Here is a 60,948-nt window from a genome sequence, read left to right as displayed (position 1 = left end):
TTAAAAAACCGAGTTTTCAAATTTTAGAGGAAATTTGTGTATGTTATTTTAAAATTAAATTTTAGAAGGCAGATTTTGAAGGTTGTAGTAGCTTCTTAACTCCTTAAGTCACTGCCGATTTTTTTCTTAAAAGTTGTTATATATAAATATATTTTAGTACTCAATGATTTTAGTTTTATACCTTACGGTGTGATTTAAATTATTTTTGTTTTGTTTATATTTTATCGCGTTTACATTTTTTATTATTTTATCATTTAAGTAAAATTAAATCGGTTTGCATAACTTAATGATTGATTATTATTTTATTATAATTTATTTTATCGATTAGTGCAACATATTTTTAAAACAAAATGTATTATTTTATTTTGTGACACAAATATTTTATGATTAATATACTTCAATTTCTTATGATTTTGGATTATTTCTCATGTGCCTTATGATTATTGATTACTTTAGATGTGTTATAATTTTCTGATGAATAAAGTTGTAGAAACAATTCAGACTCATATTTTAGCAAAAGTAAATTCGATTTCAAAAAAAATGTTTTTAAGTAAAAATGATGAACTTGGAATCTGCCCAATCGAAAATAAACAATGCCTATTATTTATATTTATTCTATTATTTCTACCTGATTTTACTATAATTTAATTATTCATCGGTTAAAAATTTTACATAGAATTGTTGTTATATATTTTGAGTGATTCTTTGACATCATCTAAATATGAAGATTACTTGGTGACAGTTATCTTTTTTTATGTTTGCTGCTGTATAAGCTTGAATATTTCAATGAATACAGCTGAGAAAGTATATTATTTTTATAATTAAGTTATATACTATTGTAATAGGTTATATCTCTTCTTAATGTTGCAACTTTAAGCACTTATGATCTAGAAAGAATAAGCGCTCTAAAGGAGGTAAAAATAGAATCTCATCAAATATTTAAAATAATATTTACAATATAACTAAATAGAAATCATAAACCAATACTTATATATTGTATATAACACTTAGGCATATTTAAGATTTTGATAGGGGTGGGGGGAAGCACTCCATAAATTTTATTGGAGATCTTTAGGACCGCTTGTATGCCTTTGGCTATATCAGATTTTTATGAAAAAAATTTTGGGTCACTTTTTTCATAAAAATTTTGAAATATAAAAGTTATTAACTTTTACTATTACTAATATTTCTTTCAAATTTTTTCTTATAATGATATATCATACCATTTTTGGGGAGAGTTGATGTGTAGGGGAAAATTTTAATTAGCTTAGAATGATATTTTTGTAACAGACAATTTGTGATGTGCCCCCCCCCCCCTCCATAGTTATATTCTTCCTAAATTGATAAGGAAACATATCACACTATACTTATTTTAATAATTCCCTTTCTTATTTTTTAAAGTATCATCCTCATGATAATGCAGATTATTAAAAATAACAGGTCAAACAAAAGATTATTGATGAAGTGATAATCAATAAAGTGTAGTATTTATTAATAGTCATTTATTTTTTGGTATTATACTACATATATATTTTGAGTTAGGTTTTGTATTAAAAAAATTGGACTGGGTAACTTAGTAAAATATTGAAAACAGGCAGACTATAGGCTGGGCCAGACAAAAGCTAAATTCCAACAAAACTGGCCCTAAAAATTTTGCTACTTGTAGATTTCTAGTTTTTATACTTTATTTAATTATAAGAAAAAGCTTCCTATTTTGGTGCCCATCTCATTAGACTCATGTCTAATGATGCCACAGTTTTATCCAATGGATCATTTTAAAAAAAAGATATATTAATTAACTAATAAATGTAAGCTCATTTTTCCAGTTCTAGTTAAAACTTGAATTAAAACATTAACTAATAAATGTAAGCTCATTTTTCCAGTTCTAGTTAAAACTTGAATTAAAACCACTAATAAATTTAAATAGACTTCAAATATTGTATAGTAGCTCTTATTTTGGCAGGAAAGTTATTTTCTTAGTTTTGTTTCTTTTTTATTTTATTTTTTAGACTTAATATTTTTGTATATTAGATAATTTTTTAATTAAATTTTATATAATATGTAAAATTATTTTGTGTAAAAATATATTGCAAAAAAAAAGATATTGTCATTTTGTTAATAATTTTATTTTAAAAAACGGTTTCTATTTAATAGATGCAATATAAAATATATCCAAATATATATTTATTAGAAAAAAACATATACCAATCATTGCAAACACAGGCATGTTTGAAAATGAGGCCCTTAATTTTATCAAAACCATAGGCAAAAGAAGGAGACATACAGATAACCTCGACAAAGGATTCTACATTTGTTATCTATTTCTCTATATGCCTGTCCAAATTTTTAAGCATTTACTCATCTCTAGCTTGAGATGTTTTTTTTAAAGTTCATTTTAATTTTTTTTATATATAATTTATATGTATTATTATTTTCATATAATTTTTAACATATTTCATTTTGATATCATTTATGTTGTATTTTATTTCCAAATTGAAACTGTTAAATAAAATTATTACAGTAAGAATATAAAGAATTATAGAAAATATATACTTATAGAATAAAAATTTAAAAAAGACTAAAAAAAAACATGCAACTCTAGAGATTTGTTTTATTTGCTTTTTTGGTTATTAATTATTATTTGCTTAGACAAAGGGTCTATCCTAACATATAAAACTTATGAACATTGATATATGGTTTTTAGTAACTTATAATGTAATATCCTTTTTCAAACACATGTTGAGTGACCTCTTAACAGGCTATCTAGATTGAAAATAACACCATATATATTTATAAAATACATATGTTTAAAAAAGGGACTATATCATTAAAAACAGGGATCCAATCTGAGCATAAACTGAACAAACCAATATAGCCATTATTATTAACACAACCAAAACCAAATCTGAACCATTAAAAAATTTCATTTGAATTGAGCCTCTACTTACTGGTTTGAACCTCTTTATATCCTAACTCGTTTATGGATTATTAATCATTTTTGAATAAGTATCAGTAGCTATTCTATATATTTTTGTTTAAAATTATTTGATAGCGCCAGCTACCCAAGATAGTGTGTAAATGTGTTCTCAATCATGAAATTTATTCCTTCTTATTTATAGATATAATTTTGCAGAAGATAATCTTGAAAATATTTTAATTATGTAAGCAATATAATTTTATAGGGAATAGTGATAAAAATTTTAAAAAATTGCTTCTCTTTGCATATTTATTTATATTCGCATGGAAAAGATTACGAACCAGTTTTTAAAGGTTATCTCAAACCAAACCAAACCGATATTAATCATTTTTTTTAATTTAAAACTGAATCTTCACGAATCATTTTTTTTTTACCGAAATCATCGATTTTACTATATTTAATATATATTTTATAAAGGAATGTTTCTTAAATTACTATTACAAAAATAAATTTATAGATATTAATAATATTTTAAAATAATTTATATCAGATCCATCTAAAAATAGTATAAATTTGAATCTTAACCAAATCAATATATAAAAAATTACCTTATTTTATAAGCTTCTATCGCTTAAATAATGAAAAATTTTAACAATTTTATTTTTTTCTAGATAAAAAGTTATGTAGGCTAGTATTATAAAACTTTTGAGATTAAGCAGCTTCGGATTGATAGCTACCTTTACTCCACTCGGTGTAAAAAGTTAATGTACCGGATAAAAGTTTTTGGTGTGAAACAGGTTTAAAAAGAACCCTTGAGAGTATCTTGAAATCGATAATGCCAATTTTCTTGTGGGATAAAAAGTGAAATTTAAACAACTTGAATTTAGAGATTAACTTTTTTGGTGGTAGAACTATTTTAAAAAAAACCATAGGCCTCCAATTCTTTATATCAATAACTACATCTGCATGTAACTTTTTCAAACACCTCTTTTAAAAATGATGTCCTTAATTATTTAATTATTTATCTTCCTATTATTTAATAATCACAGGCTCAGGAATTGTTATTAACCAAGGAACCAGAACTACTCGACAAATTTATTAACGTAATATTATGATTTTTTTTAAAAAAAATAATAGATTTGTGATAATAATATTTTTTTTATAACATTAGGATATACTCGCCTTTCAAGCTGATAAATCAATCGAGATTAAAAAGACAATCATAAATTTCATCGAAGAAGCATGGTGATTTTTTTTAAATAATAATTTTTTAATGTTTAATTTTTTTTTTAAATATTAAAAGTAAAAGAAATCCCCATAATCTATCTAAAGTGTTGGGACATTTAAATATTCTTTTGAGAGATTGCAATCCAATTATTCAAAAAAAGATCATACAGATTATCACAACCATATACAAACTATTCCTTGAAGTTTTTTTTAAATATGATTTTGCATAATTTATTTGTTACTTACTAGTGGGTAACTAAAAGTGTTAATGTTCAACTAATAACTGATATGACGCATCAAATATGGATTTTTTTGAAAGGTATTAAATCGTATGTGCTGAATCTGTTGGAATCCGAAAATGACGGAATAAGAACACAAGTCATAAAATTTATGGAAATGATTGTGCTTAGCCAGAGTTGTAGATCGGCTGTAAATATATATATTTGTATAAAAAAAATGTATTTTGTTATAGGATTCATTTATGACAAAAACGGCCACATTTTCTTTGGACGAAGTTCCCGAAAGGCACAAATTTTTGCGGTATTTGCAACTCCAAGAGGAAAGCAAACAGATTTTTAATACAATGATAAATCTGTGCGGGTCAATAACTATATCTCATTCAAATTTAAACACGTTATTGGGTTCCTTAACCGATATAGCATTACAACGGCCACAATATATGAATAAAGTTGTATCTTCTTTCATAAATCTATACAGTAAATATTTGAAGATTATACATGAAATATAGTTTTTAAATTTTTAATGGATATTCAAATTAATTTGCAAACAGGCATTCTAATAACGATTTGGTATATGATTATAATTTGAATTAAGAAAATTTTTAATAAAATATTCTATTCTAATTTGAGCTATCTGACTACTTTAGACAATTTTATTCTTATTTCAAACAATTCCTTTATTACTTTTTTGATTAAAACGGTCACTTGTCTAATTTAAACAAAAAAACATTTGATATTTAAAAAAATTTCCCTCTATAGACGCAGACACTTAAACACTCTTTAATGACAAGGCTTCTTTTATTAAGCTAATCTATGAAATGATGCTCACTCTGTTTAATATAGCAAAAATATATAAAACCTGTTTTAGTTATATCTATTACATATCTCGGTCTAACTTTGATCCAATGTATATTTAAAAAAAAATTTATTTATGTTAAGTCTATGGTTCTAATATTCATATTATTATTGCATCTTCTTCCTCTCGTTTGATGATCAGAGTATATACAATCATCTCTGCCCATTAATTCACCTGGCAACATCTCATCCCATCACCATTTTTTATCTATATTCCAAAGAAATAAATTTAATAAGTTTTTTAGACAAGATGTCCCGAGAAACATGGTAAATAAAGTTAAAATCTAGAATAAACTGATTTACTATATATATATTTTTGGAGTGTAGATCTAGATTGTATTGTTGTTAAACGAGTCGATTTTTTCAAATTTCTAACCCAATATTTTAGCCAAAACATAAAACGCAAGCCTGATTTTGCTCATGGATGATAAAAAGATTTAAACATCTATTAACGAAATCTCAAAGCTTGCGCAATATTATTTTGGGGTAAAATCTTATTTAAAATTTGCCTTGAGAATTTTAATACAGGAGTCGGCCTATCGAATATTATTCAGTACGATTTTCTGGTTAAGTTTGATTTTTCTAGAGCCTTGGAGTGGAATCCCAGGAAATATATAGTAAGTAGAATAGTTTTCTATATATCAATTGATTATCATTTTTTCCTAAAGAAAATTATTATACAGTTTATATATAAAAAAAAATTTTTATAATAATAATCTATAAATTTTTAAAAGATAAACTCCCTCCAACATTAGCTAAATCTCAAGTCAGTTCGGTTAAAAAGGGAATTAAAAATAGGTTGATGAGCTTGATCAAACATCCTTCCTCTATCGAATTTCAACAACCTATGATCGCTATTTTGATTGAGCTAGGTGCCTCTCATAACGATATCTTAAAGAATTTGCCCAAAATAAGTAAGGTCAATTCACAGATGCATCTTGGCGATGACATAACCCGAAAATTTTCTTTGGAAGAGAATCAGCCGATTAACTTCAAATCTCTCGATATAACGGTAAATTTTAGGGTTTTTTTTGCCCACTTTAAAATTTTTTTTATCGTCTACTAATATAACGTGAAACGACTCAAATTCTGTGTTCAAGTCATCGACTCATAAACCAAAATCACGACTCGAGTTTTGAACTTGGGTCTTAAACTCAAGTCAAATCATTGTTTTTCTTAGCTAACATCAATTATATAATATTTATATTAAAATTATTAAACCAATATTATTATGGTTTAGTAAATTATAAGTTTTGTATTAATTTTTTTATTATAAATATTGAATTTTTGAGCCTCATAGATAAAGAGTAAAATCCCTTTTTTTATAGGCATATTATAGTCGTGTTCAAATTTTTCGTAAGTATTGGGGCGTTTTATGCTAAAAATTTACTGAGGACATCGCTTTTTATAGGCCTTTGACCACTTTACATTTTTTAAAATATTATATTATATTACGTGTGTTCTTATTTTGAATAAATGGGGCTGGATCAGGAATTTTATTTGCAAAATTTAATTATGGATTTTTTTCAGTAATAAAAATCCATTTCTATATAAAAAAACCCACCATTTTTTTGTTTGCCTTCCAGAAATATGACATCTTTGTTTCCCCAAAAAAAGTCTAACATCAAAGCCCAACCATGTTCTTTTTTTAGATTATAAATAATATGATGTATCATAGAAAATTGATATCAACACACAAGTCTCAATCGGCGGCGGTGATTTTTAAAATTTTTTTATCACCGTTCACCAGCGTGCAGAATTAGCCGCTGCATAATAATGAATTGTAGCGGCGTCGAAGGCGCTATATATTTTAAAAAATGAATTTAATTTATAATTTATTGTATTACATTTTTTTATAATTTATTTGGGTACTCTAATTCCAAAATTGTTAATAGAGTATTCTTAAATCATTTATTGTCCCACTCATAAATAAATTTCTGTATTTCTCATTCTTTAAATTAGACTAAGGAATTACCTTTTATACAGGTCAGAGTCACGCAACACATCAATATTATTCTTATTAAATCAAATTTAAATGTATATATAAATTTGGAATGCACACAAAATATTAATAAATTTAGTTAAATTATTATTGTTGTGAATAAATATTATTTTGTTAAGTTGGCGCATTACAAGGTTATTTTTATTTACCAATGAATTTTAATTCAGATATATAAAAGATTATTTCATTAGGATTATTTGTTACTGGTTAACAAAGTACTTTTTTTTCTAAATTAGCAAGTCTAGGAAATTCCAGTTACTTTTTCCCAAAAGGTTAGTGCATTCTGTTCTGGTGTATGTTGACCGATTAAAATGTGGCATTCCTACTCTAGATTGCTAGTGCCTTTATAATAATTCCGTCAGATTTTTAAAAATTAATTATTGCCTGAAATATATTAGTTCGATTATCCCCTCATCCTTAAATTTATTATTTTCTAGATATTCTTAATTAATTTGTTATTAAATTACCAATTTCTAAGAATAAGTAAAGACATTAGCCTGTTTTGTTTCACATTTTTAAAATAAAATCGTTTACATTATGTTGTTTGTCATTTTTTTAATTATAAAATATTCCAATATTTATATTAGTGATCTGCATCGGGCCTAATTTTTCAAACCCGGCCCGATATTTTTTTAAACCCGAAATTTTTAAAAAAAGTTTTGCCAGCCCGGTCCGAACCCGATATTTTTTTTAAAAAAATTTACCCACCCGGCCCGGCCGGAATTTATTTAAATATAAAAATTAATTTTTATAATTACTCAAAATAAAAGACATGTTATATGTCGTTTAGTTTCAATAAATAAAATAAAATATTTTTATTTTACACAAAAAATTATATATTGATAAATTTAGATACATTTAAAAAAAATTTCAAGGTCCTACCCGACCCTCGAATTTTTTTGAATATTAGGCCCGGCCCGAACCCGATTATTTTAAATAGAATTAGGCCTGAGCCCGGCCCAAAGCCCGTTCGGGCCGGGCCTAACTTTGTAGATCTCTAATTTATATACTCTTAACTTAATAAAAAATATTTACAAAATGGTCGAGTTTTTAAATTAATGACTTGAAATTTTTTAAATCTTTTTTATGAGGCTCAGATTTGTATAAAAAAAATTTTATGATATTTATTGGTCTAATTTTAATTAAATATTATATAATTGATTTTTGCTGCCAAAAACAATAATAATTTGACTCAAGATCAAAACTCGAGTCGCGATTGAGTTTACGACTTAGGTTCAGAACAACTTGAGTTTAAGGCAAATTCAGAACTCACATCGCGACTTGGTTTACGTCTCAACAAAACTCGAGTTGTAAAAATGTGTCGACTACTAGAAGTCGTAGTCAGAAGAATTCGACTATTTATCAACACTAATTTACCAATTTCTTATATGGATATATTTTATAAAAGGGGAAAAAGCAGGTCACATCATAAAATGAACTAATGGATAAATAAATAATTTATTTTTAAGGCTGGGAAATATAAACAGAAACCAAACTGATTTTTTTAAGTTTATATTTATTTGTTAAATATTCAATGTTTTTTTCCTTTTAGATAAAAATGTTTCGATTATTTGATTTATGGGTGTTTTAAATTATATAGAATAATCCTTAATATTATAGGATGAAAAGTTGGAGGAAAATATAAAGAACCAAATATACGAATCTTTGGATAAGCAAACAGTCATAGATTTAGTTTTGGATCACATGGTATACTAATACAATTTTAAATATAATATCTATATTTCACGATCAAAGTATTTTAAATAATTATTTTAAGATATGGTATATTGGATTATTTCGGGTATTTTATTTCTAAAATATTTGTTAAAAGTCAGGTAGACGTTTCAGTATAATAATAATGAACAATTGATGATGAGAGAATATTTCATTATATTAGAGCTGATTTAAATTTCATAATAATATTGAGGTTGGTCATATTAAAGAAGAGGACTGATTGACACAACTTAAGGAAAGAATTTATTTAACTGAATAATTAGAATTTAATTATACGTGATACCTGTGCCCTTTTCATTATATAAAATATCAGAGCTAAGCCTGGACTCTCATCCCATCTGATTGGGTTAAAAATTTAGGATTAACCTAAAAGAGAGGCCCATCCACAATTTTTTAGCAGACTGTTATTATATGCATGCAAGGGCCAAAGGTGCTTAACACTAGTGTTGTTATACGGCTCGTTTTGAGCCGATTTTTCAAAACGGCTAACTCACTACTTTATCCAGAAAAAATATTACCCAAGTCTGAAGATTTTGCTCATAGAAGGAACAAAGGTCTAAGCATATATTAACAAAATCTTGAGGCTTAGGCAATATTTTTCTGGCTAAAATATTGAGTTAGCCGTTTTTAGAAATCGGCTCAAAACGAGCCGTTTAACAACACTACTTAACACCCATAGGAAGTAAGAAGGTAAAAACAAACCCGTACCCGATTAAAATAAAGTTGCGATTTGTCGATGGGAATCGACTAGTTTAATTTTAAGTTGATTTCGTAATTTGATATAGGGGAGTATTTGAAACCAATACAAGTGAAGGTAAGTAAATGAGATAATAAAATGGATCTTATAGATAGTGTCATATAAAGGCGTCTACCTAATAATCAAGCTAGAACTTATGTCCACTTATATGGAGGTTGTTTACCCCTTAAGCCGAAAGAACGATAAAACTGTATGAAGTTGGGGGGTTACAGCTTAAAAGTTAGTGCTACACTGTACAGAGAGTAGAATATTTCAGTTTCTTAAAAAAATACATAGAGATACATAAAAAAATCTGGTAAATAGTGAAGTAAAGAAAGTGCTTATCATGTGTGTGAGGATAAATATGGCCCATAGGATAGTTTTGTTGATTTATGATCGATTTTTTTAAGTCAATACGATTTGTATTTGCATTATGTTTTACTTTTACATGACTGCAGCCACGCCAGGGCTTCATGTACTATATTATATTTGTTCTTATCACATGCCCGTACGATTTTATCCATCTTGGGGGTGGGGTTGACTGGACCAACACACTTTGCATTGTTACAATCAAAATTAAAAAGAGTAATAATGATCTATATCTTCATCTCTTTGAAAACTACTCTATGATGATTGACTTAACAATTTTTCAATTACAGGAGACTATATTAAAAATTAAACGAGGTGTCCTAATTGATACTTAATATGACTGTAAAATTGAGGTCCGATTCTTATCTGGGAACATTTTTTTTCATTTAATAAAATATATATTAAAATCTAACTTATAAAAGCAAACTATTATATCATAGGCAGTGTAAATTTAAAATTGACATTAGGATTTCACGATAATGTTTTAATAATATCCGAAAAATAAAGATCACTATAGTCCATATTTTTAATATTGTGAGAATAGGAAATTAGGCTAGAGATCATGCAATTTGATTCACAATACCATATTTTCACTCATTATAGCGAGATTGTTTAACGGTCATTTTACCTTTAATTTTATAAACATTTGGCCAAAAATATCCATACCCGTATCAAGTAGCATATAGATTTTTTACTATTTAATTTTACTCGCGGACTTTGGTTATATCAATTATTACTTTCTAACAATAACACTGGTCTTATTGATCATCATTCGGGGATTTTCTTTCTATTAAAATTGACAAATGAAAGGTTAAATTGTCAATCGATAAAAACAATCTATCTGAACATATAATTTTAATTGGAAATCATATAAATTACAAAATCATTTGAAGTTCGCACTTTAAGAATCAAATTTATAATTTTTTCCTTTGATTGATTATTATAAGTGCGGAGGTCAAAATTTTAAATCCGACCTGGATTTTAAAAAAATTCTTTTTTTTAAACAAACATATTATTTGACCATTTTATCTTTTTATTGATTATTACATGATTTTTAACATTTTCCATTTGATTAATTTAATTTGAATTATTTTTTTTGGATCGCATCTCGGCAACAAATGATTTGGTTGTAATTTTTTATTTAAAATTATATGATTATACGGGACGGGTTAATAGTCCCCTGATATTTATCTTTATTACAATTAAAGAGAAAAACACTTCTTATATTAGTTGCTACACTTATCATTTTTTTTCGATAGAATTATCTTCCAGAAATCATTCCAAAAATATTTGTCGATAATTATCAACCAATTCGAACAGCAGGTTCTAATTCACAAATTATGGTTTTAGCTCAACTTCTAACAGACATGATATCAAAGGATAATAAACCTATATTTGAAAAGGTAATTTAAATATAATTTTCTGACGATCTAAACTTCCTACCCATTAACTCCTCACTTGAATAGGTCCATATTTTTTAAAAGAAATTTTTTTTTAAAATTTAATCATTATAACATTTTGTTTTTATTCACTTTATAACCAGTTAACTAAATATATTTTAATTATAAAAAATCTCTTCCATAGGTCGAAGCAGAAACTTTCAAAGATTATGGACGAAATTTCCAAAAATCAAGTTTCATTGTTAATATTTTAATTTTATATCTAAAATTATTTTGAAAATTACAACTTTTATTTTTGTCGAAGCAAATTAAATGAAAGCTATATTATAAATTTATTATACCACTATTAAAATTTGAAATAGAGTCCTACGAAGAAGTCTGAGCTTCAGTATTATATTATATAACATATACATTGAATATCACGATTACAATTTGAATTTAAAAAGATAAAATTTAAAAAAAATCAGTAAGGTGGAATACATTTTCTCATATGATATTTTTTAAAATTAATTAAAATTCGTGTTGTAAAGAGATGCATTTAAAGTGAACTCGTTTGTGAAGAAATTTCGTTTTTGAAAAACATGGTGAAAGGTGTTTCCTCTAATTTTAAACGTGAACGTATTCATATTTTTATTTAAAGAAGTTCATTTTTGCTTATTTATTTAAAAAAGCTTTAATTTTTATTAATTAAACTTAAAAAATTCCATTCTGTATCCTTCAGATATTTTTAAGTACTTTTTTTATTTCTTACTAGCGTCTATTTAACTCTCAGATAATCATATATATATTTGCCATGGTTTAGTTACACAATATGCATTAATATGCATTTCAATTTTAGATTTTTAAAACAATATTAAAATAAATTGTATAAAAATATTGTAATAAATCATGGAATATTTTATTGTTTTTAAAAATTTAAGCATATAATATTTGCAGATTTTTTTAGTGGCATAGTGTCCTTTTACAAACATATTGTGGCCTTTTACAATTTCAATGTGACTAAATAAGCTATATATGAAGATCAGTATATTATTTGTTCCACAAAACATTCACTATTCAAACTCTATAATGGTTTTGGAAAACTTTCACAGAATAAAATAATTAAAAAAAAAACTAGTATCATATTTAAATAAATATGCAGAAAACCAAGAAATTTAACAACGGACAGCTTATTCTAGAAAAAATTGACAAATAATTTGTGGAAAATTTAATTGTCTATCAAAAAAAAATTAGATAAAATTTTTATTTTTAAAAAATTTCCAGAAGTAATACTTTTATTTATCAAATATAACTTCGCAATACCATTCTAAGCTCCCCTAGAACGCGTTTTTAGCTTAGCAAATTCTGCTTTAACCGTAAGACATTCTTGCATGTCCTATAAACATGAAAAGCAATTTTTATTAAAAATCTAGAGAAATTATTTTTAACAAATTATATTTTGTTTTATATTTTTACATATTATATTCTATTACAAAGCATAAATATTAAACTAACATAACATGGTGTTATTATATTATGCATTTATTTGTATTAAATATATATGCATTTTAAAAAATATATTTTTAGATGAACGCACTCTTTTTTTTGTAAATGCACTACTAACGTTAATTTATTATGTAAAAAAATTTACAACACTAATTAAAATATATAAAAATTTTAATAATTATCAGTTACATTAAAATAGGAAATAAAATGAATATTTTGAAATATAATTTCCTAATTCCATTTATAAAAAATTGGACCCGCCTACACCGAAATTATTTTATAGATTTCGAGCGGTTTCGGGTCTAAAAATTATTTTGCAAGTCGCTCATTTGAAATTATCATTTAATCATTTTTTTTATTCAATCATGCCTAACGTCTTTATTAATACGAGTAGCTAGCAATATAAACAAACATGAGATTATGGAAGGCAAAGAAGAGTCAAAGAAGCTAGATGATGGGAGTCATCTCGTTATGGCGTTTCAAGCCTTGAGCTCTCGTCTCAAAAAATGTTGCTCGGGAGCACGTTACGACCTCGTGAGCCGTGCCACTAAATCCAGGCAACTATTGCGTTCTCTTCCCGCCCACGATCATCTGGCACTTTTAATACCAGATTTTGAAGTTAACACCTTATGTATAAATGCCTGCCTCCGGATACTCACCACCGCGTCTCCTTCCGCCTGCCAACAAAGGATACCCCTCCTTCTCAAAATTATTCAAGACACCGAGGACACTTCCCCCAAACTATTTTCGGGTTCTTTAAACATGATTATTTTTTATACCTAAAGCTTTAATAATTGTGAATTTTAAAATGTTTGCCATTTTGATAAAAAAAATATCTAGACTTTTGAATAAGCATGATGTGTGATCATATAAAATATTATATGGGAAGGTTAGAAATAGAAGTTCTCCCTCAATATAGAAGAAATATGCTTAAAATATATTGAGAAATTATAGACTCTCTTATAGAGGTCTCCAAAGTGATTTTTTCACAACCCGAACCCGAATTATAAAAAAAAATTTAACCCGACCCGAACTCTACTCATTTTTAAATTTGAGTGTGAATATAATATCCAAAAAACAATTAATGTATTACCGTAAATAAAAGTTTATTTAACCGCCATAATATAATCAATATTTATATTAAGTTTCATTTTATTTAAATTGGAAACATCTTTCATTTAGTTTAAATATTAAAAAGGTTGAAATACAATCGAATTTAAAAATTATTCTGATTATATAAAAATAATATGAGATATAGTGAACATATTGTAAAGATATATCAATATTCTCATCAATTTCAATAGTCTAGCATAGTGAATAATTGTGATATATAAATATTGAGAAGTCGAGTTTGTCAGGCTTTCAACAAGTCCTCCTATCTCCAAAGCCCTACCAGCCGCTGAAAGTGCTCCTAGAGGAAGCAGGGATAGCCAGAAATATAAGAGTTAAAATACTTAAATTGGGAAAGGCGTTTTGATAAGTCTTCCATCAATTTAAGATTTGGTAAACGATTTTAAATATTGAAAATTTGAGGCTATTCAAAGATATTAGATAAATATATTTTAATTAACCTGATATAATATGATGTAAATAAAGTATGTAATAATAACACAAATATATAAGAACAAAAAAGTTTGATATCGGATGTTATGTAAAATAATAATTAAAAATGATGAAATCTCTTAGATAAAAAATGACACCTTCTAATTGACATTATGAATTAAAATGATTATTTAGGATATTAATATTTATTTATCGGGTCGGGCACTTGTTACAACCCGAGCCTGAAAATAAAAAATCTTTTATGACCTATGGACAACCTGTGCAGACCTCTCATATAATAATATTGTTGTAACCAGAACTTGGAACTAGTGTTAAACGGCTCGATTTGGAGCCGATTTTTAAAAATGGGTAATGTAATGTATTTTAAGTAGTAGTAAAATATCGATTTTTTTTTATTCTTTTATTTAGTATCCAGAATCAAAATCATCATTTATTATTCAAATTAATATCAAATTATATAATACTAATAAAAAATAAACATTTTACAAAAAACCAATTTAATACACATCATTTATCCCCAGTCTATCTGGTTTCGATCGTATTGACTTGTTTCTTCCTTCCTCTCCTTTAAATTCATTTCATCGTTATTTTTTATCACATTCTCTTTGTTTACTATCTCTTCGGTTTTCTCTTCTACTTCAGTTCTCTCTTCTAATTCGTATTCTTCAATTAATAATATATTTTAGGTTCTTTTTCTTAATTGGTCCGTACGACGTATAATCGTATTACCCGCTATACTTACTTCATAACGTTGTGATCCGAGTATGTCTTTAATAATAGCTTCTTCCCATTTTTTTTCTTTATTATTGTAAAGGCGCGACCCTGGAATTTTTGATTGTTGTATTCTAACTTCTCCTTTTTGTTCACTCGCGAATATTTGATCTAACAATCCTCTAGGTTTAAATTTTAGTAGTATTTCAGCGGAACTTTGTTCAGTTTCTTTCCCTGGTGTATTTCTGTAATTGTAGAGAAAAATAGCTAGACTGGTTTCTAAATCCCTCTCGTTTCTTTTATTCATACTCTGTTTAAAAGTTTGAACTAAACGTTCGGCCATGCCGTTTGTCTGAGGATGATAAAGACTTCCGTGCACTAATTGAATCCCGTTTTTTCACAAAAATCATTGAAATCTTTGCTGCTGAATTGGGGTCCGTTATCAGAAACGATTATCTTGGGAAATCCGAATCTTGCAAAAATATTTCTTAATATTTTTATCGTGCTTTCGGTTGTAGTGCTAGTCATGGGAACTGTCTCTGGCCAGCACACTGCCAACCAATAATGATTTTGAAATGGTCCAGCATAATCAATATGTACTCGGTGCCATGCTTTTGGTGGTTTTGGCCAATTTTGAACTGCTGTCATTTGAGGCATATCGTGTTATTCCTGGCATTCTCTACATTTTTCGACCTACGTTTCTATATCTTGGTTTATATTAGGCCACCGCGCATATTGTCGTGCTCTCATTTTCATTTTTACCATTCCGATATGTCCTTGATGTATCATGTCCAACGCGTTGTTTCGGTATTGTTTTGGTATTATCATTTTAGTTCTCCATAATAAATAACCTCTCTCTGTTGTAATTTCCTCTCTCCTATGGCTATACTCCTTTAAACATGCATCATAGTTTATTGGCCATCCATCTATTGTATATCTGTATACTTTAGAAAGTATATCATCTCACATTGTTTTGTCACAACGACAAGATTGTCATTGTGCATCAAAACCTAAATATAAAAATAGAAAACAAATATATATATAAAAAGGAAATTAATAATAATTAGGAATCACGAAATCATAAAATCCACTTTAAGTCTTTATTCAAAATTATAACATTATCAAATTAACAAAATTATAATAGTAAAAATCATAAAAAGGAAAAAGAAAAAGAAAATACAAAAAAAATTAATAATTAAAAAAAGATTTTTTGTATCGTAAAAATTGGCCTTTTTATACTCTTTTCAATCTTCTTATAACTAATATTCATAACTATTCAAATATAATCTTTTTATCACGCGTTATAACAATAAATCCACAAGAATTCTTTATGCAAATTAAATATAAAGTACAACAAAATCCAAAGGAATTCTTTATGCAAATTAAATCTAACATTTACAACATGTTTCTCTTTCAATCTCGCTTGCATTTAAAGGTGTTTCTCCCACCTGTATTTGATCTAGCGTTTCTTCTTTTGATATTGGAGTCCCTCTTTATGGGTAATCTAGATAGCATGTCAGCATTTGCTATTTATCTACTACTTTTGACTGACTTTTATTTCATATTGGTAATGGTAACCTGTTAATAATAAAGCCCATCTTTGTATTCTGGCTGTAGATGTTGTTGGTATATCTTTTCTTGGATGAAATAAACTCATTAATGGTTTGTGGTCTGTTTGTAATGTGAACTTTTTTCCATATATAAATTCTTTGAATTTTGTAACCCCAAATATGATGGCCAAAGCTCCTCTTTCTATTTGGCTATAATTTTTTCAGCTGCATTTAGCGTTCTTGAGGCGAATGCAATTGGTCTCTCCTTACATCCTTCTATATGTGATATTACTGCCCCAATTCCTATGGCTGATGCAATCTGTTGCTAATATAATGGGTAATTTTGGATCATAATGTCGTAATTTTGGAGTACTACTTATTTCTTGCTTTATTTTTTCATACGCGTCTTTGCATTCATTAACAACAACAACTGCTTTTTCTAATAATTTGTATAATGGTTTGGCTTTGGCTGCAAAATTTGAAATAAATTTTGAACAGTATGTTGCTGACCCTAGAAATGACTGTAATTGTATCAAATTTGTTTTGTTTCTGGTGCCTTCTTTACAGTATTTTTTCGGTAGTTGTAATTCCGTTTTTTAAAATATTATGTCCTAAGTATTCGACATTTTGTTTAAAAAATTTACATTTTTCTATTTTTAGCTTGATTCCATTTTCATCTAGACATTTTAGTACCCTTTTTAAATTTGTTTCGTGTTTCTCTCTATTTTTCCCGGTTATTATAATATCTAAATAACAAGCTACTCCTTCAAAACCTTTTTATAAATTCTCGATGGCTCATTTAAATATTGCTAGAGAAGACGATATATTTAAATAATCATCTATGCGTATTGATTACAAAATATTTTTGAGACTCTTCCCCCACTTTAATTTGAAAATAGGCATCTGAGAGATCCAATATTGAAAATTCCTCTCTTTTCCCCAAATTGGCTAATAAATCTTGGATTCTTGGTATTGGATATGAATCAATATTAATATTTTGATTTATAGTTCTTTTAAAATCCCCGCAAATTCTTAATGTTTTATCTTTCCTTTTAACAATTACTTTGGGTGATGCATAAAGTGAATGATTAATTTTCTCTCTTACTCCTATTTTTTGCAATCTATCTAAATTTTCTTCAACTTTATCTTTTAAAGCGTATGGTACGGGACGTGATTTACAGAAAATTGGTTTCTCGTTTTTCATATATATTTGTGCCTTAAAATCTTTCAAGCAGCCTAATTCTTTGGTAAATAATCGAGGAAATTCATTTTGTATATTATTATTATTTATTTGTATGGTCCTTTCAGGTAATTCAGTCATTTTGGGAAATTTAGTTATCCAATTTCTTCCAATTAGATTTTTGGTATATCCTTTTGTAATTATGAGAGGTAGTTCTAATGTTTGCCCTTTATATTCTACTTTTACTACAGACTGACCTAATAGTGGTTGGTTCCTTTAGCAATTTGTTAATTTAGAATGATTAAGTTTATTTTTCCAATCTATTTCGTTAATTATACTGACCCCAGCTTCAGTATCCAATTCCATTCTTATATCGCTGTTATTTATTTTGACATTCACCCAAAATTCTGGATTATATTCGTTTGTTTTATTATTAATAAAATTCACTATTTCTTTTCTACAGACTCGAGCAATGTGCCCAATTTTGTTGCATTTATAACAAGTAGCATTCTTGAAAAGACAATTTTCCCTTCTGAGGTTTCCGCCGCAGGAGTGGCATGGATTTGGTTTTTTGTAGCTCGCATTATAATTATAATATGATTTTGATTGTTTATCATTATTAACTTTTTTAATTTTATTTATATTATCATTATGTTCCTCTTCTAAATGATCGATTTTAGTTTCATCATTTTGTATTAATTTTGTATTTTTTATTGCTGTTTCTACTGCAGTAGCTATCTGAATAGCTTTTTTATGCCTATATCGTCTTCGGATAGTAATCTTTGTAAAAATTTTGGATTTTTTATTCCGAATTTAAATTTATCTCTTAATGAAGTATTTAAATATTCCCCCTAATTTTCGTAGATTTTGTATATAGTCTATTAGTTTTTCATCATTTTGTTGATTATATAGATAAAAATTATATCTCTACTATTATATTAGGTTTGGGATGAAAATGTTTGATTAAAATATTATGTATTTCTAATACCTCTTTGTTTCCCGGACTATCAGGTGCACATAAATTTACCAGTATTTTGTAAATTTCACACCCTATTGTTAATAACAGATTTTTCTTGTGATAATGTTAAACTTGGTTGTGTGTTTTTAATTCTTGAAATAAGTTGTATAAAATATCGTAATCTTTTCATTCTTTTATTTAGTATCCAAAATCAAAATCATAATTTATTATTCAAATTAATATCAAATTATATAATAAAAAAAATAAACATTTTACAAAAAATAACAAAAACAACAATTTAATACACATCAGATAACTTAATATTTTACCCAGAAAAATATTTCGCAAGCATGAATATTTTGCCCATAATTGGCACAACGTTTCGAACATCTATTGGCAAATTTTCGACGTTTAGGCAATATTTTTCTGGCTAAGATATTGAGTTTGGCTGTTTTAAAGTTCAAATCGATCCATTTAACAACACTACCTGAAACCCTCTATTTGAAATTTATAAGAACCAGAATCCATTTTAAAATTTCTGGGAACCTGTTCTAGCAAAAGTGCAAGTAATTTATATATAAATGGGTAAAAGTTGTGTGAAATCCTCTAAATTTTTAAATATTTACACGATCATATTTATAATTCAAATAAATAAGAAAACTAGATATTTATTATATTATATTTTTACAATTTAAATAGGACTTTAGTAAGAAGACCTTTATTTATTTTAAATATTTCATTACTTAGTTTAAGAAAATTGGAGTAAAATTAAGATATATATTTTTTTAAATATAAATTTAATTCAATTATAACAATTATATATTTTATAGTGGTAGTTGATTACATATTGGAAAATATGCTAGGGCAATATGAATTAGCTCTTTCTTTATTGATGAAAACATATGAAAATGCCTTAATATCTCTAAATAATGAATTCAAACAATATGAAGATTTACTAAATTTATTTATCCGAAGCATCATGGAAAAAAATATATGGATTAATGAGTCAATTTAAATCATTAAATAAATAAATTCAATTTTTTTATAGATTATTGTTAAAACTTCTCTTGGAAGTTCCTTTAATAACCGAATCAAATATTCAGCAACTTAAACAATGTATAATAGGGTCTGATAATGACGCAATTATATTCTCGATATTTATTAAAATGTCCCATTATCGACCTAGTATTAGGGAAGTTATTATAAATCAATTGATTTTAGATTTTACCATTCATTCCGATAATCTCGTAATCAGAAGATTATCATTGGATATTGTAGTCGAAATTTATAATAATAAGAATTATTCTTCCATAATTGAAGTTTTTTATAAAAAAATTTTATGTATTAAAAATATATACTTAGGAATTTGCACTTAGGCATTTAAAACTTTTGTCCCTCGAGAGTCCACCAAAGTCTTTATACTCGAAAATTAATTACCAAAATAACTTTGAAGATAAACTCTGGAATGATGAAACCATAAAATTATGTCTGCAGCTATTTTTACAAATTCTTCCAAAAAATCATAAATTTATTAATGACTTAATCAATGTGTATGTTGATGCCCACTCAGATATTAAGCGAATTATATTGAGATCGCTGGAAGGACCGGTATTATTAATTCTAATATTTAGAAATTAAAGTTTTCATATTTGTAATTATCATTTTGATTGAAGTTGATATTTTTAAGTCTGTTTGATACACATTAGTTACTGTAAAACTAATTTCTTCTTATAAAGACGACTAACTAATTTTCAAAGGGAGTTTTAACTATAGACTATTAATTAACTGTCTACCCACAAAAATAAAATTTAGTCAGAAATATTATCGATATATAAATTCTATAAATTTGGAAAAATGATCTTTATTTATAATAACATATAATATTTGTTTATATTTAGGTGGCATATTTAAGTTTTCAGATTTTTTTGGGAGGGCCTCCTTTAATCGTAAGATTTTGATTGTTTATCAGTTTTCGATTAAGTTCCTGTTATCAAATTTTCGTTAAATAGAGTTTAAAATTCCTGAACCCGAATTCGGGGTCCAGAACCCTGGTATTTTTGTCCATTTCGGCCAAAATGGACATCACTTTTAATACGAATTTTTATACAGGTAACTATTCTATTTATGCTTTTATTTAATATGTCAGATAATTCCAGGTAATATTTAAACAATATTTAAGATGTATTAAATGGACCAATCAGAAAGTGGACGAATTTACGATCTTAGTTTAATAAATCAATTTTTTAAGTTAAAACCTACGAAAATTCGAGGGATTTAGAAAATTTTTATGTATGGCAAATTATTAGTTAACTTTTATTTATAAATAGCACCATATCTTACATTTGACTTGAATATTATCATTAAATAGATTATCGACCAAAAAATCTATACCATGAAGGTTTTTAGAACTTGAATAGCCTTGAAAATAAAAGGGAAGAAAAGATAAGCGCCGATATTGAAATGAGATCGGCCGAATTCTGAATATTTTTACGGTCCGGCACAGAATTTTTTAAAATTTCGTTATTTTGAATAATTTTGTAAATTGTTTCAAATGAAAATATAAGTAATAAATAAATCCATAATAATATTTTCCCACTCATTGAATGATATAATTTGTTTTTAAAAAATTTTGTTTTTTTAAACATTTTTAAATCTGGCCCAAATTTTTAAAATCATATCATTTTTCGACCTGTTCCAAACCAAGTCTGCAATATAATCACATACACTCATAAATTTAAAAACTAACTTATTTCCATAATATCTCGATTTATATATAATTATAGGCGATAATATCTATTTTAGTTAAGTTCTAAAAAAATGATACTTAATAATTTATAAATCTAATCCTGGCCATCTTATAAAATCAAAAAAATTGTCAAAAATATTCTGCCGCCTAAAATTTCGAAAAGTTATGCCCTTTTATAAATATACAATAAATAACACAATTATGATTATAGGAAACAATCTATTTTAAAATAATTTAATTTAGCGTGTTTGAAGGAGCGCGTTCGTGAGTAAAATATAATTAGGTAACGCATTTATTTACTCCTCGTCTAAAAAGATATACAGAGGCAAATGCCCCTCCCCGATCATGTGAATACTTATTTGAACTGGATAAAAAATATAGCTTATTTACATATTGCAATTTTTTTGTGCGTAGTTACTATTTTATAGTTAAAACTCCTTTTTGGTAAGTAATTTGTATTAAATTACATTTATATGTGATTTGTCCATTCTAGTCTTTTTAAACGGCTCGATTTTTAAAAACGGCTAACCGAATTTTAGCCAGAAAATATTATCTAAGCCTTGAAGACTTTGCTCATTGATGGCAGAAAGGTTTCAACATTCTGTTAACGAAATTTCAAGGCTTGCATAATATTATTTTAGCTTTAATTTAAAATCAGATAAACCTAGAAGTTTAAACTACTCCATTCTCTAACTTTTTTTAATTTAAAAGGTGAAATTAATGGGTGGCGTAGAATCAAGCGAATTATTATCAGCCATTAAAAAATGTGTTAAAGGGTCAGAAACCTTAATAACTCGTTTAGTTTATATATTAACTATCGAATCGAGTTCGAATATCTCTAGCCATCGGCCACCTGTCAGCCTAGTGAATGCGGTTCGCTGGCTCTACTACCAAACCAAAACTGTTACCGATGTACGGTTATTGATACCTATTGTCACCGGTCTTACTAGAGAAGAAATTTTGAACCTCCTTCCTAAATTCGTAGCCTTATCTAACATTAATTTACTTAAAGAAGTACTTTACAAATGTTGTTCTTATGTCTCGATATTAACGCCTTCTGAACTATTGGTTGCTTTGCACATGATACCTGCTATGATGACCCCTTCATTTACTACCACTATTCCTAAAGTTGACGAAGATACTGGCGATCCTGAAGGTAATTTATTTTAAAAATAATGATTTCGCGAAGCCGCTTATTTACCGAAATTTTCGCTTTTTTATCTTAAAACTTGTAACCTATATCAGAAATACCTTATTTCATTATTAGTTAAATCTTATTCTATCTTTATATAAAAGTTTGGACAAAAATACATATATTATCATAACAACTATTATAATTTTTGTTTAATGGATGGATTATAATTTTATATAATCTTGTTAGAGTTCTCATTAATATTAAGGTCAATTTATTTGGCTCCCCGTAAAGTTTCAATAAGTTAAATGGCTTTGCATAATCCTATGTGTAAATAAATATTGCATTATTCAGGGATTCAAAAGTTTCCAATTTCCTTTTTTCAAAGGGTTCTTATGGGAAATTTTTTTTCTGTTTTAATAATTAAAATACGTTCTAACTTATTTTTTGAAATTTCGATCCGGGTTCTAAATATTTTATTTTTTAAGAACCTTTTTTAGTACATTATTCACATTATGATTATTTTAAGATTCTATTTAACCGCTCATTCATAGTTGGGGCGAATTATAAAAAACATGCTGTATTTTTGTATACTTGACCGCGAAATCGCGCTAATATAAACGAGCGGTTATCTTTCATTCATAATTAGCGCGAAGTCGCGGTGAAGTATATAAAAAATGAAAGCAGGGTAACTCCGATTTAGATTGGAAGAAATTGAGTTGTCAAAATTGTATCCTAACATCTCCAAAAAATTAATTTTAAATATTTTGTATAAATAATTGTCAGTTTTTAAAAAAAAAATCGTTTTCCTGCAAAATTAATTAGAATTAAATCTAGAGATGCAAAATTCCATTTTTTTTGATTCCGATACCTTATTTAAATATTTTTAAAAAATACCAATATCTTGATTTTTTTTTAAAAATTTCTTATTTTTAATGCTTTTATTTATTTTAAAAATATTATTTTTTTAAATCGTTTTTAATTTAAAATATACTAGAGACCTAGAGGTACCATATGCACGACAACGCCCGGAATTTTTAAAAAATTTTGGCCAGGCCTGGGTTTTTTATTTTCAGGCCCGGCTCGGGTATTTAAAAAAAATTTAGACCCGGCCCGAGTATATTAAAAAATTAAAATACGGCCTATGTACCAGGGCTTGCAGGTCTCTGATATGTTAGCATTAATGTGTTATTTTTTTTAAATCATATTTTTAGTGCGTTTTTTAATAATTAAAAAATGATTTTGCTGGAAATGTATTGCAACATGTTGTAGAAAACTCTGCTTTATAATTGTTAGAAAATTATGCCATGCACATTTGAACTTAATATGCTTTATAATACGTTTTTTCATTAATTTTTATATAAATTATAAATGTCTCAAAGGCTAACGGCAAAATTTTCTCAATTCAGGATAGGTATTCTAAGCATGCTGGAATACATTTCCGGTAAAATCAGATAAAAACGCCCTCCAATAATGATTTAAAGTTGAAAAATTAATCATTTGTATAAAATGACATACCTTAAATTTAAAAAACATAAAACTTATGAATTTATTGTAAAATCATATCATACCACATCTACAAAAATTAATATAGTAAATTTAAGTATCAAAAGAATTAAGATTTTTTAAAATTCATTTTCTAATTATATTTTCCATAAAGCAGCCGACAATCTCACTCATTATACGAATTAAAAAATCTTTTTAAATGTCTATTCTATATTTTAAATTATTTGCTTCTAAATATTATGCATCTCCAGTTACAGTGATACCACTATTCGGGGTAAATGGGTCCGATTTTTTGAACAAACACTCAAATGGGGCATGAGGACCCATTATTTTAAAAATTGTTTTACATATTAGATAAATTTCAATCATAAATATATTTTAGTTGTTTCTTGAATTGGTAACTCCTTACACATTTAAATCTAGTTTTAATAAATATAATAGGTAAGGTAGAAATTGAAGAGAATACATGCGACACCAAAGCTCTAATTAGGGCCATCAATATATGTTTCGCAAACAAAAGACTATTCACTCCAGAAGTTATATCAATAGCAATTGAATCCTTGGTTGAAGTCAACCCCTTGCCAATTTTATTTATGAGAAGTGTCATTCAATCCATAGTTCAATATCCCAAGCTAATCGGCTTTATCGTTAAAATTTTATACAATCTTGTCGAGAAGGAAGTATAGTCTTTGTTTATAATTGCTAAATTTGAGAAACGAACATATAAAGAGAGATAACATATCTAAGCGTATAATTTATTGTATATTTAGCCTTGGCAATTAAAAAGTAGACGTTGGAAAATGTAGGCATTTAAATTGAGAGAAAATCTAGATTACGCATTTATAAATTGCTTACAATAGACTAGGTTTGAATCTAAAGCTAAGATAAATATTCTATATATTCTAAACTATATTATAATTTTATATAAAAAAAAGATATGGAAGCAAAAGCAAGCTTGGTTAGGTTTTATCAAATGTTGTCAAAAAATAATGCCACAGTCTCTACCAATCTTAATCCTCTTGCCGATTAAGGAGTTAAAAGACTTATTTATGTTGGCTCCCGATCTCAAAGAAACATTATTAGATTATATAAATAAAATGTCGCCAGAAAAGGTAATGCGATTCTTTGTTTAAATTTAACACTTTTTTTAAACAGAAAACTGATAAAGTAAAAGAAATTATAAACGATATACTAAAAACGGAGCATGTTTGTGACATTGCTGTTGATAGCATACCAATTGGCGAAGAAAATATTACCGAGAACGTTGATTTTAATGATATATAAAATTGCTTTTATTTATGTATAAATAAATATTTTGAACCTAAATATGCTGCCAAGTATTTCAACATTATAAATATTTTTTTATTTAAAAAATATATCTATCACAATTCAAACACGTTTTATAATTTGAATAACATCTTCATCATTTAATACATGTTCTTTACCTACTTTTTGTGGATTATGTTTTACCGAACTACCCCACACTAATGCATATTTTAGGTGTGTTAATATGGATTTATGTATGTTATTGCAAAAATCTTCTACACTTTTTGACCTTTGTTTTAATATAACGGGTGAATCATAATCTGGGATTTGGCCTTTAGGTTTTGTATAAACTCTTACTAAATTCATATAATCCCACATTGTTTCTAATAATTCATCGAAATTCCATCTTAAATGGGCAGAAATGGGGACGCAATGGGGCAATTCTGTTATTATATCTAATTCTTCCAGCGATATTTCATCTATCTTGTTTAAAACGTATAAGCAAGGAATGTAAACGCGATTACCCTCAATAACATCAATCAAATCATCTGCTGTAACGTCACCCTTGAGCGTAATATCAGCATTGTGTATCTTATATTCAGCTAAAATCGTTTTAGCTTGATCTATATCTAATTCCGATTGAGCGACCACCGCGTTGTAATTTAAACCACCGCCACCCTTATCTTTTCTTTTAAATACTATTGGAGGACGGGATTTGTTTAAACGAATTCCAAATCCTTCGAGTTCTTTTTCTAACAAGAGTTTGTGTTTTAAAGGTTTGGTAACATCAAGTATCATTAGGATCAAATCGCAAGTCCGAGCTACAGCTATGACTTGTCTGCCTCTACCTTTCCCATCTTTTGCACCTTCAATGATACCAGGCAAGTCTAATAGTTGGATCCTTGCGCCTTTATATTTTACAACGCCTGGAACGGTTGTCAACGTGGTAAATTCATAGGCGGCAACTTCAGAATACACACCAGCTAAATTAGATAAAAGTGTACTTTTACCCACAGATGGAAATCCGACAAATCCTACTCTCGAATCTCCTGTTTTAGCGACGTCAAAACCCTCTCCTGCCCCGGATCCACCGCCTCCTTTTGGTGTTATCAATTCTCTTCTTAACTTAGCTAGGCGTGCCTTCAAAGTTCCTAAATGTGCCATCGTCGCTTTATTCTTCTGAGTACGAGCCATCTCGGCTTCAATTTCAGATATCCTTTCTAATACACCCATATCTAAAAATTAAATAAATATAAACTACATTTCAAAAAACGCCTTTAAATCTGAGATACACCGATATCACTGAACTTATATTTAAAGATGTACATCATAACAACAAATATTTATTTTAATTTATCATTTTTAAATACTATTCTGCCTCTATGAAAAATAATTTTTATATGAACAGTTACTCTTTACAAAATATCTGAAATTCGAATAAAAAAAATTATTCTTAACATTTTAAAAATTTAATTCATTTTTAACGCAATTTAAAAAATATATATAAACTAACAATTTTAAAACTCAATGCTTAATAACAAACAATTCTTTCAATTGAATAAGTAGTTTTTGGAATATTTTTTTTCATATTCGTTTTAAGATTATTTTGGTAAAAATAAAATCATGTATATCTAATGTATAAATTTTTATTATAAAAGGTAAATCTAAATATTTTTTTTATTCTAAACTAGTTTATTCTAATGGTCAGAAAACCTTTTACTTTTTTAATTTTCTGTATTTTTTTTAAAAAAAAGATTTATTTGCCCAAAATTTTGAGCAAAAATTATTTGATGATGAAGATTTTTTTTAAAGATCTAAAAAAATTTTAATTTCAATATGAAAGATTTTTATGGATAAAATCACATAAGATTTACTTCTAAAATATCTTTTGCAAAAAAGATTTGGAATTTTAGGCAAAATTTTATTAATACTGTTAACTATTAAGCATTCTCAAAAAATCTTTATTTTAAAAAATCCTTAGAGGTCTAAAATCTTTATAGATTTTTATTATAATCTATAATTCAACAAGAAATGTGCAGGAAACAGCTAAGCTTAACATATTTCTGTCCTTGTCATCAAAAAAAATTATTTTCTTGACAGATCTAATTATTTTTCAGCCTGTTAGCTTAGGTTTTCAAAATATTCAAAATAATTTTGGTCCATGTTTAAATAATTCTTTAATTGTTACAATTTAAATTTAATAAACTTGTCCTGGTTTAAAAAAAAATTGGTTTAGAACCTTTGTTTTTTTTATTTAGTTCTAGCCGTTTTTAAAATATTATTTTACTAGTTGATCCAGAAATTTTACTGATCCGATCTCATATTCATATAAAACTGATCTTATATACAATCCAATATTAAATTTATTTTTATTTTCCATCTTTTTCAAACCAAGATCATGAAAAAATTCTATGGGCCTGAGTATTAAACTATTTATATCTAAAACGAATTTTGTTATTCGTATTTTACGAATACGAATAACATAATTATTCGAAAATTAATTCGAAAAGAAAAATATATTATTCATAGAATAATTTTTTATCTATTATTCGATCGAATTATTCGACTAAAATAATTTATAGTATTAATAAATATTGGAAAATATTCATATAATTAGTAAGAATTTAAATTATTCTTATTTAATGAAATTTCCTAGTGGATTAATGAAGAAAAATTTTACATTTCTAAAATTGTTGTTAACGGCTGTTTTAATTCAAATAACTTCATAATACAAAATTTACTTCCAAAAATTGTTTTATGAAGGACGAATAAAGTATTTATTTATATATGCAATTTATAGCATATATACAATTATAATAAACTAGTAGCTATCCCGTCAAGAATGATAGGAGAACTAGATATTTTTCCTTCGTTTGATGATGGAGAAATCATAAATTTGACTTTTGGCTTATTTTACCATTTAATATGTAAAATATTGCTAGATGTGAGCTTTGCACACCTTATTTTAGATTTCATAGCTTTTTGACGATTTATTATTCCTTACAATTATTTGTTCATATACAAGGTACTAATACTCTATTAACGTTTTTTTATAATGAAAATTTAGTAACCATCTCATCAAAATAAATTTTGATTCACATCTCATAAGATAAGCAAATATCTAATTTATCCATCATGATTTACCAATCATTCTACGAACTAATGAATATTAGACTATACTATTTTAAGTTTATAAATATTGAGTTTATATTAATAACATTAACAATAATTAAATGTCAATATATATATATGTAAATTCTAAAATTAAAAACATGCTTTTTAATATAGATAAGAAAAATATATCATTAATTTTGGGATAATTTATAAATTTTATGATTCTGAGTAGTGTTTGAAATTAAAGATCGCCATTCAATCTCAGTAGAAATTTCTTATTGCCCAAATCAAATAATTTATATTTTACTATGAATCAAAATTCACTAAAATTTAGATTATCTCTAAAAATTATATTCTTGTTTATATTAAATAATTTTAAGAAAATGTTCGATGATCATAAAATAAAATATAATGTATCAATCAGTCAACCATTAATGGGTCATTCCATGTCAAATGAGCAAAAAAATCAAGATTTTCGGCCGACCCCTTTCAATTTTGATAAAAAGTTGTAGACTGGTTATATATGTTTTCATTAGATTAAACAAAATTTTAGCGCATTAGCAACTATATTAGCGGAGATAATCGGGGTTAAAGGTCCAAAAAACGCCTTTTTTTCCTTTTTACTGATGTTAAATAATTAATTTTTAATTTAAAACTAATTATGATCAAATATTGAATCTAATATCAATAGCTAAGTTAATAATTGATAATTATGGCGAAAACATCAAAAATAATTTTTTTTTAAATATGGGTCATCTTATGGTCAGTTGAAAATTTGAAATTAATATTTCGAAATGTATATGATCTCCGATTTTTAATTTTTTTAAGAAATATTATCCGTTTACTATTTTTTTAATAATTTCTTTAACAATTAGCATGGCTGGATATTTATTTAAAAAAATATTGCCATTTTTATACTTTAAAAAAATAGATGGCGCTATATATAATAGTTTTAATATGTTAAATTTCTTTTTTTTTTGATTATAAATATTTTAATGTATAATATATCCTAAAATTCGATCATATAACTTTGTAAACCTTATTCCCCTGAGATATTCGCAGGATAAAAAATTTTAATAATTTTTTTAATATTTCAATGTAAATTAAAATAATTAAAAAATCGGACTAGCACACGAACAAAAAAGCAGGATTAAAGGGGTGCAGGAAAATTATTAAGGGAAAAATCGAAAATCACATTAATTATTAGGCCTACCCCCAACCCTCCCCCCCCCCCCCCCAGACTAAATCATACTCATCAAGACCAATAATGTTATGAAATTGTCATTATCTTACATTATTAAAATAACCAGAGATAAAGATAATTTCAAAGATTTTGAAAATTTTTTTAAGCAATAAAAATAACAAAATTATAGTTCTGATGAAATAAGCCGACTCATGCCTGGAATAAAAGATTGTGTATCTGTTAAAGGCGAGAAAGAATCAGCAAAGATTTATATTAAATAATCTTAAAGAAATATTCAAGATGTTTAAGGAAGAATACCCAAGTATATCAATTGGATTCCCTAAATTTGCCGAACTTAGACCAAAAAACTGAATTTTAGTTGGATGGCACACACACTGTTTGTGTCTGCGCCATTCATCAGAATGTGAAATTAATGACAAATGTAATAGCTGAAATTACAGCAGGAGAAGATTACTGTATAAATTCTTATAACAAACTTTTGGCGCAAATTATTTGTAATCCATCTCAGCCAAAATGTTATTTAACAAATTGTGATCAATGCCCTTGTATAGAATCTCTTATGGGCCAATTATACGAATTGTTTCAGAGAAATCGTTTAGAATATGTCACGTTTAAACAATGGATCACGGTGGATAGAGCAAATCTTGAAACTATTATAAAGTCCATTGATGGTTTCATCGAATTCACTCGTTTATAGCTAAACACAAAGTTTTTTTGAAGAATTCCAAAGAAAATTTAAAAGATGAGGAATTTTTAACAATTCTAGATTATTCTGAAAATTATTCCCTTATTTTACAAGATAAAGTTCAGGGATTTCATTGGAACAATGTGCAGGCCACTATACATCCATTTGTAGCATATTATAAATCTGGAGAAGAATTAAAAAATATAAATTTTGTTATTTTGTCCGAATCATTAAGCCATAATACTAGTGCAGTCCACCTTTATCAAAAAAAATTCATTAAATTCTTAACAGCCAAATTTAATTCTAAACCAGAAAAAATAATATATTTTTCGGATGAAGCCGCGTCTCAATACAAGAATCGCAAAAATTTTCTGAACATATGCCTTCATAAATACGATTTTAATATTCCTGCCGAATGGCATTTCTTTGTCACTGCTCACGGCAAAAATGCATGTGACGGTATCGGAGGAACTGTCAAAAGATTAGTTGCCAGAGCTAGTCTTCAAAGGCCAAATAAAAATCAAATCCTAACCCCATTAGAATTATATAATTATGCTAAAGAAAATATTAATATTCAATTTGAATATGTATCCAATCAAGAATATATCGAAGAGGAATTAGCCCTTCGTAAAAGATTTAATTCTGCACTGCCCATACATGGGACCCAAAAAATTCACGGGATTATTCCCATTGATCAAAATAAACTAAAAACCAAAATATATTCTAATTCCAAAAAATATAATATAAAACAAGTTCCGTTTTTAAATGAGAAAATTATATTTTAAAATATTAATGGATATATAACATGTGTATATGATGATAAATGGTGGTTAGGATATATAATCGATAAAATTTATACAAATGAAGAAGTAAAAATCCGATTTTTGCACCCTTGTGGACCTTCAGCCTCATTTAAATTTCCTTTGAAAGATAATATTTTAGTGTTGCCTAAATCTCATATTCTCTCGCTGGTCAATCCTTCTACTCCCACCAGTCGAACATATATATTATCTCCTGAAGAATCTCACAAGCTAGCCAGGCTTTGTATTCCTTTAGATAAAGTAAGATTTAATTAATTTATAAACTATCTTAATTAGGTAAAATTTGTGAAGATTTTAAAAATTTATGATCTGAATTACAAATAAATATATATAATGCACATTGTAATCGATTTAGTATGATATATATACATTAAAATATTTTTAATCAATAAAAAAAATGAATTTTAACATATTAAAACTATTATATATAGCGCCATCTATTTTTTAAAAGTATAAAAATCGCAATATTTTTTTAAATAAATATCCAGCCATGCTAATTGTTGAAGAAATTATTAAAAAAATAGTAAACGGATAATATTTCTTAAAAAAATTAAAAATCGGAGATCATATACATTTCGAAATATTAATTTCAAGTTTTCAACTGACCATAAGATGACCCATATTTTATCAAAAATCAATTTTGATGTTTTAGCCATAATTATAAATTATTAACTTAGCTATTGATATTAGATTCAATATTTGATCATATTTAGTTTTAAATTAAAAACTAATTATTTAATATCAGTAAAAAGCAAAAAAAGACGTTTTTTGGACCTTTAACCCCGAATATCTCCGCTAATATAGTTTCTAATGCGCTAAAATTTTGTTTATAATCTAATGGGAACATATATAACCAGCCTACGAATTTTTATCGAAATCGAAAGGGGTCGGCCGAAAAGTGATTGATTTGACATGGAATGACCCTAATACAATCGAAAATGGACGTAATTTTTAAACAGAATGTCTTGCCAATTTTTAAAGTTTCCCAACTTTATAGGAATATTTTTTTAAAAAATGGTCTCCTATTTTCAAAATGGTAAGATCTAGAAATTTGGTTTTTTTTAATTAAATATCACACTGAAAATACTATATGAACCAATTTTCATATATTACAAAAATATAGTTTTCATGAAAATGGGAATATAATTTTTCTAGATGTGAACATAAAATAAAATTTCTAAATTTCATTTGGAATTTTATTCGTCTGGAGTAAAATAAAAATCAAATTCATATTTTATGTCCATATAAAATTAGCATTTTTCTTAAATTTGTCTCCAAAAATAAATTTTAACAGGTAATTTCTTAAATTTTATTTATCGGTTTTATAATTATATAACAAATAAATATAACATAACATAACATAATGTTTTTGGAAATTTAAAATGATAAATTTTATTTAAAATTATTTATCCTTTAAAAGATAATATATAAATTCTATCAGATTTTGGAAAAAAATAATTGACTTGAGGTTTTCGACCTTTTCCTTGATTATCAAGCAATTTTTACTAGTTGCAATACTTGGAATTATCTCTTATTATAATATTACTTTTTCTGGTTTTATGGATTTAGAGCTGTTTATGGAATGATTTGAAAAATATCGTCTTTATGATTCGTTTTATAAACTAAGGTCATAGGGTTACCTTGACTATATCAAATTTGTTTAATAGATGCATATGGAATTAGTTTAAAATATTTGGAACTTCTTGGATATTACAAAAAATCTTCAGGATTATTTAGGTGGTATACCTTAAATGGATTGGTTTATTCAAATTGGCAAAATAAATTTCAGTTTTAGAAAGGACCTATATAATAAAATTTTATTTGATATAATAAAAATAATTAACTCTTTCGATCTGACTATGTACGTAGTCGATTTCTTGTATACTAGAGTGACCCATTTCCGAGTATTTTTGTGTTATGCATAAATTGAAGAATGCTTCATCAAAAAATGGATCAAACTAAAGAAAATGTTGGAATTATGATTTTGCGGAATACATGAATCTGACCACAAAATAATTTCTTTAAGGAGGTAAATCTTCTAAAATTAGATTAAAATTTTTAAAGCTGATGTAATATCATTTGCACTCAGCTCTGACCTTATAGTACATGATCTTTTATTGATGTTACAATGGGCTATAAGATAGTAAGTGTTCGATTTACGCTTGCAAAAAAATGAGGATGTTTAAGTTTGGAAGGGCGTTAAAACTAACAATAGCAACCTCTTTGTTGGTATTCACTCAATCAGAATTTTTTTGCTTAGTTATATTTGGATAAAATTCAATATTAGACTGTTTAATTTTAAACTCCTCACATTAATCATACCTATCATTTTGGTTATGAATATATTAAAATCATAATCATATATTGTTCTATAAGCATGTTCTAAAACTGCGATATTTTTCACTCTGCATGTGTCTTTATATAAATCAAACATCATCTTCGTAATACCTTTCTTCATTACTAGGGATATATAATCATAGAGCTTATCTATCTTTTCTTCTTCAATTACTTGGGTCATTTTAAATGAAAAATATAATACAATATGAATTCTCAAAAAAAATTCAAAAAACATATTTTTAATGAATATAGCATAATTTAATGCTCAAAAATAATAAAAATTACCAAAAAAACATATTTTCAAAGGATAAAGCATAATATAATCGTCAAAAAAATAAAACGTTGGAGATAGAATAATTTGAAAATTCATCCTTTTTTGTTATAGAAAAATATAATCCTAAACATATTAAAACAATATTGGTGATAAAATGATCAAATGGTTATTTTTATCAATTCTATTGGTTGGATGGATATAGAATAATTCAATCCAACAAAACATGGCACATAGTATAATTTAATTCAATTTTTTGTTTGGATCGATAGTTCATTAAAATATAGCTTTTGCAGATGGACCTAGAATAGTATAATACTCAGGTGGCAAACTGTAAACTATGGGCAAAGCAAAAAATAATTTGAAATTCTGTTTTTCAGGACCAAGACAATATTTAGTGTATGGGCAATTCCACGTCAAATCGATCACGATTCGACCGACCCCTTTTAAAATTGTTAAAAATTTCTGGAATTATTTAGAAGGGTAAATAAATGAGAAAGCCGTTTATTTTAGCTCTCTAGCACACATGGTTCTCGAGATATAGGGGCTCATAGGTACAAAAAAGAGCCACTTTGGAATCTGTAAAATTTTTAAAAAGCTTATATCTCAAGAACTATTTATAGTAAAAAGATATATAATATATCATATTGTAGGTAAAAAAAATCTCTAAAAGGCTATCAAAAAATAATAAAAATTGGCGCCAATTTGAATCTTTAACTTCCGGTTTTTCTATAATGCTTTACCTGTATTTTTAAGCAAAAAAGGGAGTTTGTTTTCGAAATTTTTTTATTGCTTTTTATTTAGACACCTTTTATAAATATATATACGATGTCAAAACTTTGGCGACGCTATCGACTCCAAAAATTTAAAAAAATAATAGATGGCGCTTTATGAAATTACGGATTTTGGTTAAAATTTTGCTGCAAACTTATCAATAAACGGATATTTTCACTTTTTATACTAAAAATATTTTAAATTTCTATTAAATATACTAAATAAATTGAGGGGCAGTGTGGGTAAATGCCCATTAGACACTTAATAATGTAATATATTTCCAATAATAAAATCTTTCGTATAATTTTTTTATTATTCATTCATATTAATAATATAGAAATAGAGATAGACAATCATATTCATTCCATAATTTAAAATTTGTGAAATGTTATATTTAATATTTGCGATTCTGTTGAATTAGAATAAAATTTTGTTTCAATTTTATCCTGAGAAAATGGGAGATTCCCCAATTGATTGTAGGGATATATTAATGTTTTCAATTGCCTCTTGATTAACTATATGAGGAGGAGAATCAATATCATTGTCATTATAAGGAAGCTTTGCTAATTTTTGTCGGCATGAAGAGCATATTAGCATATTTAAATTGATTGGTAAATTTTTTTTGGTCATCCAAGGTTGAATCTTTCTTAGATTCTTGCAATAATATGCGTGTTTTTGTAAATTAAATGGGTTACAACATCTTGATATTTTAATATTTGGTATATCCATCTTTTATATAGAATAAAATTTTATTTAATTTGAACCTAGAATATGGCTTGTTTAAAATTAATCTGATCGGAAAAAAAATTATATTAAACAGAAAGAGATTGTTTTAAACTTTTAATTTTTTAAAATATTATTATCGTAAAATATAATCGATAATATGTCTAATATAAATTCTTTTTTAATGCAGCTGTTATACATTATCGTGCCAAAAAGTCATTCGCTATTATAGTAGTAAAGCAGAGATCTAAAATATGTAAAAAATTTAAGGATGGTGGGGGGGGGGGAGCAGAACTGGAAAATTTTATCGCATTTCTTATAAACTTATAAATATTTTCATTTTTAGAAATAATATTTTTTAAAACATTAGCGCCATCTATTTTTTTTACGATTTTTGATAAAAATGTATATTTTGGAAGAGTCGATAGCATCGCCAAGGTTTTGACATCATACATATATTTATAAAAGGTGTCTAAATAAAAAGCAATAAAAAAATTTCGAAAACAAACTCCCTTTTTTGCTTAAAAATACAGGTAAAGCATTATAGGTAAACCGGAAGTTAAAGACTCAAATTGGCTCCAATTTTTATTTTATTTTGATAGTCCTTTAGAGATTTTTTTTTACCTACAATATGATATATTATATATCTTTTTACTATAAATAGTTCTTGAGATATAAGCATTTTAAAAATTTTACAGATTCCAAATTGGCTCTTTTTTGTACCTATAAGCCCCTATATCTCAAGAACCAGGTGTGCTGGCGAGCTAAAATAAACGGCTTTCTCTTTTATTTCCCCTTCTAAATAATTCCAGAAATTTTTAACAATTTTAAAAGGGGTCGGTCAAAAATGGGCCTTTTTTGATCGATTTGACATGGAATGGCCCATATCGTGAATGATTAAATATATTTTGTTTTTTTATTTGCCCAAAGTTATCTTATTTAAAATATGTGGAATGTATAAAATTGAATTTTGGTTCCTTTTATTCATTATTATTGTTAAAGACTTTTGAAAAGTAACTAGTTATAACATCTACAAGGGTAATATCACAATATAATATTTATTTCCATCAAAAAAATATAAGAAATAATATAATATTTATTTTTCATAAAAATTTAAAATTAATAAATTTATTTGACTTAAAAATATGCTTTCTTAGACTAAAAAACATTCTATAAAGTATTCGATTTAAATAAGACATTGTAATTTTAATTTTGGAAATCATATAAATAGGTTACGTAATCAGCAAATTCTGGCAGACTCCAAAATGGCTTGACCATTTTTACGAGTAAGCCCAATTAGGCTTAGCCTAAAAATCAGAGAAACCTAATTAAATTTAACCTATTAGACATAGCCTAAATAATTAGACTCAGCCTAAAAATTTGCTATGCCTAATTAGGAGGCAAGATTTTTAGCTGATTATGTAACTACATATAAATATAAAGAATATATATTAATATATTTTAAAAAATAACAATTTTTTTAAAAGAGTTATATTTTGGAGTATAGCATTTCGTTATTTTTTCACAAAAATGTAATTATATAAATTTAAAAATATTAATCATAAAATAACCAAAATCAATAATATCAGATTGGATTGGTTTTTTTAAAAAAATATCAGCCTATTCCAATTTTTTTAAATCTACCTTGATCTGATATTAAATCTCAGCTAAGTCCTACATTTTAATCCTGTTAAGAATATATAGTACTTAAAAAACTTCAAAAAGAAGAGGCTATAATTTTATTATTTATAATAACACTTGTTAAACTGTATCTAATATATATTTAAAAAGTCATACTATTATGTAAGGAATTTAAATTATTGTGTATGTTTATATATACTTATATAAAGCTACAATCTTATATATTTAAACAAAAAACATTTATATCTATTGGTTAGTTAATGGTAAGCATAATATAATTTATATGAATCTTACCTGTGCTAGTATAAAAAAAGAAAGTTATGATTGACTGGTAAGTAACTAATTGAGTCATAAAATGTTTTATCTCAGTTATATTTAAATTTGAGGTGAGGTAAAAAAAATATTAGCTTGATTTCTTATCTACATACAAAACATAAATAAATGAAAAAGTTTAAATATAGAACACTTTTTTGTTTGCCTGAATATTGGAACTAGTCGATCCGACTACAACTAAATTCAATGGACTACATAGTGAATGTACACAAATCTAATGTATAAATTGGAATATATGTTAATTTACAGGTCACACTTTGTCCTTTAATTATACGAGAAAGTTTAGCATTGGGGTCACTAGGGAGGGGCGCGCAGGGGCTCGAGCCCCCTAAAAAATTTTATTAGCCCACTGAAGCAAAAAAAAATAAATTTAATGGCTCGTTAATATCCCCTTGAACTAAAAATAAATTTTTTTGATTGCATCTAAACGATTTCTTTATTTAAAAATTAATAAGACTATCTAAATTTTTATTAAATGACTACTATTTTAATCATAAGATTAGATTAAAAAATATAAATTATATTTTCACTATGTCAGCTTGCAATCATATGTTAAAAATAGAATATAAATATCACTCACTAAATATTAATTTAGTAGTTGAAGCTTAATTGACTTTTATTATTTAAATTATAATATAACCCTAATTAAATTTATATAATAATTTATTAATTGAAAATTAACAAATTTAATATTGTAATTAGCCGAGTTCAAAATCACTAATCAACTATAATATTCATTTTAAATTTAATTACCATGCCTATTCCTAAAAATATTTTATAGGTCCAAATAAGTATATGAGATTTCTTTATAAAATGTAAGATTATATATAATTGATTATAAAATATTAGGTAAATGTCACTTCAGACGTATTTGACAGTTATATATTATATTATTGTTAATATTTTAATAAATTTTACTAATAAATGCTTTGATAATAAATGTAAGTAACAATTTGCATTTAATTTTTTAACGCCATCTATTTATTTTAAAGTATTATTAAAATTAAACATCTTTATTATTCATCCCACAATGGATGTAATAAATGAGATATCTTTTCTTCTCTTTATTTATGTATTTTTAGGAAAGCTATTTTTTTTCTTCTTTGAAAAACAGTGTTAAATACACGAGTTTATTTTTGATATTATTACAAACTACTATTATTTTATGATATAATATACCAACTAGAGCAGTGGCGTCGCTAGGGGGTGGCGCAGGGGCTCTAGCTTCTTAAAATGTTTGAATAGCCCTCTGAAGCAAAAAATTTTTTTTTAATGGTTCCTTAATATTCCCTTGAGCTAAAAATAAATATTTTTAATTGCCCTCTGAATAATTTCTTTTATAATTCTATTGAGTAATATATAATTTAATTTTATTAAAAAATTAAAAAGACTATCTTAATTTTTATTAAATGAATACTATTTTAATTATTAGATTAGATTATTACATATAAATTATACTATGTCAGCTTGCAATCAAATTCTATGTTAAAAATATAACAATATCACTCACTAAATATTAATTTAGCATTAACAGTTGAAGCTTAATTGACTTTTATTATTTAAATTACTATATATCCCTAATTAAATAAATATAATCATTTATTAATTGATGCATAATTTAATATTTTAGCCGAGTTCAAAATCACTAATCAACTATATTATTGATTTTTAAATTTAATTATCATGTCTCTTCCTATAATTCTAAATTCAAATAAGTATAAGAGATTTCTTTATAAAAAGTAAGTAGACATATAGTTTATAATCTATTATATATAATTTTTTATAAATTATTCGTAAAATGCCACTTTTACAGACGTATCTGACAGTATAATATATTACAGTTAATATTTTTAAAACTTTACTAATAAATGCTTTTGATAATTAATATAAGTAACAATTAACAATTTGCTTACAAATATTTAACGCCATCTATTTATTTACAATATAATTAAATTTAAGCGTATTATTATTCATCCCTTAATGGATGTAATAAATTAGATATCTTTTCTTCTCTTTTTTACGTGTTTTAAGAAGCTATTTTTTTCTTCTTCGAAATATAGATTTGAGTTAAATTTTTAATACGAATATATTTTTAATATTATTACAAACTACTATTATTTTAAGATATAATATACCAATTAGAGATGGTGCGATAATAATATATAAAATCTTAATTGCTTTCATGATATCACTCTGGTTCTTATTTTGTAGTTACAAAATGTTTCATTTTTAATATGGCATTTTTGCCGTGTAAATAACTCAAGGCTTTTGCATAATTTCTTCTAAAGGTTTTTAGTGTTTTTGTTTTATCTATTTATCTAACAGAATAAATTCTGATATGGGTTACCATCGTGAGTGTCATGGCTAGGACTGCAAATTAACTTGCATCTATTATTTGTGTGGCTATGTAATTTAAGATTATTACTACAGCTGCTGAGAGCATATGATCGCATATTTCAGATAAGCAATAATAGTCAACTGTGTAGTCGTTTATATACCATTAAAAATGGAAGATAATCTTTTAGAAATTTAATATCATACAATAATTTTCTCGATTACTTATCTAGCCTCCATCATATCATCTAAGAGGAAGCTCTAACCACCATTTAGTTTTATGATTTGGATTGGTCGTTTATATTCTCTTCTTCAAGAATTGTTGATTTGGTAAGGTCTATAAAATTTTTCTTATTAGTCCATTCTATAAAACATTTTCTAAAATGGTAATAGAGAGTTATATTAGTTTCACGACCTTTGTCAATGTAAGTTGCTAATATTATATTATATTATGTAGTTTTCAACTATTATCAATTGAGGCATATATATATGAATTAATTAACCTTTTTTATCATTTATAATCTTTAGGCGTAAAATTTTTTTATATCAACAATCGAAAATATTTTATACTATAAGATTTTGTATTAAAAAATATTATTTTTAGAAATGTCTTGTAATGCTAGTTTATTTTGCATGCAAAATATAATAAATGACATTCAGAATAATTATTTAGAGTTAGTAAATTTTAAAAAAGTATAATATAATATAAAACCCGGCCGAAGCCTGGGCAAAAGCAGGCCGAAGGCCCGCAAGTTGGGTGGTATGGAGGGCGTGAGCCCCCTGAGATTGTAAAGGCTAGCGACGCCCCTGAACTAGAGGTAGTGCGATCATATCACTCTCGTTTTTATTATAGTTAAAATGTTTCATTTCTAATATGGCATCCTTGCCATGTAAATAACTCAAGGCTTCAATATATTTGCATAATTTCTTCTAATTATTTTTAGTGTTTTTGTTTAATCAAGCATAATAAATTTTGATATGAGCTAACATCGTGGGTGTCATGTCTATGACTGTTAATTAACCAGCATCTATTATTTGTGTGGCTATTTAGTTGAAGTTTTTTACTATAGCTTCTGAGAGCATATTTTAGATAAGCAATAATAGTCAATTGTGTAGTCATTTATATATCATTAAAAATGGAAGATAATCTTTTAGAAATATAATATCTCACAATAATTTCCTCGATTAGATATCTGGCTGCCATCATCTAAGAGGGAGCTCTTAACACCATATAGTTTTATGATTTGAATTGGTCGTTTATATTCTCTTCTTCAAGAATTGTTAATTTGGTTAGGCCTATAAAATTTTCCTTATTGATCCATTCTATAAAACATTGTGTAAAATGGTAAAAGAGAGTTATATTAGTTTCATGACTTTTTGTCAATATAAGTTGCAAAGAATTATAATGCCTTATGTGGTTTTTAAAAACCATTATATTAAGGCATATGTATGAATTAATTAACCTTTTTAATCACTTGTAATTCTTTAGAAGCAAAATTTTTTTATATCATCGAAAATATTTTATACTGTAATAAATAGATTTTGAATTAAAAAATATTATATTTAGAATGTCATGTATTGTTTTATTTATTTACATGCTAGTTTATTTTATATGCATAATATGATAAATGACAAAATGTAAAATTCGGAATAATAGTTCCAAGTTAGCAAATCTTAAAAATGTATTATATATTAATATAAAACCCGGCTGAAGGCCTACAAATAAGGGGGGGGGGGTATAGGGGACGAAGGTCCTCATAATTTTTTTTTAGTTGAGCCCCCTGAGATTGTAAAGGCTAGCGACACCTCTGAAATTTATGGAATTAAATATACCATTGTTGATCTAAAAGATGCATATTTAAAAATGGAGGTTGTAAAAATCACATGATTATTTTAAATATTGCAGCACACAACGGATATACTCGATATCAAAAGATACCATTTGGTTTATCTTATGAACTTACTATTTTTCAGAAATGTATGAATAATTTGTTGAAAGATTATTTATGAATAGGGTTTACATTGATGATTTTATCGAATCAGGTAAAAATGACGAAGAGTATCTCACCAATCTCAAACAATTTTAAAGCATTTACAAAGGGTAGGTTGGAAAACAAGTGTCAAAGATACATTTTTTCAAAATTTCCTTTTTAGAAGTAAACATTGATGAAATAGGGATTCATCCGAAACAAGAAAAAGTCGTAACTCATAAGTGGAGTTCCGAGTCCTATTAATAAGCGCCAGCTTAGAGTTTTTCAAGGCTTGATTAATTATAAGGTAAGATACAATTAAAATCTTCATGAAAAGGTTGCTACTTTACATCGATTGACTAGCAACAAGATAAAAAGTATATCAGGCTGACAGAAAGAAGTGATTAAGTCAAAAGTTATGATTAATCATAATATTGTTGATTCTGCGGATAGAACTATTAGAAAACATGCTATTCGGATATGGAAACGAGTGGTGTTATCCCAACTTGATAAAACAGGAGAAAAATCTTGTGGAGACAAAAAAAAAATTATTGATTCAAATAGTAATTTAAGTAGTGTTGTTAAATAGCCGAGTTTTTACGACTCTGAACTCAAGATGGAGTTGCAAAACTCATTTGAAATTGAGCGACTCAATGAGTCGTATGAGTTGATTCGATGATTCGGTTCGATGAGTCGTCTTCAGAGTCGGCTCTATGAATTAGATTCAGAGTCAACTCGATGAGTCTGATTCAGAGTCGGCAAAAAATTTTTTTAAATCGGCCTACCACTATTATTTATTCCACTGTAAAAATATTTTAAAAAATTTAACCACTATGGTTCGAGAATTTAAATATTTTTAAATTCAAAATGAATTATGTGTAGTGTTTTTAATTTGCTTGATCGTAAAATTTACTACCCAATTTTGGGCTCAGTATTCTCTAAGCACGAACCTGGAGCAAAGACCCGAGGTTTAGACCATAAAAAGTTTTATGATTATTTGGATTTGTAATGTCTGCTATATAATTGTAACAATAAATGATTTATTATTTAGAAATTGTTGTTAAAATTTGAAAAATAAAATGCATAAATATGTTATTTTCAATTATATATATAACACCTAGACTGACGATTCATTCATTAAAAGTGTACATCAATGCAAATCAGCTGGAGACGCCATCTTGGTTACACTAATCATTATTAAAATTTTAAACGAGAGCCTAATTTATTCTTATATCTGATGCAAACTTTATTAAAGAATTACCGGATCATCGAGATAATAAGGAAGCAAGATATCAATTTAATAGTTTTAACATGAGTAATTACTATATATGCTACCAAAATGGCGGGTCCAGCTGATTTGCTTTTTACGACGCTTAAAAATGCATCTTAATGAATTAATAGTAAGTCTAGGTATTATATAATATGTTATTGGTTATTTTAAATTAAAAGTGAGAATTTCTAAAAAACCAATTTAAATTGGATAAACAAAACAACTTATAATAAATCACAAGAGAAAACGTGATAATTTAAAAGAATATAAATTTCTAATTGAAAACGGGGTATGTGTAAATAATTGTAGAAGAAATTTGGTGCAAATTTTTATTTTGCGGGAGAATTGAAAATCGAGTTAGTAAAAATGGCTTTTGACATCTATTCGTGAAGTCTCAAGCTTAGGTAATATTTTTCTGGCGAAAATATTTAGTTAACCATTTTCAAAAATCAGCTCAAATGGGAATATTTTCCATCAATAGATGTATCTATATTTAAATCCATTTTTAGATGATGTATCTGGAACCATTGTCAAAGTAACTTTTAACAACTCTGCTAATCAGCAAGGACAGGGTAGCATAAAAAATGGTATTCCTATTAGGCTTAAAACACGACCTGGCCAGAGTATATTTTTTATATAATTTCGGTTTGGGCTGGGTATAATATTTTTTAAAGAGTTTCGGGCCCGTTATAAATTTTTTTTTAAATAAGATATCATTACATTTAAATTGATATTTTTTTAATTTCTTACTGGTAATAAAAACGTGAATTTTAGTTTTAATTTTAGTTTTAAAGCTATTCAAGTATATCCACTTTTTAAAATAATATTACTGTATATTTGGTATAATATAAGATTTATGACATACTACTTATATTTATGGCCCACTCTAGGAATTTGTGCAAATATTAGGAAGTAGCGTGTATCTCTTAAAATAATTTGAAAGTAAAAAAAGAGCAAATTTATTTTATAGCCATTTCCGGTTTATAACAGGCTTATTTTCAATAAAGTACTTTTATATCATATTAAAGGGCTTATTATTGCTAAAAAAAGAAAAAGAAATATTGTGTAAAAAAATACATTATTATTATAATTAAAAATTAATAAATATACTTTTAGTAACAATATGTTTATTTATTATTTTTTAGTTAAAAATATCTATAAATATGATGGAAAATATTCGCTATCATGAAAATCATTTTATATGGTGCTCATTTTGTGTTTGATAATAATTTAAAACATCACTTTTTAAAAAAAATCAAATGTTAAGGTATAAAAAATTGAATTCCCAGATGAAATTCAAAAAAATAAAAGAGAACTCAGCTGTCAAAAATAAAAAAACAAAATCAATCCCTTATTTTTTAAATATAAAAATGAATTCATATTAGTTATTAAAAAAATATATTTTTTTAAAAAAAATTTACAGGCCTGGGTATTTAAAAAAAAAATATATTATATTTATTTTAAATATTTCTACTATTAATATTTTTTTTTTCCCATTTTATTTTTTTAATTTAAAATTATTTTTCCAGATTAAAAACTATATTAGCATTCCCCCTTCCCTTTTTTTCTAAAAATTAGATTATTATTTAATTGCGTCGTTTATTTATATTTAAACAAAATTTCATTCAGCTTCCCCCATTGAAAAATATTAAAAGAAAATAAATAAGATTATTTTTAATTACATTTTAAAAAATATGTTTGATTTTGTAGATTATGATTTAAATCTTTATTCCGATTCGCAGGCTTTTCTATATGAAAGTCTTAATAATGATTTTGATAAGGTAAATTTATTAAGCTATTATATTCATTAAATATACTATATTGAAATGATGTCATTTGGTATTTTTTTTAATGTTTAGTCACAAATCTGGTTTAGCCCCACCAGGTTTAGAAGATTAAACAACTTTTCGATCAGATAGTCCTTCAATTATTAAATATAGATATACAACAAAAAAAACTAGATTAAATTGCAAACGTTACGATGAACACTGCAAGGTTAGTACTGCAATTAGTATAATACCCTTCAATAATAGATTTTACTAAATCTTCAATTATAGCTAATTTAAAAAACTATATGAGAAAAGTGCATCTCAAAGTATTAGAAAGTGAAAACCAAATATTGTATCAGAAACCTTGTATAGTTCAAGAAAACTGACAAATATTGAAAATACCCATTTAAATAAACTAATTCTGTTTTATAAAAATAACAACATTGCGTTTCATACATTCGATAGTGAATCATTTGATGATATATTTAAATATGTATGTTAACAAAAACATTAAGGTATGTTGTAAACAGACATCTTCTTGTTGCGTTATTCTAATTTCTTAATCTTATTATATATTTTTATAATCTAATTTTTTGTTATTTGTTATAATCTAATTTTATTTTATAAACGGCGTAACCTTACTTTTTTATATATTATTTTACTTTTTGTATTTCGTTTTATATTCTAATTTATAGAAAATATATAAATACCTTAACAAAAGAAAAAGAAATTAGTTAATAAAATATATTTTTACTGACTCGAACCTCGCGCAATATCGTCACCATCCTTATTCTTTGCATGGTGCCCTTTGGGTGGTGGACTAGAAAAAGATGACTACCTAATCTGCTGAGATGACCATCTAATCTATGACGATTGCTTAATCCATTGAGATGACTCTATTTATATGAATACCTATTGTGACGATTGTTTAATCCATTGAGATGACTCTATTTAGACTACCTATTGTGACGATTGTTTAATCCATTGAGATGACTCTATTTATATGACTACCTATTGTGTTGATTGCTTAACCTATGGAGATGACTACCTATTATGACTCTACCTTGTGCTTAACCTATGGAGATGACTACCTATTATGACTACCTTATCTATTGTGATGTTATGACTACCTTATCTATTGTGACTACCTAAACTACTGAGATGACCAAGAATCAAACCTTAGTACGTTCTTTCATGCAAAAAGCTTCTTTCTTTATGGTGTCCCGGCTCTGGATGTTGGACTGGAATATAATAGCCAGCACCTAACCTAATGTGACAACCTAGGAAGAACTGATATGGAAGTTGAACGATAGGTTATGAATTCTATTTTGTGAGACCAATGATGGTTACTTATTATTCTAATCCACGTAAGAAGTATTATAAATTAAAATTTTATGCCAGGATAAAGGCATGTTATAAATTTTTAAAATTACTAAAATGTAAAATCATAATGGATAATATTGATATTTTTTGATTTCTTGAATGATGACCAATTGTTGTAAATTAACATAAACCTAAAGATGAATTCTTAAATATAATTAAAAATATTAAAAATCCTAAAACTTAATTTTAAATATGTTAAAATGTAATTTTTAAATCACATTTGATTCAAATAACCCTTATAAGTAATACTTAATATGATAAAAAGTTTTTGAAATTAAAAGCTTTGAAGACAATGTAAAAAAACATTCATTTTAGAAAAATATATTTAAATATATGTGGTGAATTTTCAAAACTATCTTATGAAGAATTTTTTTTTTTTGAATTAAAATTAGGGTGTGAAATTTAAAATTTTATTTAAAGAGAGGGAAATGTGAATAATATTTTATTTGCATATTTTAACCTATGAGATAGAAAATAAACAAAAATTAATTAAACACTAAAACACGAAAAATTAAACGCTTATAAAATATAAAACGCTAAAAATATAAAACGCATAAAACGCTAAAAGTATAAAACGCTATGATTAACTTAAAAATAATATAATAATTATTATGATTTATCGTTCCTTATTCTGGATTAAAATTTTATTCCTTATTCCATATCATTCCTTATTATATATTTTATTGTTCCAAAATTCAAAATTTTATTCGTGCATATTATTCATATATTTGATTTGATCAACTATTCCAAATTATATATTCCGATTTATTCCAAATTCCAATATTCGACTGGATTAATTATGAAATTTGAGAAATGTGAACAACGTACGATAAGGATATCAAGCTAATGATAACTTTCAACGATTTCATCAAACCTACGAGAACATTTGAGACTTATGCGCTAACCAAGAAGAAACCGAATACAATCGAAACGGGAAAAACTTCTAGAACAACAAACTCTCTATATTTCTCCGATGAAATTATCAGAAGAGGGAGAATGTTGCGTTATTCTAATTTCTTAATCTTATTATATATTTTTATAATCTAATTTTTTGTTATTTGTTATAATCTAATTTTATTTTATAAACGGCGTAACCTTACTTTTTTATATATTATTTTACTTTTTTGTATTTCGTTTTATATTCTAATTTATAGAAAATATATAAATACCTTAACAAAAGAAAAAGAAATTAGTTAATAAAATATATTTTTACTGACTCGAACCTCGCGCAATATCGTCACCATCCTTATTCTTTGCACTTCTAAACACTTATCTAATATTGATAACTTGGCTAAAAAAACAACTTATCTTAAACTTAAATAATGTGGCAAGCCAATTGTAGATTACAAGCGATATCTGGGGGGGGGGGGGTTAAATTCATTATCTTATCTCGCAATAACTCTTCATTGCATATAATAAATGGGCCATGATAAGTTTTTTATTGGACCTGATCGAATTCCCTCACCCACCGGATGAGGATCTTAGTGAAATTTTAATAACCTCTTTAAAAAAATTGAAATAGAAGCTAAAATACAATCCATAGCTCATGATAACGCCTCTAACATAATATTAGCTGCCAAATTTATGAAAGAACATTTTATTACAAAATATAATTAAAAAAATTGATAGCAATAGATGCTTAGCATATGTAATTAATTTGATTGTGAGGGAAGCTCTGGATTCATTTCAATCAAAGTTAGAAAAAATAGATATACTTATAAAAAAGAAGCCCTAAACTTATGCAGGAATATATGCTTATAAGTGGTGGAACTATGATTCCAATGGACATCGCAACTAGATGGAATAGCAAATATTTAATGATATTTATTACTAACAAAGTAATATTAAAGCATGTTCTTTTGTTGATTTTATAATTTATATTTTATTTTTTTTATTTCTAGAATACAGAGGTCATAAACATATTATATAGAAAATGTTTATTAGAATTTGTTATAAACAACGGAGATTCAAAATTCATAAAGGAACTAGAGGCGTTCCCCTTTTACAAGATCATTTGTGTGAGATTAGCTCGACATCTCTTACAACTATAGGATTAGCTGGTATATTGAAGTATTTTTAAAAATTTTGAGCGTACTATGCTATCCGCTGTGATACCATTAAGCTAGCAGCGAGTGACATGTTGAACAAATGTAGAATATATGCAGGTTTTAAATTTTTATTCGACTTTTTATATTAATTTTAATAATGAATTTGAATTTATTTTTATATTTATGTATATACCCTCTTTTGTTAATCTATCGACATATTATGACTAATTAAAATCATTATATAATGAATACAATAATTCCATTGATAAGACATGAATATTTGGTTTGAAGGAAAATCAATCTCAATCTATATCTGTCTTTATTTCAAATAAATTAAGACAGTAAATATAACTATTATATATTTAATAGAATAATCTTAATCTATTTTCATGGAAGCATTCGATACTCCTAAATCCCCTGAAGAAGAGTATATAGGAGAAGCGGTTGCTATATCCACAGCGAAAGTTTTAGTTTGGTGGAGGCGCAATGCAAATCGTTTTCCGATTTAGGCAATGATTGCTAAGAATTTTTTGTCGTAACAGACAACAACTGTGGCAAGTTCAAGTATTTTTTCACGTACTGTTGGTGCCATGACAAAGAAAAGGAATCACACATCTTCAAAGTAAAAGGGAATTCTTTCCCTTAATTTTTAGGACATCAATATTTTAATATTAACGGATAATTTTTAGGACATCAATATTTTAACATTAACGGATAATTTTTGGATATAATTTTATTCGTTTTTATAGAATATTCATATCGTTATTATATCAGGCAATTTTATATTATGCTTATAATGTTTAAATAAAATATTTATACTCTTGTTTTTTTAATTTTAGTGTTATAATATATATATATCTGGATATATGGGAAGGGGAAATGGAAATAAATATAGTTTTAATCTGGAAAAAATAATTTTAAATAAAAAAAGGATGTGGAAAAATTAGATATTAATAGTAGAAATATTAAAAATGTATTTAATATAATTTTTTAAAATCATACTCAGGCCGGAATATTTTTTTTAAATCCTATTTTTTTTAAAATTCTTTTTTTATATATAATATTCTAAATAATTGTAAATTAATAAGTAGTCTTGTTAAACGACTCGATTTGAGCCAATTCTTAAAAACGGCTAACTCAACATTTTGTCCATAAATCTATTATGCAAGCCTTAAGATTGTGTTCATAGATGGCACAGGACATCTATCAGCGAAAAGTCGAGGTTTAGATAATATTAATAATAGCATGGTCATATTTTTAAAATAATACACATAAGTCATTTCGAATTTAAAAATATTTAAATTCACGAATCAAGGTGGTTAATTTGTTTTAATATTTTAATCGTGGAGTAAATCATAATAGATTCAAAATAAACTTTAACTGACTCATCGAGCCTACTCATGCGGCTCATTAAGCCGCTCAATTTGAAATAAATTTTTGCGACTCAAAACCTTCGACTTAGCCGATTAACAACATTAAAATTTGAGATTAAAATTTCCAAACATCGTGGTGCGATGTTCTTCACCAAATCACTAAATACCAAAAAACTTATTGAAGAATGATTTAAATTTGTTTCGGAGAAATATAATATAGTGTATATTATTTACAAAATTATGGTTCTATTATATATTATATTAAATTATTAGTTTTTGAAATTCCATATATGCTAAATACAAAAAGTATTAATTAAATACCTAATAATCTGTAAACAAATTTTTAGCCATAATAAGAAAATTTTTATCCACTTGGCGGCAGTGTTTTTTTTATAAAACTTTATATAGGGATGATCTTTAAGTATAGTAAAATCCCAATGCACATCTTTCAAATAAAAGCTTTTTTGATAAATGTCCAAATATACATCATTATTAATATTCTCTAAGAGATATGCTGGAAAAAAAATATTAAAGATTTTTTCAGAGGTTATCTATCTACAATATGTTAGAAAAACTTGAATAGTTCAACAATTATAATTCAAGATGTTGTCATCCATTTAGGACTGCCAGGTTAAAATTTTGCGGTAGAATAAGGTCATAGATATTAGGTCATAACTTTTAATTTGCGAGAAATTTGAAAATTGTTAAAATTGTATATTGTATGTTTATGGCTTATCTGATCCTTCTTTTACTCCTAAAATTACTCTATCGTATCAAATTTTATATTAGAAACCCCTATTTACGAATATATAAAAAAATATTAATTTTACACGAAAACAACCAATCTTTATCTCCTAATGAAAAAAAGCATTCAATTTTATTAATCATTTAGAACTTTTATAGTGTCGAAAATTTAAATATATTTTTTTATAGTAAAATAACATATAAATATAGAAGATTCAAATAATAAATAGTATGTATTTATTATAATATTAAATATATTACATTTATGATTTAAATTTTGAAATTATTTGATTTTACGTCGTCATTAAGAAATTTATAAAATTGATTATAGAATATATTATAATTTTATTTACCCATATGTTTGGCCATAATGTTGTCAGAGCAAGCCTATTTCTCCCCTTTCTTCTGGTAGTCTTCGTTAGGTTAAATTTCCTGATGAAGTATTTAAATGAGGTAAATAAAATACATGTTGGCATCCTATTTCCAAGCCTGAGCATTTCTCGTTATTACGAAAATTTATTTTTAGGTATTCCAGAGAATCAAATAAAATAGAAAACATGACAATCTCCTCAGGCAAGATATCAATATCTATCGGTTTTTTTAAATATATTTATTAAATGACAAAATCCGTCATTTGATAGTTTTTGTTCCAACATCATAGAATTCATGCATTTATAGATCGGATTAGTAAAATCATATTTTAATTATAAATATTGTTCAATTTTTATTAAATATATCGGCATCATTTGAAAAACCATCAATGAATACGTCAGTTTAATATTATAATATAATGTCAAAATATATTTAAATGGCATTTTATAAAATTTCTTTATTTTTAGCTGAAATTGAATAGAGTTGTGTGTACCATTATATTGTTAATCCTATAAACAGAATGTAACTCAACTCACATGAGACCAAGCCTAAATATGTATTCCCAATTTGTTTCCAAAAAACAAATTCAAAATCATAAGATTTTTATAATTTCTATTTAAAAAATATTTTTTTAAAAATCATAAAATTTTCAAATTCTATTATAAAATGGCAATAGTTTACTCTTTAAACGTGGCATAACAATCACACCATTTTAGATCTTAAAACTCAGCGAAATCTTTGAATTTGATCACCCGCTTAGTAGGTTAACTAAATTTAATAAAACGCTTTATAACAATAATTTCAAAAAGTCAAAGGATAATATAATATGTTTATGTCCTATTTACATGTATGTTTAAAATATGACAAATACAACTAACCAAGACTAGGTCGGCAATTACCTGCCTCAATTCGGTAAAATCATTCGATTTTTCACAGAATTAACTGCATTATCAGCACAGAACTCCGAATCTGATATATTTTCCACTTAAGGGGGTTGCCAATTGCTATATCATTTGATTTTTCACTATCGGAGGATAATTGTTTAAATAGTATAAATTTATTTTGGGTAAAATGTCGAATGATTAAGAGAAACTATTTGACATTTTTTATATTAAGTTGACAATTGAATTGACCAAAAGATCTATATTTTATACATAGAATAAAATATAAATAAGTTTATTTTCTCTCTTCTGAACAAAAGGTCAGGCAGGTGTATATTGTGTTATTAGATTAAATATATTTATAAAAAACCTCCAATAGGAATAAAGAATTGTGATATTCTCATTAACATATTTTACTAGTAAAGTAACGCCGATGAAAATAACGTTGTTACTAAAGGTGTTCTTTTTTTTGAGGAAAAGTATTCATTACTATTTCAAAAAGTAACTAGTAATGTGTTTCTTTTCTTTGAGTAACGGTAAACCGTTAAAAAATATTGAAAGTTATATATTTTTTAAATTTAATATTTAAGGCGAGTTATATATTAAGAACAACCACTAATCTTCATTTTTACAAAACACATTTTCTTTATTGTTGAATTCGATACAGTTAAGATTGTCTAATTAATATTTAATCAATATAGGTATGCCAATTGATATTTAATAATAATATCATTTATTTTATAAAGAATATGTGCTAATAGTATTTATTTCTTCAGATGATGATTTAACTCTGCCCTCAGTTTGAAACATATTTTATACCAGTCTACATTTTGTAAGAGTAAATTGTGCATTAATTCAAATATTTCAACTTAGATATCGAGCATCTCAAATCTAAAAAAAACATATGAAGGTAAAAATGTGAGTTCTGGTTAAATTCTGATAAAGATAAAAACTAATTTTGACAAGGATCTGAAAAAATTTATGTGTTTTATTAAGTTTATTTAAAAATAATTATAAATTTTAACACGGCGAAAGCTATGTTGTGCGCTAAGTAGTGTTGTTAAACTGCTAAGTCGAGTCGACTTAGAAGTAAACAACTTTAATGATTAATATATAGAGGGACTCTGAAGCCAACTCATCGAGCCGACTCTGAAACCGACTCATCGAGCCGACTCTGAAACCGACTCATGGAGCCGACTCTGAAGCCGACTCATGTGGCTCATTGAGCCGCTCAATTTGAAATGAGTTTTGCGACTCCAACTTGAGTTCAAAGTCGTAAAAACTCGACTATTTAACAACACTAGCCGACTCTGAAGCCGACTCATCGAGCCAACTCTGAAGCCGAATTTGAAATGAGTTTTGCGACTCCGACTTGAGTTCAGAGTCGTAAAAACTCGACTATTTAACAACACTAGCGATAAGCTCTCCTATTTATCAGATATAAATTTTGAAAATCAATTGTTAAAAATAAATAAAGTAAAATTACAAATAAAATTTTCATAAAAATATATTATATTTTTATTATCTAACGTTCCCCCTTTTCTAGACATAATAAGTAACGCGTTTTTTTGGATGTAACGCTTACAGCATAATATTTTAATGATTAGATCAGTGTTATATTACTAGATTAGCGAATCATTAATTAAAAGTGTCCATACGTAGGAGTTAGTTGTAAGCTTATTTTTTGGTTTGAATTAGACTAGTGCCGTTTAACGGCCCAATTAAGATTTTAATAAATATAATTTTTTGTAAGCCTGGAGATTTTGCTCATAGAGGCAGAATAATCTGGATGTCTATTTACCAAATTTAGAGGCTTAGATAATTATTATTTTGCCTAAAATCGTAATCGAGGTTTTTAATATCGAGCCGTTTAACAACACTAGTTTGCACTTCAATATATTGTTTCTATTTATCATTATATGAATGCAAATTAAGGTCATTTAATCGACGTGCAAAATGGCACTACATCTGCCCTGACATATTTTCAATGGAAATGTCAATCAACCTTTTAACTAATGATTTTTTATGTATCTTTGTACATTTCAAATTTATGTTGGCGCAAATTACAATTTTGAATAAGCTAGTCAATGAAAATTATAATAAATTTCCTCCAGATGATTATAAACATCTTTTATATAATGACGTGCGGAATCAAGAATTAAAATTTAATAGAAAAATAAATAATCTACAAAGTAAATTCAATTTTTAAATATAAAGTATTTATTAATAGCCCAATTTGATCAATTGAGAACAAAGAAAGATTTATTGGATAAGCCACAATATGGTAATGAAAAACAAATTGATAAAAATATCTGTGATCAGCAGGAAAGATATGATATTATAAGTTTCTTTACATTTTTAAATTTATTAATTTAATTGTTAAAGAACAGATTAAAATATATGATGATCATCAAATTGATTTTCCAAACATATTGTCCCATATCAAACATACAAAGTTATATAAACATTATTTTGTTATTTTAAAATAATTTTAGAGTAATTGATTTTTTTTTTGAAAATATATGCAAAGTTAATTTAAAACTTGACAATAAAAATAAAATTTCTAAAGGTAACTTTTATTATTTATTTCTACTATATGTATAAATATTATAGCTTATTCCAAAATTTTCAATGATTCTTCTACTCTAAGTTTAGATCATAGTAAAAGAGAAGAATTTTGGGAAAATCTTAAAAATAATTCATCTTCATGATATATATTATAGATATTGAAATAACATTAATAGTTCTATATTAATTATTTAATTTATGTATTTATATATATTGACCAATTATAAAAAAATCATGTTCTCTTTTTATCTAGTGGCTTAATCAGGATTGTTCTCAAAATCTTTTATGAGCTTCTTGGGTTCATTTTATTTCAAAATTAAATTAGTAATCTAATTTCAGGGCTTTTAACCAAACCCAATTATATGAACCAGCTTCAATGAGCATTTTTGCTAACCTTGATCGGAACCCATTTTCAAAGTAATAATAAACCCAAACCAAGCCTATTTTTGAAAAAAAATTGGGTTTGAGTTCATGTTAGTTTATTTAACTTTATCAAATATTATCAATTTAAATGAAATATTGTGTAACATCATTATAAAATTATATATAACATAATAATATCTACTTTGAATAAAAATCTTATTATAAATCATTAAAATATAATGGTCAACTATTTTTAGCTTGGTCCTCAAAAAGAAGCCATAATTATATTTGAAATAGAAAGAGAAATTCTTTAGATTCATTAGTAATGCCTTGAGTTTTGAGTAATTTATAATGGGAAAAATTATATATATAATCATATCACATAATTTCTTTAAGGGAATCACCATATTTTTTTTAATTAACCAAGAGTTTGTTTCAGAATATTCTTTTACCAGTATTTTAATATACATTTTTTGCTTTCATTGTTTTTAACCTTTTTGCTTCAATTGTATTTTGGAAATTTTTGATGGGCTTAATCAGGGATGTGAATCCGAACCCTGAACCTTCATATTTTGGCTGAACCCAAACCTGGATCCTTTTTAAAATTGGAGGGTCCAAGGGTTCTAGGTGCCATAAAAATTTTAAAAAATATAAATTTTTTAAAATTTTATTACCTTTTTGTGGAATCATCTATTTTATCTTTGCATTTTTCTTTCAATTTTCTTCCTGGACTTCCATTTTATTTAGAGATTGATATCATAAATTATTTTCCAGCGTAATAATATTTTATTATATAAATTTATCAATATGCTATATTATAGAAATACGTTGATTATTTTGAAAGTGAATTATTTTTAGTACAAGTAATAATATTTTAATTTAAATGATAATGCACAACATGTTGGTCCTCAATTTGTATGATGCTAGAACGATTATTAAGTTTGAAATATTTCTGTAATGATTTTATTATAGGAGCATGTGAAATCATTTTGTCGGAAGATGATTGGTGCCTACAATATTAAGATTACAATCAGAATAATTATGTTTATTTGATTTTAAGGCATATGGATTAGATGCCGATTAGATTTAGAAAAATTTACAGTCCTTTTTATATAAAATATTCAGGGTTGTGCATTTGATCGGTCAAATTCAAATAAATGTTTTTTACACCAATATTAACTTTATTTTGCATTTATATAATATTATAATAAATCTATGTATAATAATAAATATCATAATATTTTTTCATTCTATAGTCAATGTTTCACCCTCCGTGGCAGAGTCTTGTTCCGATTCATATTCAATATCATTATTTTCTTTAATATTTTTAATCAATCTTAAATTATGATACACTCTTACTAATTTTCTTGCTGTAAAAGCCTTTGATCTATTTCTGTTTTTCGTGTGAATATTGCCCCAAACCGACCAATTTTTTTCAGAAGAAGAAGTCGAACTAGGAAATGTTAGTAAAATATTAGCGACTTCTCTTAATGGGCAAGGTGGGCAAAATGCATTCCACCAACTTGACGCCGAAATTTGATTGTTTCTTATGGAAGTTACAACTTTCCACATATTATGGCCATTAAATATACCGCTTTTGCTTCTGAAATTTACTATATTACTCAAAATATTTTGAATATCACCACCTTGTAAAATACCCAATTCTTGTATTATATTACATGCTTCATCAAATTCAGTATTAGTAAGATGCTCCCCTTGATATTGGGGGTCCAATAAATAAGCAGCATTGTGAGCACATATATTTAGATCAGTTTTTCTCTTTTCAAACATAACCTTAATTTTTTTTCTTGAGATGGAGAAAATATAGAATCATGGCATGATTGTATTATGTGTTTTTCCAAATTAAGCATCTCGTTTTTTACTTGGGCCAAAGTACATTTATCCCCTTGCACTTTCAACAATGAGGTAGCTAAAGGTTGGAGTATAGCTAAAAATTTTAAATTTTTCGTCCAAAATTCTTCGTTTAATATATTATTGGTAATTTCTATGGGACAAATATTACAAACAGCTTCTTCAACAATTGATGCTTTTAGAGCTTTCTTGCATATTTGAATTTGCTCCATACATTTTATTGTCGATGCCCATCTTGTTTGGCTAATTGTACTTAATGTAGATGGTATGCCATGAAGATTCTTATTACGGGAAAATACTGCAGCTGGTATGTGTTTATTCTTAAAAAATTTAACAATTTTTTTAATTATTGAAATATGGTGACTGAAGGCGTTCAATCGTTCAAAATCGCGAAAGAATAACTGCAATGTATGCGCTGCACAACCATAACATTGTATATGATTATAAATAGATTCAGATTTTAGAATTCTCCAGGCAGCTTTCATGTTAGCGGCATTATCAGTAACTAAAGAATATACTTTTACCGGATTCAATTCATGAATTACATTTTTAAATTCCTGGGCAATATAATCTGCCGTATGGCGATTTTCCTCAGTATTTAGAAATTTGTAGAACACTGGAACAGGCGTCATCACCATAAAATTAATAATACTCTCGTTTCTAATGTTGCTCCAGCCATCTGATACAATTGATAAGTAAGGAGCTTTATCTATTATATCTGCAACTCTCACCTCCATATCACCTGACGCTTTGTCTAGAAGATATCCAGCCAGCTGCCTTCTCCTGGGTAATGTGTAAATAGGACGTATTTTAAAAAATTCTTGGATGTAGGGATTTTCAGTGATGTGGAAAGGTAAATTGCTCGCATATACAGCTTTTGCAAACAATTGATCCAGCTCATTTTTTTCTTTGGGATTAATTCTATCTATGAAACCGGTTATACAAGATTGAGATTTATATTTAATCGCCTTGCTTGTAGATTGATTAGAAATAATGGAATCAAATTCTCCTGAGTCACAAGACAAAATATTGTTCATTTGATAATCATTCTCACTAATTTCACCCAATTCTTCATTAGAGTTAGACTTAGAAGTATTACAAATTACATTTGTGATATTTTTTGGAGGTTGATATTTTGGAATTTGAATAAAATTTTTCCTTAATTATAACAGGGCACATAGTACAGCTGGTTAATAAATGTTTGACCATTCTATCAACGTGGGTGATATAGGACATCTTGCAAAACTTGCACACCGCTTTAATTGATTTACCATCGCGAACTTCTTGAAAATGTTTCCAAACATGATGCTTTGGTTTGACCATAATCCCTAAATTGTAAAGTTAATCAATCTTAACTATTTTATAATTATCGACCAATTATTCCAATAATTTCTTAATATTATAAATATAATATATATAACTTTTTACCAGAATTGAATAATATTCCGTAAATCTGACCAGAACAATTAAAATGAAAATTAATTTTAAAAACCAAATATAGCAAGTGTAAGTAAAACAAATGAGAATTAATATAATTTATACTCGGCTAAATATTAAATAAAATTTAAATTTATTAAAAAATAAGAATGAAAAAATTATATTATGATTATAATAAATCGGGTATTTTTATTTTTTTTAAGAAAAATGAATTGGAAAAAATAAAGAAGGCGAGAAACGGCAATGATTAGGCAAAAAAATATTACTATATTTAGAAAAATTACATATTTATATTTTAATAATAAAAAAATTCTTTTGTTTTTAACAATTCATGATACAAATAATTTTTTTAATAATTGTAACCTAATAAGATTGATAAACATGCTTTTAATGCATACTAGTTAATTATATCAAAATATTTATTCGCCATTAATATTTTAGAGTATTTGACCGGTCAAATACTCCTCCGGTTAATTGACCGAATTTGACGGGTCAATTGACCTACATGCCAACCCTGAAAATATTAGAAAACATAAAAATTCGAGAGCAACAATATTTGCAAAATAGTGTTGTATACACTTCTATATATTTAAACCCTCGATATCAAGTTTTATTGAGTATTGAGCAAAAACAAATGGCTAAAGACCATCTTAAGGATTTATGGCAAAGCAAAACTCCATTATTTACAATATATTGGATGCTACGACAATACCTATTGGTTGTAGTGAAAAAAATAATAATGATTGCAACATTGATGATTTTACATTTAGGAGAAAAAAAAGTCAAATTATCATCAGATAGAAAGGAGGATCAAAAAATTCTTCAATATTCCAGAATTATATATCTTATCTAGAATCATAAACACTAATTTCATAAAGATATCTATTTTAGGTAAGGGTAGAACGTGAATTTTCATCTTTAAAATATATATTGTCTACTTTACGTGGAAATCTCAAGAATGATATTTTAGAAGATATTATGCTTGTGCGAGAATAAAACATTTAAAATATAAATTATTACATTTTAAAATTTTTCATTTGTAAATTATGAATATGTATAAATTGAATAATAATAAATGATGAAAAAAAATCTTATTTTAAGTCATTATTTTTATGTTCCCTGGACCCGTGTCCTTTCAAATTTTATTCCTGTACCCGGATCTGGACCCTCATCTAAGGGTTCACATCCCTGGGGTTAATCCCTAATATCTTCTTTCTAGTGATGCCACTGATTCATATATTAATATAATTAATATTTGTGACATTAAAATTAATATTTGTGACGTTATAATATATTGCTTTAGTGTAGATTGATATTATATGACCAGCACTGTCCTACCAAATATTTAACAAAGAACTTGCAAAAATCCCTTTATTGTTCAATTTATTTTCTATTAATTAGCATAAAAATGATTCGATTGTGGTAGATTATTATAAAAAAATTTTAGTGGATTTGTCCCCAATTCCTAGTCTCCAGTGGGGAAAAAAAGGAAACAAATTTAGGCTAAAAAATACTAATTATGGATTTGTTTTTAAATACTTATGAAAATATAGATGGGATTTTTTCTAAAAAAACAATTTTTTATAATGAATGTTTTATCATCTTGAAATTTATACAAATTTGCTAATATGGTTTAGATAAGACATAACAAACTAAAAGAACAGGGGATTTAATTGAAAAGGGAAATTGAATTTCTTCTTTGGGGGGCATAATACATGATATTTGTCAGAGAAAATAAGGGTATTTCCATGACAAATCGACCAGTGATTTGAATGGCTAATTGTTAATAAAAACAAAATATTAGTGCTCTAGTTTAACAAGATCCAAAGATATTTGCCTTCAAAGTTGAAAATCGTTCAATGCAGGATTTCATTACATCTTGTTTTTTTAGACAGGGTTACAAATTTTACATCATTTTACAGCCCTTAAAATTTTACATTGAAAAATATATAAAAAATTAAATAATTCAAAGAGTTTTCTTATTTCTGGTAAAAATAAAAAAATTAATACTGTTAGGAAGGGATTTTTTGGGTTTGATATTCTCTAAAAATGTTTATTACCTTTATATTAATAACCATTTTTGTTTTTTTAATTAAATTAAAATCTTTACTATTTCTAAAATTTATATAGATGAAGTTATATTCAAAAATCATTATAAAAATATATTCAATAAAAATATAAATTGTATTGGTATTAAAATAAAAAAAAATCATTATAATTGTTATTAGGATACTATATTGTAAAATAAACATTTTAAAATTTTATATACAAATTATTATAAAAAATATCTAGATCATCTTTATCATATTTCACTTGGTACTTTTCAATGGTTTCCTGAGGCCATAATTTGTAGGTATATCCTGTCACGGTTGTGATCTACTATCATTGATATTTGGCGAAACTTGTGGGGTAAAAGAAGAATGTTGGTCCATGGGGTTGTAAAAAATAAATATATATCTCCTCAGTAATTTTATTCATTTTCAGTACTGTGGCTAACCACCAAAAATCATCATAAACATATGTATGGAAAAAAGATCGGTCCAGACCATAGTCCTAAATAAACGATCACATATATTTATGAAGATTTTTGGTGGTTAGCCACAGTAATAAAAAAAATGAAATGAATTATAGATATATATTTCTATTTTACATTCCCATGGACCATCAACATCCTTCTTTTACCCCACGATTGAGGAAAAAAGATGGCTGCCCACTAATCAAATAGAGTGTTGTCAGATTTAATAGAAAACATTTCCATATTTTTTAATTCTTTGTAAATAAAGTTATTTAACTTGTAAAAATTTATAAGAATATATAAATGTTATTGTAACAATTCCTTGCAACTTGATTAATTTTATTTGCAAATAAATTAAAAAATATGAAAATGTTTTGTATCAAATCACAACACTAATAACGATAGTAGATCCAATAACAGCGACAGGACTTACTTACAAATTATCTCTTCAGGTAATGCTTAATTATCGTAAAAATGAAAACGCTAAAAACAAAAGGTATTTTTTTTAAAATATGTTTATTTTACAATATAGCACTCTAATAATAATCATATCTGTATGGGCTGCTTGCT

General features: G+C 26.2%; 2 protein-coding genes across 5 annotated transcripts; one reads left to right on the top strand and one right to left on the bottom strand.

Moving 5' to 3' along the window:
* Positions 1-727: 727 nt before the first annotated feature.
* On the top strand, positions 728-25,666 carry LOC135927554 (symplekin-like). 2 transcript variants are annotated; one of them, XM_065463611.1, is made up of 19 exons: positions 728-804; positions 846-914; positions 3,967-4,020; positions 4,089-4,162; positions 4,221-4,347; positions 4,394-4,573; positions 4,617-4,860; positions 5,973-6,250; positions 8,861-8,947; positions 11,339-11,482; positions 11,664-11,712; positions 13,359-13,715; positions 19,757-19,931; positions 19,975-20,245; positions 20,289-20,534; positions 22,384-22,828; positions 24,752-24,990; positions 25,246-25,422; positions 25,466-25,666. In XM_065463611.1, exons 1-19 carry the CDS (start codon positions 787-789, stop codon positions 25,592-25,594), a joined length of 3,363 nt encoding a protein of 1,120 aa, XP_065319683.1. In that variant the 5' UTR covers positions 728-786; the 3' UTR covers positions 25,595-25,666. The 2 variants fall into 2 exon arrangements, with proteins under 2 accessions (XP_065319683.1, XP_065319684.1); XM_065463612.1 differs by lacking the exons at positions 728-804; positions 846-914; positions 3,967-4,020 and having other exon boundaries at positions 4,101-4,162; positions 4,306-4,347.
* On the bottom strand, positions 25,635-37,633 carry LOC135927555 (developmentally-regulated GTP-binding protein 1-like). Of its 3 annotated transcripts, none has more exons than XM_065463615.1 (2): positions 37,613-37,633; positions 25,635-26,811 (listed from the first exon to the last, which is right to left on the bottom strand). In XM_065463615.1, the coding sequence occupies exon 2, from the start codon at positions 26,807-26,809 to the stop codon at positions 25,700-25,702; it is 1,110 nt and encodes a 369-aa protein (XP_065319687.1). In that variant the 5' UTR covers positions 26,810-26,811; positions 37,613-37,633; the 3' UTR covers positions 25,635-25,699. The 3 variants fall into 3 exon arrangements, with proteins under 3 accessions (XP_065319687.1, XP_065319685.1, XP_065319686.1); XM_065463613.1 differs by lacking the exon at positions 37,613-37,633 and adding an exon at positions 37,441-37,571; XM_065463614.1 differs by lacking the exon at positions 37,613-37,633 and adding an exon at positions 37,303-37,384.
* Positions 37,634-60,948: the final 23,315 nt, after the last annotated feature.

Source organism: Gordionus sp. m RMFG-2023, chromosome 3 (assembly GCF_954871325.1).
Source record: "Gordionus sp. m RMFG-2023 chromosome 3, tfGorSpeb1-WG-v2, whole genome shotgun sequence".
Taxonomy (NCBI): domain Eukaryota; kingdom Metazoa; phylum Nematomorpha; class Gordioida; order Chordodea; family Parachordodidae; genus Gordionus; species Gordionus sp. m RMFG-2023.
This window is presented reverse-complemented; position numbering and strand designations above follow the sequence as displayed.

Bases quoted from the DNA above. Each gene is read 5' to 3' on its own strand.
- LOC135927554 (XM_065463611.1), top strand. The intron at 4,163-4,220 runs GTGATTTTTTTT...AAATATTAAAAG, and splicing joins AATTTCATCGAAGAAGCATG to TAAAAGAAATCCCCATAATC. The intron at 25,423-25,465 runs GTAATGCGATTC...TTTTTTAAACAG, and splicing joins ATAAAATGTCGCCAGAAAAG to AAAACTGATAAAGTAAAAGA.
- LOC135927555 (XM_065463613.1), bottom strand. From the start codon at position 37,498: ATGACTCAATTAGTTACTTACCAGTCAATCATAACTTTCTTTTTTTAT. The intron at 26,812-37,440 runs GTAAGATTCATA...TTTAATTTTTAG, and splicing joins CTTTTTTTATACTAGCACAG to ATATGGGTGTATTAGAAAGG.